The sequence below is a fragment of the Schistocerca nitens genome, chromosome 4, assembly GCF_023898315.1.
Source record: "Schistocerca nitens isolate TAMUIC-IGC-003100 chromosome 4, iqSchNite1.1, whole genome shotgun sequence".
Lineage (NCBI taxonomy): Eukaryota > Metazoa > Arthropoda > Insecta > Orthoptera > Acrididae > Schistocerca > Schistocerca nitens.
In genome coordinates this window covers 347427631-347488578 of record NC_064617.1, presented here as the reverse complement: position 1 = coordinate 347488578, position 60948 = coordinate 347427631, and the positions used below count along the sequence as shown (strand labels likewise).

The following is a 60948-nucleotide window of genomic DNA, read 5'->3' as shown; positions in this document are numbered from 1 at the left end:
CTTGAGAACTCTGTCTTTTAAAAATTCCTGAAGGAAACGGGGCAGGTGGCCACGGAATACCCACAATGTGGAGAGTATGGAGGATATCAGTCCTCCAGCATGTGTCTTAGGCTTTCTCCAAATTGAAAAACACATCCGCTGTTTTATTTGTGTTGTTCAGTGCATCAACCGTACTGTGAGAAAGAGCGCTGTAGTGAGCCAATAAATTTGCCAGCGTGTTTTGGGGGCCAAACATCATACTACATGGCTCAATACCACAAAAAAATTTAATGTCCTCTCTCTCAAGTCACAAGGTATAAAACAGCCGAGAATCAGAGAGTAGGAAGCGACAGTCCTTTTTCATGACATGACAATTGGTTACTGGCAGAATGAAAAACTTCCTCTGAATTCAGATGAAACAGCAGGCTAAAATGCACTAGGGCTACAGATGAAATGAATGTAAAAATACATCTGAAACACGTTAAATGTAGGCTGTTGGGCCGTACTGCCCAGAGACAGGGAGAGAGTGTGAGTGAGTGTGAGTGTGAGTGTGAGTGTGTGTGTGTGTGAGAGAGAGAGAGAGAGAGAGAGAGAGAGAGAGAGAGAGAGAGAGACAGACTTAAATTTAATGTGGCAATCTTGAAGCAAGTTTTAAATTCTTTCCTTTCTTACCATTCAATTTGGAACTGTTTTTCCATAAATGAACTCAGGGCAAGAGCGGTCATCAAAATACAACCCAGAACTGTTGCTTGCTTGTATCAAACTATCGTTAACTACCTGGTGCTTTACATTGCTCACAACTTAAGTAATTAATATGTCTTTAAGATTTCTTTTACATTATCATGTAATCATTAATGCAGACCTCTTGTTTTCACTTGTGAAAAACGTATCAACTGAAACACTTTTAAAAGCATACTTTTACTAACAAAAAATTGAAAACAAGCTGCTATAATAAAACAAACTATGTTGTAAGCAAATATTACATCTGATCACTGCTAATAAAATATTTTTCTTTTGACAACTGTTAAGACACATGACAGTTAGCAAACACGCATCACCATTCAGCTCACAGACAAAACCATGGTGAAAAACAGAATGCACTAGAACCTGTGACTGTTTCTGGTTGTTCCAAATTAACTAGTTCTTCCCAGAGAACCAGATGGTAAAACCTATGTTCTATAGAAAACGTGTGATCTTTACACAAATCTTACCCATAGATATTAACACAGATAATTTCTCTGACACTGTTTCAAACAGGTTCATGTGGTATGCGTAGCACAACACAACCCGGGTCTCTTGCCATTGATAATTAACTTATATAAATAAAGGTGAAACCACATAGAAAGAATGATGCTGCACTTTGTCAAAGAGTTTGTTGATGAAGTGTTACTAGTATCCGCAGCCACACAAATCTAAATAATTCATAGATTAAGTTTTAAATTTTAAGTGTTACAACACGCTTTGACAGAAAAGCTTTAAAGACATTTTATGATTCTTTTCTTTCATCTAAAGATAGCAGCTGGCTTCTACTTGACATACTAACTGAAAAGGATTCATGCCTTTCGCCACTGCTCCCTCGAAAATTTTAGGAACACTGCAAAAATCTAAAGTGGACACTTCTGACACAGCATATTTTTTTCTTCATTTTGCTCATGGCTTCATCTATACTGTGAGCAGTGACCAGTTTCAAAAATTTAATTACTTTTACACATTCTCTTACTCTGGAATTTTGCATACAACAAATATGGAATTTACTACTGATAATGACATATATTACAACAGTCACAAAATGAATTTCATCGGGTAGAAACCAGAAAGCTATTAATATACAATGTGATACGAAAACATCTATAAAACTTTTAGTGTGGAACACTTCAACATCTCATTCTTTCACTTTTCAGTCTGATATGGCAAGAATTTAATGATTTGCCACATCTTCATTATGCATTTTATTCTCCTGTTTGACTGTCTCACAAACGTGATCCATCTAACTGCCCACACAGTTCTGCCATGCCAAACCACCACATGCCATTGATACGATGAAGTAAATCAGAACCTACAAGAAAATTGCAGACAAACACAATTAGCAAAATGAAGTTCATATTTATGAAATGTAAAATTTTAGCAGTGATATACAAAATTTTAACAGAAAATGTAATGTAAATTTCAAAAACAAGAGAATCCCAGGTATCTTCCCACAATCTATGATATAGAAACAGAAACAGCAACTGTATAGTGTGTTATTAACTAACAAATAATAAAAACATAAAAATGAAATGTTATTTACTTAAATTTTATCTCTATAAGAAAGAGCAATTATTATGACACTGAAATAATGTATGATGAGATAAAAGAAATTAGTTATGTAGTTAAGCGAGATGAAAATTTATGTTATGGGAGGAATGGAATTTGATAATACAAAAAGGAAGGGAAGGAAAAATAACGGGAGAAAATAAAATGATGGGAAAGTGATGAAAGGGGGAGCCACCTGGTAGACTTTGGCACAGAGCACAATTTAACTGTTGGCGACAGTTTAAGCATGAAAGCAGTTCGCACACATTGAAGAGGCATGGAGTCATCAGGTTTCATACAGATTACATAATGGTAAGAGAAGTTAAACTGCAAAACACTTACAGGGACAGATATGAGCTCCGACCACAATTTATTGGTAGTTACCTGCAGATTAAAACTCAAGAAACTGCAGAAAATTAGGAAATAACGGAGATGTGACCTGGATAAGAACCAGAGCTTGTTAAGAGTTTGAAAGAAAGTATTAGGCAATGATTTAATAAAACAGAGGGGAAAAAAAACAACAGAAAGCACACGGGTAGCTTCGAGTGATGAAATAGTAAAGGCAAAAGGGGATAAAACACGCAAAAAGACAAGGTCCAACAAAAAACCTAGTGTAATACACAGGATACTGAATTTATAACACTTTAATTTCTTAGATGGAATAGTGCATAAAATAAAGGCAACCGCTAACCTATAGCCGACTGGTGTGGGGCCTGTAGGATCACTGAACAGAATACAGTATTTACACTAACTTTTGACTTCTTGCATCATCCTTAGCAAAACACATATTCGCACACACAACTACACACATGTTAACACCTGCAGTCACTTCTTGTCTTTCCGTGAGTATGAGTGGTAGGGTGTCTGTGAAGTTGCGTGTGTGTACTCTGTTGAATTTAACTGATGAAAGGAGAAAAATGTATAAAGATATCAAATGAAACAGCAAAAGGTAATACAAATGTCTAAAACATCAGAGGTTGGCAGAAAGTGCAAAATCGCAAAGTATGAATGGATAGAGGAGAAAGATGCATGCGTGGCTATGGGAAAGGTAGAGGCCAGCTAGAGAAAAATTCAAGAAACCTTTTGAGGAAAGAGAAACACTTGTAGAAATCTCCAGAACTCAGATGCAAGTCAGTGCTAAGAGAAGAAAGGGAGACACAGATGGAAGGAATGGAAAGTCTGATAGACGTTCACAGTAGGAAGATCAAGCTGAACTTGATATATTCTTCATTCTTATCATTGCTGACAAACTGCATCTTGTGGTGCCTGATCTGAAGATTTATTAGGCTGATTGAAATCTGTAATAATTAATGAAAGAAGTAGTGATCTAAACAGTATTTGTTCATTCATTATAGCAACCGTGATCATGGTTCCCGACACATGGCGTCTGACTGCAAGTTATTGTATGCTCTCGCAGTCGTATGAAATTACAGGGTATATCCAAGTATTCACTGACTGAAAGATCATGTTCTGTGTTATGTATAATCTATGTTGTTAACAAAGTTATACTTCCTATTGTTGCATCTAACAGTTAAAGATGGCTTCTCCTTTCTCGCAAATAACCGCATAAAATTTTCTTCATGGTAGTAGAGCTTGTGAAATGTTTTGTGGTTACCAATGCAAAAAGTGATTAAAACTTCAGTGAAAAGCTGATAAAAAAGCAGTAATTACAGTTATTTTGTATGTGGACTGTTACACTATTTTTCCTGTATTTAACAAACAAAAATTTAAAGCTTCAATCAAAATCAGTTCCATACTGAGAAACTCATTAATTTTAATGGGAGCAGGAAGTTCTGATTACAAGCTTATTTAGAAACATGGCAGACTCGAGACTGCATTTGTGGTACCAAAATTGACTCAAGAAGAATTCAAGTAAGAGGTGTATTATATGTACCAAAACCTACCGCTAATTTTTTGACAGTTATTGCAATGATCAAAAACAGGTGCAAACTAAATTTTAGATATGATGTCTGTGATATATACAGCAGGAAGGGAACATTTGTGTGCTCAGTGACATTGGTAAATAATTTGTAACAATGATAAATAATTTGTATTCACTAAACACACACAGAGAAGTTAATGATAATTTAATGTGGTCTTATAATTTAAATTCCATAATCCTGTGGCATCAGTGCAGGTAGCATTTGGATTTAAATGACATAAATAAACTACTATATTGTACTAAAAATGTAAATTTGTCTCCAACTGAGAGTATAGAACCTGTTACATGCACGATATGTCTGAGTGATGCAAACCAGACTGCCATTCAATAAAGCTGGTTCAAGAGCTTCACAAGCATTACACCTGATTCACACAGGCAAATGGCAGTGTATTTGTATTTTCTGGAAGATGAAATCAGTGTGTTGGGAGCTTCCAAGGCTTACAAAAACCTAGCAGAAAACGAAACCAAGAAGAAAATAAAAATCATCCACTTAGTGGTAAAGAGTAGTGTAAAAAAGATTTTGAAAACTTCTTGAACAGAAATGATATTGGGCATCAGAAGACTACTCCATACTCTCCTCAGCTGCATGCACTTGTAGACAACATTAACAGGTCATTGATGGAAAGAGCTAATTGTATGTTATTTGGTGTTGGTTTAACTAAACAATTTTGGGCAGAGGCAACAGTGACACCTGCCAACATTATAAACAGATCACCTTTTAAAACGATTGATGGAAAGGCACCTCTAGCAGTGTTGCATGGAATTCATGAAAAATCGAAATGTAGTCTTCTCTACGGTGGAAGCAGATAAAGCGGTGGCATTGGTAGCTCAGGAAGCTCTGTGGCTTCAACAGCTACAAACAAACTTGGTGAACTTGGAATAACACACTAGCCACACATTGTAACATTCCATCCTGGATTTTCCATTGTTTGACATTCCATCCTGGATTTTCCATTGTTTGACACTAGCCACACATTGTGACGAAGTCTATTAAAGACTGGACTGCTACGATACAAAGGTGAAACACTCGATATCTGTCTACACTTTCTCAGGGGAAATTTTGTGAGAACAAAAATCAAGCTTGTGTTCATTAAAGGATGTGACATGGTAGATGACTAAAGGAAGAATATAAAAAAATAAAAAAAAACATTTGTATTGTATCGATAAAATTTGTTTGCATTCTGGTGGGGGTGTTAGACATCAGAACGCAAATTATGACTCTTGCAGACACATGAAATTTCAGAATAACTGTAAGTATTTACTGACTGGGAGATTACCTTCTGTGTTGTGTGTTGTCTTTAGTATTAATAAAGTTACATTTTCTGTCACTGAGTTTAGAAGTTAAAGACGACTTTCGTTCATTGTCAATTATGGTTATTTACAATTATTTCAGAAGCCAGATTGCAGATGTAAGAGTCAAAATGCATGAATAGGACACACAGTAGTTCAGACGTGACAGACAGGATTACAATCACCCATATTATTTCAGCATGTACACTGAATAAGTCGCAAAGGAAACCAAAGAGAAATTTGAAATGGGAAATAAAGTTCAGAAGAAAAGAAATACTTTGAGGTTTCCTGATGAGACACTAATTCTGTCAGACAGGAATGGACTTGGAAGAGCAGTTTAACAGAATGGATTGGGTCCTGTAAAGAAGTTATAAAGCAACAAAGGTATAATAGAGATAATACAATGTTAAGTTAAATCAAGCACTGCTGGAGGAATTAAATTAAGAAATAAAGACACTAAAAGAAGTAAATGAGTTTTGCAGTTTGGAACACAAAGTAATTGATGGTGGCTGAAGTAAAACATTTAAAATGCAGACTGGCAACAGCAAGAAAAGTATTTTTTAAAAAAAAAGGAATTTGTTAACACAAGCATTTATACAAAAAATTTCTTTTAAATTTTGAATATATATTCAAATATTTTGATGCCTTTTCTGAAGGCATTTGTCTGGAATATAGCCTTGTATGGAAGTTAAATGTGGATAATAAACAGTTCAGACAACAAGATACTAGAAGTTTTTGAAATGTGGTACTACAGAAAAATGCTTAAGATTAGACAGGTAGATTAGATAACTAACGAAGAACTACTGAATCACACTGGGGAGAAAAGAAATTTAAGGCACAATTTGACTAAAAGAAGATATGGGTCGATAGGACAATGAGGCATCAAGATCAAGGTACCATCACTCTGTTTCATAATAGAAGGGAGGCGGGAGAGCAGAGAGCAGAGAGCAGAGAGCAGAGAGAGAGAGAGAGAGAGAGAGAGAGAGAGAGAGCACTAGTTGGGCAGATGTGAAGAATCTTGTATGGATTTGACTAGCATGGAGAGTTGCATCAAACCAGTCGTCGGATCAAAGACAATAAAAACAACAAATTCATTTCAAATACTTACAGCAACGTTTTCTGTCAAACTTTGTGTCACTACTTCTTCTGAGGAATAACGTACATTTGATACAATATAATTTTCTGTACTACAACTGAGTCTTATCTGTTATAATCAATGTGTATTTTGACCACAATGATCATGTGAAATCTACACACAAAATGTTGTAAGGCAGATCAAATTCTCTTAACTGAATTAAGGTTTTTTCCTTTTCTCTTTTTATGTAGATCAAAATAACTAGCAGATATGCCTCCAAGACGCACATTATACTTCCAAAACAAAAGAAGCCAAATCTGCCACAGAACCAAAGATTCTTCTAAGGCAATAAGGAATTTCACATGATTAACAGATAAACTAATATCAGTAATGAAAACAGGATACACCAAAGGCATGCAAACTCACTACTCACCGTAATAACTACACCTATAATAACATAGAGTTTGACATTCTTCCAGAACATTGACCTTGCAAGATTTCTGCTAGTTTTCCGAAAAGTGACCGACTGAAAACAAAGATACAGGTATCAGAATGTGAGGTCACATATACAATAATTCTGCACGTTCTTAAACAGTACTGGGTACTTACATTTGCACTGAGATTTTCAGTCTTGTTCACCAGAAGCTCCAGCCTTTCCCCTCTTCGTGCAACATTTTCTGTGAAGAAATATTTTCATTTGAAATAGAGTGTCTATGCCAGGTTGCAATTACAACTTAATATAGTTATAACATCCAAAATATGCAAATGCCTCTAACACTCTTCCTTTCTTCCTCCTGCCACCCAAAACATCCTTTTTTCCCATTTAATTTCATTTCACTTGGAGTATTATACATCATAATACAGAACAATGCCCTCTCTTAAGTTTTCTCAATTTTGGTAAGGTGTGCGTTTGCTAACAACGAACCATTACTTGCTATACTACACCTCAAGCCACATTTTTTCCAGAAACATGTTGCCTTTGTTCCAAGGCACTGTGTCAAGGATAACTCCTTGGCTATCATTGGAGATTTCTCATTTCTTAAGATTCATGTGTATTCTCACACATAGCAGAGAGGACTTTTATTGAACATTTGTTCAATTATGTAAAGGCATAATACATATCACTTCAGGCAAGGGGGTTACCGTCACAGTCTCGGATGTTATTGAATTTAGCATATGTTAACATTCAGGAGTAAGTAAAAAACATATTTTTTGTTTTCTCCAAAAAAATTCCTGCCCCGAGATACAGGCCTCCAAAGATAATACTGTGAACGCCATTTTAAAGATGCGAATTTCAGATTTTTTAAAAAAAGCTGTATCTCTGTAACAGTTCTAGATATTTTGTTAGAGTTTTTTATTTGAAAGATAATTGCCTTATGATTACAACAGTATCCTCCGTTTGGACATATCTATCAAAGTTATTTTACTGTTGCCTTTTGAATTTTTTTTATAATTTACAGAAAAAACATTTTTTTTCAAAAATGCCAATCCAGTAAAGTTTGATTTTTTGCTGTTGATTAGCACCATGAGACACTTAAAGTAGTAAAGGAGTTTTGCTATTTAGGGAGTAAAATAACTGATGATGGTCGAAGTAGAGAGGATATAAAATGTAGACTGGCAATGGGAAGGAAAGAATTTCTGAAGAAGAGAAATTTGTAAACATCGAGTATAGATTTAAGTGTCAGGAAGCCGTTTCTGAAAGTATTTGTATGGAGTGTAGCCATGTATGGAAGTGAAACGTGGACGATAAATAGTTTGGACAAGAAGAGAATAGAAGCTTTCGAAATGTGGTGCTACAGAAGAATGCTGAAGATTAGATGGGTAGATCACATAACTAATGAGGAGGTATTGAACAGAATTGGGGAGAAGATGAGTTTGTGGCACAACTTGACAAAAAGAAGGGACCGGTTGGTAGGACATGTTTTGAGGCATCAAGGGATCACAAATTTAGCATTGGAGGGCAGCGTGGAGGGTAAAAATCGTAGAGGGAGACCAAGAGATGAATACACTAAGCAGATTCAGAAGGATGTAGGTTGCAGTAAGTACTGGGAGATGAAGAAGCTTGCACAGGATAGAGTAGCATGGAGAGCTGCATCAAACCAGTCTCAGGACTGAAGACCACAACAAGAACAATAGCAAAAAATGGTTCAAATGGCTCTGAGCACTATGGGACTTAACATCTGTGGTCATCAGTCCCCTATAACTTAGAACTACTTAAACCTAACTAACCTAAGGACATCACACACATCCATGCCCGAGGCAGGATTCGAACCTGCGACCGTAGCAGTTGCGCGGTTCCAGACTGAGCGCCTAGAACTGCTAGACCACCGCGGCCGGCAGAACAATAGCACCATGTAGTACTACAGTCTCTGTAAAGGAGAGCTTCCACTTTTAAGTTGGACAGGTTTTATTTTAAAAATCCTTTTTTTTTTAACTTTCAAGGGTAATGTGCGTTTCAATGAAGTTGTTTCTTACTAATTTCTTTATTACAGTGTTTATTTCTACTGTCTTTGTTGCAGTTATTTCTTTTCCACTTTGTTGCAGTTTCTTTGCCATGCCTGTTCATTGCAGGTTTCTATATCTTAGTTGTTCAGTGCTAATTTGTTTAGGGAAGAGGCTTCTAAGAAATCTGAGACTTTCCAGTGAGTTCTGCATTTTCATGAGGAATTTGCCAGTTGACACAGTTGCAACGTGTTTTCTGAAAAGGACTGTTTGAAATGTCTTCTGACTGGGGCCACAGGAGAGTGAATTGTGCTGACTATTTGCATAGCCATAACAGAGTGATATATAAGACAGACGAAGGGAAAAAAACAAACTTTGTTCAAGTTGAGAATAAGTGTTCTCATTTGAAGACTGTTTCAAAGTGAAGTTGTTTCCAGTGACAACTTTTTGTGTTCTAAATGTTTTGACATAACAACAACAATGATAGAATCTGGACAAGGTGAAGCCTCCATGGTGCAGATCATGCAGATTTTGCATCAACAGAGGAAGAATTAAACACCCTGAATCAGTCAACTGCAGAGGTAGGTGTCAGTCCTGTTAAAAAACTGGTCAGTGAAGTCGAGTCATAAGCTCTATGGATCAAGAAAGTGCAGAGAAATCACTAAAGCTATGGATGAATACACTACAGCAAAACTGACAACACTCCTCAAAGTAGAAATTCCATCTTGAGAAGAAAATGAACCAAAGCACTCTTGCACCTTTTGCCAGGAATTTTTCACAAATATCAATTCAGCTGTTGAATATTGTACATTCTACAGTGAAATGGTGCAAGTTTTAACTATTATTCCACAGACATTTTCAAAGAAAACAATTTTGAACCACGCATCATTAGTATCAAAATGCATGGTAGACAAATCAAGAAATGGGAGGTCTGTAAAAGGAGTCTCTGGAAGACCAGATCCCTATTACGGCCATCCTGTAGAAGCAGCTCAAGTTCAAATAGTGCAGTCATTTCATCTGGAAGATAAATGGGACTGTTCTCACCAGAGTGCCAACAAAAAGACACTATAACTGTAACAGTTGAAGGTCAAGAAGTTGTGAAGTGAAGAGGTATATGACTCGCAGTATTAAAGAAACTTTTGCAATTTATACGAGCAACTATACAACTTCCCATACTGGAAGATCAAAATTTTATGCACTATGACCTAAGTGGATAGTTCCACACCCACCCAGAGATGTCTCTTTATGTGTGTACTGCACAAATTTTGAAGTTTGTGTGGTAACTTCGAAGAACCTACTGGGGCACGTGATATACGACACCTTGGATAGGCGTGTTAATTCATTAGTAGTCTGTGATGCAAAGCAAGAGAGTTGTTTGTTTCAAGAATGTGGTGATTGTCCTGGAAAGGGAGGACTGTCTTTAGACACCTGGCCTGGAAGACGTCACAGATAACTCTGTAGACATTACATATGTGACGAGGGAGGAAAATAAACGAATTAAGAAAACTGTTGTCTTTGACAGTTTCATTGATGATCTTATTAAATGGTCAGTGAAACGGTAACACATCAGCATCTGAAGAAACTGCAACAACAACACATTGCAGATGTGAAAGGGTGTGTACAGGCTGAAGAACTATGTTTAGTGCTTCACTGTGATTTTGCTGAGAAATGGTCTGTAACTCTCCCACAAGAGTACAAGGGTATCATTGGAGTAATTACCAGGTTTCAATTTTTACAGGAGTGACATATTTTCAAAACAAGACCACAAGTGTTGCAGTTGTAAGTGATGACACAGGCCATGACTCAGCACAAGCTATGCTACCAATGTGCAAAATTCTTCAACTGCAAACAGGGGCAGAGAAGATAATCATTATTTCTAATGGTGCTCCTATTCATTTTAAAAATCGTTACCAGCTGTTTGAATTGAGTAAGTCGCTTGTGCCAACTGACTGGGTATACAGTGCTACTGGTCACGGGAAAGGGCCTTGTGATGGTGTAGGAGGCCTGCTGATGCACCATGCTACAACATGTAATCTTTCCAGACCAAATACAGCTGCAATTCAAAATGCTGAGGATTTTACGAGAGTCGTGAAATCTTACACATCCACAGTCCTTATTCTTTTGTGCAAAGAGGAAATTGAAGAATTCCATGAGCAGAAAAAAGAAGAATGGTCCAAACAAGCTACTACTGTGAGCGGAATTCAGAAGGTACATATTTGGACTCAAAGTGATGGGCTAACTCATATTGCACACACTTTAAAGAGCACTAAAGAAGAAATTTTGTTTGTTTGGCCAACACCTCAGAAACAGCAGGATAATATTCAGACTCACAACCTGAGAAGGGGGATGTTTGTGGCACGTGTGTATGACTGACTGATGGATTGCAGAGATTATAGACACCAGTTATGAGTTAAATGAAAATGTAGTGAACTCTATGCTACCACATGAACCAGCTGCTGGATATAGGTTTCCAGATGAAGGACAGCAACAACACCATCAGTGCTCACTTCCTGTTCAGGATGTTTTGAAGGCTGTAAGTGCTCCAGTTCTTATTGGTTCAACAGGAAGGCATCACTCCATATCAAAGGAATATACTGAAGCAGTGGAACATGTTTTTAGTTCATTGACTGACTAATTTCAGTACAAAACAGAGTGCACAGAAGTTGTATAAATTGAAACCTTCAAGTTTTTGGGCCTTTCACATACATTTTGGAACCATTTAAAAGCCGGCCGGTGTGGCCGTGCAGTTCTCGGCGCTTCAGTCTGGAAGCTCGTGATCACTACGATCGCAGGTTCGAATCCTGCCTCGGGCATGGATGTGTGTGATGTCCTTAGGTTAGTTGGGTTTAAGTAGTTTTAAGTTCTAGGGGACTGATGACCACAGATGTTAAGTCCCATAGTGCTCAGAGCCATTTGAACCATTTAAAATGCTTGAAAAATGAGTCTCTTACTCAACTTTCAAAACTTGATTTTTATAAGCCTGATATTTGATAATGTGGTAATAAAACAGGTTTTATGCATGGCAAAAAATTCAATTGTTTATAAAACCTGTTCAACCTAAAAGTGAAAGCTCTCGTTTTCAAGGAATGTAGAACTATATGGTGCTGATGAACAGAGAGAGAAACAAAAAAAAAAAAATTATGGACTGACATTTTTGAAAGAAATTTTTTCCATAAATTATGAAAAAGTTCAGAATACTACAACAAAAGAACTTTGACAGATCAGTCCAAATGGAAGATTTCCCTGTAATCATAAAGCAATTATCTTTCAAATAAAAAAAAACAACAAAATATCTAGGACTGTTCCAAAAGACTTTAAAATTTTTTCCAAAATTTGCATCTTCAAAATGGTATGCGCAGTGTCATTTTTGGAGGGCTGTATCTCTGAGCAGAAATTTTTTTGGCGGAAAGAAAAAGATATGTATTTCTTCATTTTAACATATGCTAAATTCAATAACATCTGAGACAATGAATGTAAGATTTTTTCCTAGCCTGCCTGAATTGATATGGACTATGCCTAGTAAAAAAATTAAGGCCTGCCCCAAAATGGCCCACTCCACACTCTTATTTTAAGACCCCAATGCTCAAAAGTCAATAGAGCTTTCCAAACTGGAGACTGTGGGACTGATAAAGTTGCAACCATACTACAAGCTGATACTCATGGTAAAGAGAAGAGTTCACCAACCTTCACGCACAGAAAAGAAAAAAAAATTCACATGAAGCTCTCAGTAATGCAATCATACCTATTAAGACATGTCATTTTATTACATGCAGGACCTTTGGGCATCCTATGGATTACGACCAAGTGACTTAAGGCTTAGCAGTTTTACGAAAAAACTTTTACTAGGATTTCTCAAATGCATGAGCTAAGGTTCCCAATGAAAATCAAGTCCAGGAACACTGCTGAATATTTTAAACCAAGAATAGATCACTCAAATGTAAAAGACAAATTAAGAAGAGGGATAACTAACAATGTAATTTTTACATTAATTATCTTACTGGTTAGAAAATAAGACCAGTACTTCTCACCCAACCACCCATCGAGTCAGACTTCTCACAAAAACTTCCAACAGTTGTTCTGATACAAAGCTAGAAGCCAGGAAGAAACATGAAAGTCACAGAACACACCTACTAATGAAGGCAGTGAACTTTTATCGTCATCGGGATTAATAGTAACAACATACAGTAACTCTTAAAACACTTTGTCTCCACACGTGAGTGGTCAGTGCAGCTGACTGCCACGCAGGGGACTTTTATTTGATTCCCAGTACTACTGAGGATTTTTCCTTAGTAAGAGAACTGGAACAAGGTGTACTCAGTGTCATGAAGCAACTCAGGAGCTACTTGATTGAGAAGCAGCAGTTCCAGGTCACGAAAACTGACAATGGCTGGGAGGTGTGGTGTGTTGACTGCACACCCCTCCACACCACGTCCAATGATGACATGGCAGTTGGTAAGTACTGATGTGTCCACCAGGCCTGTGGACACAGTTTATGTTACTTAAAATACTTCTGAATTCTTGATAAAGTCTCATTCAATATAGTCATTTTGCTATCTGTATTTCTGTACAATTGTTAATTAATTTTCCAGTCAGTCCCATAATTAATCTGTTTTGCTTGCTCTTACTGTCTTTACTTTTTGACATATGGTAGTCATTGAAAGTCTACCCTTTAGTTCTGAATCTAATGGTTAGAGCTATCACCAACACTCTGTTGCATTATTATTCTTTTATGAACTTAGAAAGCAAATTTAACACTGCAATCTTGTTCAAAATTCTGATTACCAATTTTCTTTAAAATTTCTATCCTCATATCAGGCCTTTGCACCATCATTATCAATACTTGCTAAAAAAAAGGCCCCTTTCTTAGTAGCATTTTAATATCATCTGATCAACAATGTAATACTTCCTCTTCTTTTCTTTATTTATATTGTTAACCTTATTATTTAGAACTTTTTCATTGTGAATTTTTTGACTCCCATTATTGGTTATGAACTGCAGATTAAAACTCGAGAATTAGAAATATATACAGTATTAAGGAATTGGGAAGCGGACAGCTTAAAAGAACTACAGGTTGTTGAAAGTTTCAGATCAAGCACTAGGAAATGTTGGTCCAAGACAGAGGAAAAGAATACAACAAAACAAATGGGTACTTGAGAGACGAAATGGTGAACACAGCAGAGGATTGCATAGATTAAAATACAAGACTGTTTGAAATACTTTGATAATACTGAAGGTATTTAATTTATCTGAAGATTTCATTTTTAAGGGTGGAGCACCTATCATGATGATCATCACAAAAGATCTACAGTTACCTCTGCATTTGTTAGTTTTTGAACCTAGTTACTACAGGATGTGAGAGCAATCTTCCCCATATGACTGGATATGATTACCCACCAATACAGGTCCATCAGGGGATGTGAAAGAGATGACAATGATTGAAGATTAGCAGGTTTACCGACAGAGGAAGAAAAGAGCTATGGAAAGTGTCACAGGATAAAAAAAAATTGCAGTAATCTGGATGGGTAGTAAGGGCAGTAGCAGACTGCTTGCTATCTGTGACAGATCGTGTCACATTAGGTTACGTTAGTCGCAGGTATCATGCAGCTTGATATCATTGTCATAGCCATCTGTCTGTCATAAAGAGCTCTCTCTGAATCTGTGTGGCAGTGCTGTGCTCCACTGTGGTGCGCCATCTGTGGCATTCTTTCAATAGTGACTGGGTGTGGCAGGCTGCAGATTAGCTTCTTCAGCATGTGCCACAGACAAGGCCTTGCATGCTTCCCTTTCTTTCACCACAGCTTCTCCATGGCACACAATGGAATGATACATCCTTTTCAGGTGCTGGCTGCACTGTACTCATTCCTGCTCGTGGTCAGCCCCCCCCCCCCCCCTTTCCTGCTCACCTCCACAAACCAGTGCCACTATAGGGATATCTTTGGCATTCTCACTTATTTGTCCCCCTTTTTGCTTTGCTGTCACCATCTGTCTGCATCTTTCCCTTTAGTGGCATTTCTTCTTCATTGTGGTCTTCTTGCCCATGGCGTGGCTGTCACCAGAGAGGGCTGGGCAGCCATGCCAGTTTGCGAGATGTGGTCCACTAGAGCGAGCCCATGTCTGAGCCTCACCTATCATAAGTGTAGCTGTTGTGCCCGCCAGAGCACTTGATGTACCTCAGAGCACTGCAACAAAATTTAGCCACATGGCCCTCTTCTGGCACCTGTAGCACTGGTGGTTAGGGTCCATGCCTGGTCGGACCTTCTACTTGGATCGAAAAGCCTACAAGCTTCTACAGCTTGAAGATGTTGTCTGTGATTTGTACAGTTACGACAAGCAGTGGTGGCTTCTTCCTGTTTGTTTGGTTACTCAGCTTGATTGATTGACTGACTGATTGCTTGGTTGGTTGATTGTTTGGTTGAGGGGGCTTATAGGCCTAAACAGCAAGGTCATCAGTCCCATGGTTATGCATCCTGATAAACATCCCTGCAACAAGCACACTATAGCCTTTCTTTTGACTGGCACTTCATCACAAATCCAAGACAGCCCACGGAGGAGCACCTTGGTTGTCATGTTATGCTATTGTAGTGGCATCTTCATCTTCTGGGGCATCTCAATAATGTGTGTGACCACAGCATTTGAGTGTCTTGCAGTCAGCCACATTCACTGCCTGCAGCTCAATCAAGGCATCTGAGTCAACAGACTCAGAGCCAAAATCGAGCTTGCAGCAGTAGAACATAAGGTCGAACAGCTCTGCCCATCTTATGCCTTTGCACTTTATGTACAAAAGAGGGGCAGGCATGCGATTGTGTTATTGCTGCTTCTATGATCGTTTAGCGAGCTGTACCTCCGATGGATTCTTCTCTGTGGTGGCTTTTGCCTGATCTTCTGAAAATTGTAGAGGGAGACCAAGACATAAATACAGTAAGCAGCTTGAGAGGGATGTATGTTGCAATAGTTATGCAGAGATGAAAAGGTTTGCACAGGAAAGACTAGTGTGGAAAGCTGCATCAAAACTGTCTTGGATTGAAGACCGAAGCAACAATGCTGACTCCCACATGCAAGACTTATTCTGGTAAAAATATCAATGCCAAAGCTAATCCGTTTTCTTCTCTGTTTTGTTTGATGATGGTCTATGGTTTGCCCAAAAGTTAGTTCATTGTGAAATACAGTCTTACTTCCTTGAATTAAAACAGTCAAATTTCAGTGCAATTAATTGTTAATCTCTGCATAAACAAATAGTTTTGTTTCATGTTAGGGAGTAAAAACAAGTAACATCATACACACTCGTGTCAGCTTGGAACATGAAGACAAAAAGGAGTTAAAAATGACTACATGTTAATCCTAATTGAAGGAAGGAAAGACAGCTAAAAACAGGGACTTGGAGAAAGGTCCATAAATACGTCATAAAAAAACTAAGGTCCTCAAAGATTAAATGTCCTTCGCCATATTGCTATCACAGATAGAATGTAAAATGCGGTCGACAGCCTGCACATCATTAACAAAAATGGTCAGTAATTCAGATGGCAACATATATGAGAACATAAGGTGCTAAACAAATTTTTTTAAAAAAATGGGGGGGAGGGGCATTCCATCAGGAAATGACAAACCGTCAAAGGTTGAGGGCAACAATCACAAAGTGATGGACTAAAATGACAGTGCCCAATACACAACCTAGTTGATGAGAGAAATGAGGCAATAACTAGAAGGGAGGTTTTTGTCCTTAGCAGGCTTAGGTATGGGTATGACAGTGGCTTCACGCCAGTGTCTTGGAGAAAGTGCTTGCCTCCAAGAGAGGTTCTGCAACATCTGAAGGTGAACATTGTCTGGCCCTGGGGTGGAAGATCAGGATGCAGTGAGAGCATGATATAGCCCCCTCACAGTAAAGGCGCATTGTAGAACTCACGATTCTGAGCAGGAAAGGGTATTACTCAAGCCACCTCCACTCATATGGGTGATAGTGTGTGGAGCTTCAAGGTGTTGGAGATAGCAATAGGTTCCAATATGACACATTCTGCAACTGTCAGGCAAGAAATTGGCTAATGGACCTCGGTCCCAGAGAGCCATCGGAGATTGGCCCACACAGCAGAAGAGGAATTGGAACTTTTGAAAGAACTAGTACATGAAATCCAGCAAGCTTTATGGTATCCCAAATAGCGCTACAACACTGTGCATCCAACTGTTTACAATGAACGCAGTTTTCCATCGTAGGATGATGATTAAAAATGCGGAGAGCATGTGTCTGCGGGCGAACTGTATTGCAGCGTGCCTGAGTCCACCAAGGGACCTGGACACGGTGCGGTAAAGAGAAAGTGCAAGGAATGAAACATTCTGTTGTGGTAAAGATAACATTTGTAAGACATTCTACATGGTCATCACAACAGGGAAAATGTTTTTCGTTGAAGGTTGCCAGTGAGGAGTAAATCCTCCAGTCGACCTTAGAAAGCTGCCATTTAGGTGCGCACGAAGATGGGGGTAGGAATCACCAGTCAGATAGCACATTGGAAATGGTTGCTTGAGCACGTGTCGAGGAGAATGGATCATTCGAGATGATGGGCAAGGTGAGCAGTGCAGAAGGAGAGGTCCAAATGGGAATAGGTGCCTGTGGTGTCTGAAAGGAACGCGAGTGCTCTCATGTTAAGGCAGATGAGGTTACGAAGACTGAGGTCAGCCAAGAGGGAACCTCTCTGACAGGTTCTGGAAGAGACCCAAAGAGGATGGTGCATTGAAGTCACCAAGCAGCAGAAAGGGGTGAACGAGTTGCCCAATAGGCTGGAGGAAGTCTCCCCTGGTGACAGCGAATGACTGAGGGATGTAAATGGTACAAAAGGAAAAGGTCAAACGAGGAAAGAAAATGCACACTGCAACAGGTTACATGTCTGCATGACCACTTCCTTCGTGGAGCAAGATGGAGCAAGAGCAGTACTGTAATTGTCAGATAGTAGAAACACGCAGTGTTTCCGACTAGCCAACATCTTGCAAGTGACAGCATAAAGCACTTTGTCCTTCACCCGGATCTTCTGGACAGCCCACTCATCAAGATACATGGGACAATCACAGGAGGAGACAGCATGGTCGCCATTACAATTAATACAGCAGGGAGAAAGAGGCAGACAAACATACTCGTGAGCATCCCTACCACAGGTTACACATTTGGCTGGGTGTCGACAGGACATTCAAGTGTGGCTGTAATGATGATACTGGTAGCAGCAGAATGTATGGTCGGACTGTGATAACTTCATAGCCTGCTTTGATCTTTGAAGGAAGCACCACTCTTTCAGAAGTGAGAAAAGGCCTGCATGTGGGCACTAAGGATGCATCTACCGTTTTCATCACCTGAGGTACTGCAACGACACCCTGATCAGAGAGATACATTTGGATTTCTGTCTCAGTCAGGCCATCAAGCAACCTATTGTAAATAGTACCACAGGAAGAATTCCATGTTCGATGGGCCTCGACACAAGCAGGATAGCAGTGGAGGAGTGAAGCTGCAAGCAGTTGTTGTGCTTGAGAATCAGAAGTAGTCTTCAGAAAGTAAATGGGAGCAGTATTTCATAGGGATGGCAATTGCATCATCACCATTCTGAATAATAAATGGATTTACCGTAGCAAAAGGAGTGACCATCTTCAGTATGTGAAACCATGAGGAAACATGGTGTAGTGGAGAGGGTCTTTGAATTGTTAGCCTCATTCTGTTTATATTTAGTAGATTTTGATTGTGAAGATGATTGCTCATTGGGAGAAAATCCCCCACGATTTCCAGTGTCTCCATTACTGCACTCCTTCCAATTGGGGAAAACTCCTCAGAGGGGCGCACCCACCTTAACTGATTGTTCACACCCCCCAAACACCTGACAGAGGGTCAAATCGGCTATTCAGGAAGGTAGCAGCTCAGGCAATCACCCCTCCATAGGCCTGGCCTGTACCAGGGGTATGTGCGAACTCAACCTGTTGACTTGGGACTGGGGATTACGTGTTACCTAGTTACCTGTTATGCGTCAGATGCATGGGCCATTCTTCAGGAGAGCACAGGGAGGAAGAAGAAAAAGAGGAGCCTCAAATGTTGAAGCAGAGGAAAGATAAGACAAGGGGAACAAAGAAAGAAGCAAAGAACAAAAGCAGTGAAGAGATTGTTCTGATATTGCCTACTGAAAATGCAGAACATTTCAAAAAACATCCGAGACATGTTCCCCAAGGGAGGGGAGAAAGAATATCAAGAGGATAGGCATGCAGCATGGAAGGGAAAAGATGCTGCAAAGGCTATGGCCCCATGGAAGCCAAGCACAAACCCACCAAAGCATTTCAAGCCCCCGCCAAAGCATGGGGGGGGGGGGGGGGGGGACATACATAAATTTAAAAACCCAAACTTTACCATTCTAGTGTGTAACACCATTATTCAATATTAGCAATGGTGCTATATCTCCTAGTCTTCTCTACAGCTGAATTTCTCTATTATTCTTTCCCAAATGACCTATCACAATAAGTATATTTACATAATCTTTTTACTCCAATAATGATTTGTAAGTTTGTCAAGGTGGAGATTATCACCTGGCCTATGACAGCTATAATTTACAAACAAATAAGTACAGATCACAAATACACTGTTTATTGTTTCTATTGTTTTTTATCTCCAATGTATACAAGTGACACTTTGACCCAGCCATGCCAAAAAACCCAATGTATTGCTTCACACTGAAAGTTCAGGTATGCTGCAAATGCAGCACAAATGATTAAACTGGTGATAAAGAGGATGGCAATTTTGTTGTCAATATCCCAAAACAGACACCTCATTGAGTCCATCTCACAAGCAGTGCCAACCAACTGATACTTAATCAGAAATTACACACAGCACGAACAAGGACAACCCATGAAATACTGTTAGCAAGACAAAGATATTCTTAGTCAGACACAGGATAACCAGCTGTCACTGCATGACTATGAATAACGCATTGCTTGATAAGCAACCACATGAAAGAATAAGCTTAAAAAGAGTAAATAACTGTGACATCTGATAATATAAGATCCTCAAATGCTATTCAATGTATATATCATTTAATATGCACTTACCTATATTTTTTACCATAATATCTTTCAGATCATTTAAATCACCACGGACTCTAGACATAGTATCGATCTCCTTCGACTCTGAATAATGTCTCTGAAATAAAGATTATCTTTACGTAAGTACAAAATAATACTAAAACCATGAAAACTTCAACAATGACTGTTGAATTATACGAAAAGAAAAGGAAACACTACAGATGAAATAACTAATAATATTATTAGTTCTACTGCCACATTTTGTTACACAACATTTTAAGACATTTTCTAATGTATATGTTTCTCACATATTACAGTTATTATTGCTGTGTAACACAATCATCTGCTACAATTAAGTTGATTAGTAATTCAGTACTAGCAACTACCAGTCAGCTTTAGATGCATAAACTGTGGCTAAAAAACTGATTCTTAACAATATAATAAATCTTACCATCTCATTTGCTAAGACAGGTGCGAACTCATTGTTCATTCCATATGCTAGGGCAGTGCTTGCCCTTGCGCCATATGTTAACTGGAATCTCTGCTTTATCTCAGCTAGGAACTGGAATGCTCTTATTCTTTCAAATTCCTGAAGGAAAAAATAAATTACAAATGAATTATGGGGCTCTTACTGCAATAGCTGTATCAAGGTTACTGATCAGCTTAGAAATCTTTATCCAGTAGACAGTTACACCATCTACCTACCAGATGCCTACCTGGAACAGTACCGAGAAATGTGGCACACTGGTTGACACAAGAGACTCTGGGAAAGAACGATGTTCAAATTTCCATCCAGCCACCCTGATTACGGTTTCCCTAAATTACTTCTGGTGAATGTCCCAATGGCTTCTTCATGAGGTTTACAGCCAATCCCCTCCCACATCCATGTCCAAATGAGCTAGTGCTCCAGTCCTCAATACAACAGAACATAAAATACTGACCTGCCCTCTTTCCTTCCAAAAAACAGTAGCTGGGTTCACTCATTAAATAAGACAGTTCTAGCTTTTAGCAGTTGCTTCATATCCAGGATAAGGCAAGACAATAAGTAAGTCGAAATATGAAATACTAATGATCGTGCAGCAGCAGTCATTTCTGGTAAGGTGTTAGTGGAAATGGTTGCCCACAGTTTCTTTCAACCAGTTTGACATGTGGCAAGTAACTGAATATTGTTTATGATTACTTTTAAAGAGTGACTCATATCGCTAAGAAAGATTACACACATAGATTGGTGGGAGAAGGTGGAGTCCAGTGATCACATAGCTTACTTTACAATAGCAACAAGCAGGCTGACAAGTATCATACCATGGTGAAAGTCACTTCCACTATCCCAGTTCAAACTACCTCCACCCAAATGGACTACAACTACCATTCCACGTATTCTATCATACACGGATTTGTGTAAGAGGTAGTTAAATGAAAATGAAAAAGATGGAAAATTGTAAGTAAACAGATAGATATGAAGTACAAACTGGGAAAAAAAAATTATTTTGTGTAAAGAAAACTTACGTTAAAGTGACACATTCCACATCTTACGAAATTTTGTATTCATGATCTATGGAACAAGTATTAATGTATGTAACAGTTTCGATGGGAAGCCCTTACACAACCCCAATACAATCCCGATCTCTCCCCATCTGATTTCCATATTTTTTGCACACTGAAGAAAGACATTCCTGGTTGTTGATTTGCTCTAGACAAGGAGGTGCAAGTCTGGGTACAATCACAGTTCCATAGGCAACTGCAAACATTTTTTCATGAAAGCACAGACCGTCTTGTCTTGCAGTTGGTTAAATGTATTAACAGTTAGGGTGACTATTTTTTAAATAATAAACAGTTTACTTACTTTTTCCAACTATCATTTTCATTTGACAGTCCCTTACACAAGGTAACAGAAGGAGAACTTGAAAGTTAGTAGACAGCTAGTGAAAATGCCAGGTACAATGAGTGCACAAGGATCTGCTGATTTTGGAAGACTCAACTTTCTTCATGCTTGAAGTTCTGATAGGATATCCCCGTCCTCCTCTTCATCATTTTAACTAGACTGCCTGATTAAAAAAAATTTGCAGTACCCAGAAAGGAAAGTTAAACGTTGCATACTAACCATGATACACAACTAACACCATGCACTAGCAGTTTCACCCACTGGAGGAGGTGCCTAACTTCAGCTGTATTGAAGCCACTTCTTTCCACATGTTAAAACAGATTGATATTGGCCACACCAGAACTGTCAGCTCCACCAGCCTTAATTTGTTAGCTTGTGCCTCCAGCCACTTATTCTCCAGCTGACACATAACTCTCCACTTCAACAAGAAGCTAACAGCACGCAAGGGGACAGCAAAGGTTAGTACATTATTTCTGTTGCACATGTCCATTGGTGTTGTGTCAGGCTGCTCATTTCCCTTAACGCACACAGAGCCTATTACCCAGCAGAATGATACTTCCTTCCTCAGAAGACAACATAGTGTGTGAAGTGTATCTTTTGTTATGAACCACTTTGTCTGCCAGGCACATTCACTGAATGGTCCGTAGGGTTTATAAGGAATCACAGCAGACAAAGTTATTCAGTCGACTACACATCATCTGCTCCAGAATCTTCAGGATTGCACACAGCTCTTTGTCAAAGACTGTAAATTTGTCTGGAAGTCTAATCCTAAACAGAGTCAGAAACAGTTCAGCTCCTCTTAAAGTCTCTCAAAATTCCACGAGGTTTTCAGAATTCTGTTACTTCTCCACCAAATTCAATTTGCCTGGCAAGCTTCCAGGGTTTCCAGACAAGTAGCCAACCTGTAATTTCCTCTCAATTAATAAAGTCTTAGATTTTCATTTTTCACATTAACAATCATCCAAAAATCTAAACATCTGGAAAATTCCAACAGTCAGCTATCCAACATTAGCTTGAACTGAGTAGAGAAGTAGTAAACAACCAGTTCCAACCCTGTACCATCTATGACAAATCCACAGAACAGAAAAGAACTAACAAGTATCTTCTAGATTCCCACTGTTCCAAAGTTAACATCCATTGCTGTCTCAAAGCCAATAGCTAAACTCAACACAACAATAGTGTATTCTTTCACAATTTAGATTTACACATTCCAGTACCTTTTTAAATTTTTTTTCTGTAACTTCACAAAAAGAAAGGTTCTCACTATTTCCTTGTGAATATTGCTTTAGAAATCTGCTATGTTACACTGTTGTTAGTAACTTAAAATTTCTTCAAAATCCACAAAATTATATGAGGCATAGCAATAATGTGTGCATTAAAATGTGACATGACAACGCAGTGTGACACAGGACACAGATATAGATACAGGATTACAGGAAAGTCATCAGTGAGTTATGGCTTGCATTTATAGTGTGTGACTGATTTCCAATGCTGGCGTATATAATACAGGGTTGAATACTCCTGCATGACAATACAAGATGTGAGATAGCTCCCTGTACTGTGGTTCATAAGTCCAGCATGATTTGGGGTAGTACTACCCATTACTTAATCTTGAGTTCACCAACAGTTTGCAGTACGCCCATCCTTCAGTCTATAGTGTCCTATGCAGATGGCATTAGATTTTAATTGCTGGGAATGAGCTGGCAACTATGGTGGGTGGTGATCTCATGTTGCAGATCCTCACACAGTACACAAGCTGAATGTATTAAGGCAATATCAGTAATATGTTGGAACCAAGGTCCATAATCATCACAATAAGGGCAAACACACCATAGCGAGTAGTCATGGCTATAGACTGCAATTATCACAGAACCCCAAGTATACAAAATAATGTGATGCCACAACATACGTAAAAAGCAAGCACAGTGTTTTTAGTCAATATATTGGGAAGATTCTAGCATAGCCCAGGAGTGACACAGGTGAACAGATTGTAAGAATCAGTCACTTGGCCCAACAGCAAATCACACGTGAACAGAACAGCATGACCCAGAGGGCTTTGTGAAATCTTTAGCTGTGGCAGGTAATGTTCTGATTAGACAGAGGGCAAGAGAATGAAGCTGCTGCAGGGCTGCTAACACCTCACTGAACTTGCCCACACTGAAGACAAATGTTTTCTCCCTGCTGAAATCATTTCTGCATTTGTGACAAATCAGCATTCAACTGCCAGCCAGCCTTGCACTCTTGCTGCCATTCTCCAAACTGCTAATGACTTGGCCAAACTAAATTCAAACAGATATGCTCATTGTGCAAACTTTCTTCCCCACAATGAGAGAGTGTGTCAACTGCACAGAACATGCAGTCAGACCATTACATTCAAGACCTCTGCCACATGGACTGTTGCAGGCCTAGTTAAGAAATACTGGTGAGCTACGTCTACCATATATTTCCATGTTGTCCCGCCAATGTTTAATGCATACACTGTTACCATGATTGTACTTTTTATATCACAAAAATCTCAACTTGTAGAGACAGAGGTACGAAGTTATGCTTTAAGCAGTTTTTCTCTAAACTTTATTTCCATAACATACTCCACAAATTATAAACATTCCAGTGGCTGATAACATCTTATTTAAACAATCACTTCATTAATACCATTCCCACAGTAATTCTTTATTCAGTAATCATCATTTGTCTTCAGTTTCTTGATGATATTAAGCATCTTCGATTAAACTTTCTCTAACTCGCAGAACTGCTCTTGATTCTGGCCAAGCAAAGGCTACATTCATGTAATTTTAATCATTTCAGCAATAAAGAAAAGTTTTTAACAACAACATGCTGAACTGGAACAGGAGTAATGACAAATGCCAATGGAAAATAGCTAGTGAATTGTAATCCGATGTTCCAGTTTCAATAACTAGTTAGTGCAAGCTCTTTTTCACAGGCATTCCAGATTTTATCCCCATTTGTTAGCTTATTTGTGTACAGAGAAGCTAAAGATATCAGAGCTAGGAAAAGGATATGCCAGGTACCGCATCACTGAAAATATTTTGGTGATGAAAACATATTACAATTTATATACTGACCCTTGTTCAACAGAAAATAGATACGCCATTCACCTTGTGTACAGAATTCTTTAAATCTGAAGTACTTAGTTGCTGTGAGCAGATTCAAACAAAACAATTTTGTATAGCTGTAAAAATGTTTGAGGTGCAAAACAGTTCTACATGGAGCCTATCCATAGTTCCCAAAAGGATACCACCACCCCCATTCCAATCTGTATAACATAAACAGCACGGTAGTATACCTTTGCCCATGCACAAAGTATCCCTTTGGCTTATTGCTCACACAGCATTTAGTTTTACACAGCAAAGTAACTGTGGTAGATTTTGAAGCATGTGGCCATGTGCTATTGTATATGTACTCAGTTCAATTGCTGCAGGGGTTTAAGAGGGAAATTATCAGTAATAAAGACACATTTCCCAAATTAATGTGTTATCTCACTCTTAGCAATAATTTTGTTCAAAAGTTTTAATTTTTATAGGTTTTCTGTATAATATTTGTAATTGGTGTAAATTGTTTATTACAAGCCATCACCATGATTATGTTTGTGTGTGGGTTTGCACAGCCAATATGTAATTCTTTTTAATGCACAGTTTCTGCATCTAGAAAAATTGTTGTTTTATGTGCGAAACATTTGTAGAACATTTTCTAGCCAGATAGCTGACTGTGTGTGGGGTGCACACAAGGGCTTTTTAGATTAGGCGACTCTCCATCCAATCCAAATAATGATAGCTATAGGAAACCCAAAAGTAACAGTGTAAGGTTGAAGGAAATGGCTCCAACAGGTGAGGGTATTAAAATACTAATGTCAATGCCAAAGCATTTACAACAAAGTGCCATAGTTTGAAGCATTCATGAAAAGTAGTGAATACTCAAATAATACTAGGTACAGGAAGCTGGTTGTAACCTGAAATTGATAGCAGTGACATTTCTGGGGAAAATTTAAGCATATATCGAAAGGGTAGCAAGCGGGAAATGGAGGTGCTGTATTTGTCACAGTAGACAAAAAACTCAAATCCACCAAGACAGAAATTGAAGCTGCATTTGAGATTGTTTGGGCAAGACAAAGTACTAGGGGTGGGCATTAAATAATAATTGGATCTCTGTGTCACCCACCAGACTCATCTCCTGATGTAACTGGAAACTTCAAAGAAAACCTCAGTTCACTTGTACATAAGTTTCCCAATCATACTGTAATCATTGGTGGTGACTTTAATCATCCAGCAATTAATTTGGAAAATTACAGTTTTGTCAGTGATGGGTGTGGTAAGACATCCTGTGAAACTTTACTAAAAACCTTATCTGAAAACTACCTAGAACAGATAGTTAGGAACCCTACTCATGATGGAAATATATTGGATCTAATAGCAACAAATAGACCTGACCTCTTTGAGGATGTCCACATCGTAATTGGCATCAGTGATCATACAAAGAACAACTGAAACAAGTGGAAAGATATGTATGTTCATTAAACTAGATAAAAAAAAAACAGTAAGGTCATATCTCAATGAGAAACTATACATCAACTAGCTAGCAGCCTACCTTTCCCACTTAGAGCAAGAATTGAAAGGAAAATGCCACACGTTCACGCTTGGCGATAACCGCTTTGCTAACAATGGTAACTCCATGTAAGTGGCACAATAAAAGGTGCCCGATGGGTCCATCGTTTGGTTTCATCACATATCGGATTTGTCTGGAACATTTCATATTGACTTCCCTGTTTTTTCATGTCTGTCAACGCCAGCGACCTAGCAGCTGTGTCGTGAAGCTAAACACTGCAGTTTCTGTTGGCAGCGCTGAGTGCCAATTACGATAGCATTTCCTCTCATGTCTGTCCACCACCAAAACAAATCTTGTAATTTATATTTTTGTTCATAATTTTCAGCAACTGTTTTTGAAGAATTCCAATGTTTAACGCAACTGGTGTGCTATGCTATTTCTTTACATTGGAAATAGTGTTGCAATCTGACTTCCTCTTTTGTTCCACATATACTTGCTTCACATAGAGAAAGCTCAAAAAGTAGCAAGACTATGAGGGGGAATAGGGATAGAATCCAAACAGCATGGATATTGAAGTAGGAAGTGCGTACTTAAACTGAGAAGGGAACAGTACTTTAAACATTTGTGTTCAAGTTTTTTTGCAAATTTTTCTTTTATGTGGCATGAGTATTTGAATAATTCTATGTCTTTCTTCCGGAGGCACAACACAAACCAGTGCGTCAGTTCAATCAGTCGAACTATAGCATGTTCCTAGCATACTACTCATGAATAATACCTGTTGTTGCAGAAACATTACAATAAGACAGATACATTAAAATTAAGCACTCTGCAGACAGTGGTGGATTAATAGTGTAAAATTAAGCACTCTGCAGACAGTGGTGGGTAAACAGTGTTAGTAAAATGAAATAGATCTAATGTATGTTTCTCACCTAAAAAAATAATGTAAAATATATACATGGCATATTAGAAATAACATGTACTTACATCATCTGTAATACACATGTATATGATTCTATCTTCACATATGTAATGAAACAAGTATGCATCATGTGAATAAGTCAGTTTATGGTTCTCTGGTGAAATTTTTGCCAGGATCTTCTCAGTGACTTCAGCAAAGTTTCCAGCACATGCAGCATATTTGGCAAGCACAGTTGTGCCTCTTGCTACTACACTGTAAAGAATTGACATTTTGCCTGCAACAAAAAAAAAGCAATTAAAGAACAAAAGCCTTACATTTCAGTCAGTTTTGTTTCTTGAGAGAGGGGTAGTAATTTATTAAAATTCTTTTCACTTCAGAAATATTCATCTGCTCCACAGAGGTGAAGTGTCAAGTATAACTCTTGTGACTATAAACCTCAGATAATTTGATTTGCTGATTTAGCCCTACCTTTCAAACAGACTGCAGATACCTAAAAATTCTGAATGTTATTCCTAAACAATGATCAACATGGTTGTGTCCGTAGAGTAAGTTTTTACTAAAAATCATTTCTTAATTGATCTAGAAATGATGTGGAATGCAGTATAATACTTGCCAGTCTTGCCAAGTGATAGAAAGGTACGATGTCCCAAGTTTACAATAATTGGCAGGAAGCACCATTGTATAAAGAAGATGGGATACTGAAGGATTGAGGAATGATGAAGGGTGATCACAATTCTCTGAGGCTATAAATTCTGTGATAAAGTAAGCTACGGTAGGGTGTTTAGTTAAAAAAGAATTGAAATCTCTAAAAAAGAGTACTAACAGAAATTTTACAGACAAATACAGTTACAGAAATTTAACTTTGAGGAAATGGTAGGTAACCAAATAAATACGTAAACTATTTGATAAAAGAAATACAAAAAAGGAAAATAAATGAGTACTTAAATGTAACATACCTAGAATTTAAATCAATATCAAATATAAGGAAACTAAAGAGAAATGGCTGTTAAAGTAGTAGTCAGAAGGACAGGTTCAGCATATAGATAACTGACGATAACTTACAGAGGAATTAAAAGCGATGGCATTAATATTCAAAGTCTAAAGCAAGTCCACTGTTAAATACATAGGAGAGAATGGAGTTCTATGAAGGAACTGTCTGCTGTGGTAAAAGAAGAAAAGTGTGTAACTTTTTGAGATACAGAGGATACAGTGCTAAATGTTGCCCTGTAGGGCACGGGCACATTCTGACTGTTGACAGGCACAGCTAATGTAGGCTACACACCAGGCAGTACGATTAGTTACATGCACTAACCACGTAGCAAATGCTGCCTGCATGTGCACGGTCTGTTCAGACTTGTCACACAGAGTTCAGTCTGCCTGTCTGCCCGCCCACAAGTCAGCCTTTTGCCCACCCCTACTAACTTCTGCCTGCAGGCAGGCACATGATCTGGAACAGCCCAAGACATGGGATCCTGTAGTGGAGTCAAGAGTTTAAAAGAGCTTTGTAATAGTTGTATGCAAATAAGATGGGGATCAGTCTTTCCACTCTAATGTCCAAACTATACTTAGAAGAAGCCACAAAGAAAGTAAAAGGGTGACTCAGAAGGGGGATTAAATTTCAGAGTGAAACAATATCAATGACAATTTGCCAATGGAATTGCTGTCCTCTGTGAAAGTGAGGAGGAATTAAAGAATCTGTTTAACAGAATGAAAAATATGGAGTGATCCAAAGAAAGATGAAAGTGTTATGGAGTACATTAACAACAATCATGTCAAAACTGGGGACTGTGTAGCGGGTGAAGTGAAGGAATTCTGCTATCTAGGGGAATAAATAAATAAATAAATAAATGCAACATGGGTAAAGTAAAGAGCATTTAAGAAACAGAGAGAATTCCTCATCAAAAGAAGTGTACTAATATAGAACACAGCTCATAATTAGAGAAAAACATTTCTGAGACTGAATATCTAGAGCAGATCATTGTATGAAAGTGAATCACAGATTATGGGTTAACTGGAAAAGAAGAGAAAGTAGTGGAGATGTGGTGCTATGGAGAAATGCTAAAAATTAAGTTGACTGACAAAATAAAAAATAAGGTGGCCCTCCATAGTATCAGCAAGCAAACAAATGTGTGGAAACCAATAACAATAAGAATGGACAGGATCATAGGACACGTATTGAGACACCATTTAATAATTTACATGATACTAGAGGAAGTCTAGGAGGGCAAAAAAATGGAGGGAAAGACAAGAGACTGGGATACAGCCAACAAATAACTGAGGACACTGTAAGTGCTACTCTTATACGAAGAAGCTGGCATAGCAGAGTAAATATTAGTGGGCTGCATCAAATCAGTTAGCAGCAAAAGACTGATGAGAATATAGTTGTGACAGCACGCATAAATCCAGTTCCTTTCTGTATGTACAAGAAACTAATATACTTGCAACTGGCATTCCTGGCACTATGCAAGCCAAATGAAATGAAACCAAATTCCATTGGAAATCTGTGATACACACACTTATTTATAAATTCTAAAGAAACAGATAGCATGAAGTTCCACAGACAAAAATCTTAACATGGTCTTTCACTGGTTGGTTGGTTGGAGAAGGGATCAAAATACACAGCCATCAGTCCCTCTGACCTCGGATTAACTAAAACTAATAAAATCCCACATTAGAAGAGGGAACTACAATGTCCATAAAATAATAAACTGTTGACAGGGAAGGAAGGAAAAGGGTGGAAGAAAAGGTGAGGGAAAGAAAGTGATGAATTACAGGGGCGTGAAGGAAGAATCACAGGAGACAAGAGAGACGCTCAAGACATAACAGACCCCACAAGGAAAGGAGTGGGAAGGCAGAGGGCTTGGGTGAACCACCAAACCCAGTTGAAGCCAATCCAGTTGGGGCGAAGGGGGAGCAAGAGGGCCCGCCAGCCCCTCCACTCACCGATAAGGTGGAAGGTCCCTCCCTTAAATAAAGCGATAAAAACCCCCATCACAAATAAACGTAAAACGAGATCTGCCGCTGAGGCATTGTCAGCCAACACCAGGGGTAGCGAGTCTGGAAGGCTAAAAGTCTGTCGCAGGGTGGCTAAGTTGGGGCAGTCCAATAAGATGTGAGCTACAGTCAACATCGGTCCACAATGACAGAGAGGGGGGTAGTCACGACGGAGGAGATAACCGTGAGGCAGCCAAGTATGGCCGATGTGGAGCTGGCATAGGACGACAGAGGCCTTACGAGAGGCCCAGGAAGAGGACCGCCACGGAGTTGTAGCATCCTTAATCACCCTGAGCTTGTTTGGCAAAGAAAGAGTGTGCCATTCTGCATCCCTAAGGCCCAAAACCTGATGACATAATGCCGAGCAAAGGTCTATTTCCGGAATGCCAATAGCAAGAGATGGCCTGGTAGTAGCCAATTTAGCCAGTCGATCAGCAAGTTCATTGCCAGGAATCCCAACAGGGATCCAAATGAAAACCACCAAGCATCCACATTGAGCAAGGAGAGAAAGAAAGTCCTGGATAGTGATGACCAACGGCTGGCGGGGTAAGCACTGGCCGACAGTGTGCAAACTGCTCAATGAGTCACTACAGACAGTAAAGGATAGTCCTGAGCAGGAGCGGATATGGTCCAGTGCCCACAAGATGGCTACCAATTCTGCAGTAAAGACACTACAGCCATCTGGCAAGGAACAAAGTTCCGTGCATTGTGCATAGGTGTAAGCTAAACAAGTGTGACCAGCAACCATGGAGCCACCAGTATAGATCACTTCTGAACCCTGAAAAGAACCGAGGAGACAGTAGAGCTGGTGGCGAAGAGCCAATGGAGGGACAGAATCCTTTGAATCGATTGAGAGATCAAGACAGAGCTGAGGCCGAGAGACGCACCACGGAGGGATAACTTGTGTGAGCGGAGAAAAGAGGCGGTAAAGGGAATAGCTGGAGCTCAGAAAAGAGTGACTGAATGGGGACAGCCACGGTAAGCCCACATTGTGGCCGCCGCTGCGGCAGGATGATCTCCGTGTCTGGATAACGGAGACCATAATTAGGGTTCTTTGGAGTGTAGCAAATGCGGAGCGCATAAGATATCAGCTGTTGTTGGCGCAAAGCTCGCAGTGGTGGAATCCCCGCCTCTGCGAGAAGGCTAAGTACGGGGCTAGTCCGGAAGGCACCAGTCGCAAGTCAGACCCCACAGTGGTGGATGGGATCCAGTATCTGCAACGTCGAAGGTGACGGAGAACCATAGACAGGACTTCCATAGTCTAAATGAGACTGGACCAATGCTTGATACAATCTCAGGAGAACAGAGCAGGCGGCACCCCAGGTGGTATTGCAGACACCTAAGAACATTGAGACGAGACCAGCATGTCCTTTTCAGTTGGCGAAGATGAGGGAGCCATGTCAACCGGGCATCGAAGACCAGACCCGAGAAGCGATGTGTGTCCACCACCTTGAGGGGCTAGCCATCGAGGAACAGTTCCGGGTGGGGGTGGAGTGTACGGTGACGGCAGAACTGTGCACAACACATGACTTGGCTGCCGAAAACTGAAAGTCATGGGAGAGAGCGCATGAGAGCACCCGGCAGATTGCCCCCTGTAGATGGCATTCTGCAGCACCCATTATGGAGGATGCGACATAGATACAAAAATCGTCAGCATACAAAGAGGGGGACAATGTTGGCCCAACAGCTGTCATCAGACCATTTATGGCTATGAGAGAGAGAGGGACACTCAGCACGGAACCCTGTGAAACCCCATTTTCTTGCCGATGAGGAGTGCTATAGGAGCAGCCAACTTGGACCCAAAAAGAGCAACAAGAAAGAAAGTTATGGATAAAAACGGGCAGAGCGCCATGAAGGCCTGATTCATGAAGTGTAGTGGTGCCAGGTGGTGTCATAGGCTTTATGCAGATCAAAGAAGACTGCAACGAGGGACTCCAGGTGGACCAAGTTATCCACCATAGAGTGGCCACAGCGAAAACCACTTTGAGTCTATGACAAAAGGGCGCGGGATTCAAGGATCCAAAACAGCCGCTGACTCACCACGCGAGCTTGCACATGGTGTTAGTGAGGCTAATTGGATGGAACTGAAGAGGTGTTTCCCTGGCTTCAACACCAGAACAATAATGTTTTCCTGCCACTGGGTAGGAAAGACTCCCTCACTCCACGGACGGTTGAAGAGGGTCAGTATACAATGGTGGCCAGCCACCGAAAAGTGTTGGAGCATTTGGTTAGGTATCCGATCCAGTCCAGGAGCCGTGTTGGGACAAAGGGCGAGGACACACAAATTCCCACTTGCTGAATGGGGAATTATATGGCTCTGAGCAACGAGAAACAAAAGACAAAGGCAGTCATTCTGAGCGCTCTTTCAGGAGAAGGAACGTACGTGGATACTGAGCTGATGCTGAAGCTTGAGCAAAGTGTTGAGCGAAATCTTCTGCTAGAAAGTTGGATTAGTAAGGACAACCCATGCACAGAATTTCTGCAACCCCGGTGGGCAGACGGTGGCTAAAAATTCGCCTGAGTTTCACCCTGTCTTGTGAAGAGGGGGTGTGTGGTCCTATGGCAGCTACATATCGTTCCCAGCAAATCCGTTTCTGAAATCTGATTAGGTAGCGGGCCCGGGTGTGGAGTCGTTTAAAGAGCAGAAGAAGAGCAGTAGAAGGATGCCGCTTGAAGTGTTTAAGAGCACAGCAGCAGTCTCTTATGACTGCAGCAATTTCCGGAGACCACCAAAGGACCGTCTTCCAGAAGGGAGAGCCTGAGGAAGAAGGGATTGCTGAAACAGCTGCTGAAAGGATGGTGGCAGTCAATGTCTGTGTAGATTCATCAACACTGTCGTGTGGCAATACAGGGGGGATGGGAGCAGAGGAGAAGGCACCCAAATCAGCCTTAGAGATGGCCCACTTGGGAGGGTGGCAGAACGAGAGACACTGAAGGAAGGTCAAAACAATCGGGCAGTGGTCGCTGTCACATAACTCTTCATGGACACCCCACTGAATGGAGGGAAGAAGGCCGGGACTGCAGATGGAGAGGTCAATAATAGAGAAAGTGCCGTCCGCCACACTAAAGTGTGTGGGAGCACCTGTGTTTAGTAAACAGAGGTCAAGCCCTGCCAGAATAGCTTCAACTGTCCTGCCCAGGGCAGTAGTCATATGACTACCCCAAAGAGGGTTGTCGGCATTAAAGTCCCCTAGTAGCAGGAAGGGAGAAGGGAGTTCTTGAAGGGTGGTTAGGGCAATGGATGTGGGCGGCCTGTCAGGTGGGAGTTAGAGATTACAGATTGTGATTGGAGTGGCCAGATGGACCCTGACAACAATGGTTTCCAGAGTGGTATGGAAGGGAACCCATTTACCAACAATGTCCTTGTGGACCAAGGTGCAAACACCACCAGAAGCCTGCAAGGGGCCAATTCGGTTCCGACAGAAACCCTGGAACCCACGAAGGGCGGGTGAGTAAGAATTGACAAAATGGATCTCCTGGAGCGCAATACAAGTGGCAGAGTAGAATGAAAGAAGGGGCTGCAACTCTGGAAGGTGAAGCAAATATCCATTACAATTCCACTGGAGGATTCTCAAGCCGGAGTCCAAATGGGAAGCGAACGGACCAGAGTCCGTCACCCTGCCGAGTCGCCATCTGTCACCGATAAGGATGGGGTAATATCCATATAGGTGGGGCCAGACACTGTTGGTTCATTGACTGGAGGAGAGGAAGGCTGCACCTCAGAGGGTACCAGGGGGCCTTGTCCTTGTTCTTGCGTTTCTGCTTCTTCTCTTGGGAAGGAAGAGAAGGGCAGACTTCAGCGAGGATGGGCACGGAATTATGCCAGGCAATCTTGGTGACCACTGGCTGCAGATCGCGCTGCTGATGTGGAACAGCAAATTGCCTCTTAGGGGAGTGCCGGAAAGAGGAGTCCCGGGAGGGAGCTCCAGTACCGGCGGCCGTCGAAGGAGGGCAGCACTTATCCGGCGGGGGAGGGGGAGCAGAGCAGCACCTGAAGGGGTGGGTATGGGTACTGACGGGGAGGGGGAGGGAGAGTGCGAGAGGGGGGAGGAGGAGGTTGAAGGCATGGGGTAAATGGGGTGGGGCTGGGAAGAGGAGGTGGAATGGACGTAACTGAAGCAAAAGTAGGAGTCATAGACATTGGATGGAGCCAGCCATACTTTCGTCTAGTCTCAGTGTAGGTGAGCTGATCCAAGGTTTTGTACTCCTGAATCCTTCTTTCTTTCACAAACACTGGGCATGCAGGCGAGCGTGGAGAATGCTGTCCATGACAATTTACACACACTGGTGGGGGAGCACAGGCATTCTTCTCATGGAGGGGGTGCCCACAGTCACCGTAGAGGGGATCAGTGGTGCAGTGGGAAGAAGTGTGTCCAAACCGTAAGCATTTATAGCATCTCATTGGTGTTGGGAATGTAAGGTTTTACATCACATTGATACACCATGACCTTGACCTTCTCTGGGAGGACATCCCCCTTGAAGGCCAGGATAAAGGTGCCCATAGTGGTGCGATTGTTTGGAGGGCCTTGTTGCACATGGTGGATAAAACGAACCCCTTGTCGCTCAAGGTTAGCACGGAGCTCCTCGTCAGTTTGGAGAAGATCTCTGTGGATAATAATGCCCTGTACCGAGTTCAAAGATTGGTGGGGCGTGACGGAGACTGGGTCGTCACCAAGACGGTCACAGGCATGCAGTGCATCAGATTGGGCAGCACCAGATGTCTTTATGAGCAAAGCACCAGACCACATTTTACTCATCGATTCCACTTCGCCATACTTATCTTCAATTGTCTCCACGAAAAACAAAGGCTTCGTCATCGCAAAACTTCTGCCTTCCATCCTGGTACAAACCAGGTACAGAGGGAAAGGCTCAACCCAAGCCGATGAGCTTGACTCTCCTCCCACGGGGTGGCACAAGGAGTGTCACATCTGCTACCACTCTTATAGACAACCATAGAATGGCCAGGATGGTGAAGATTTTTTCGTTTCATGCGCAAGGTGTCCACCCTAGTACCACCCACTCCGATCAGGGGCTCGCCCCATGGGCGCCACCTGGCCACAGCAGCAGCCGTCTCGCACGGTCGCCATTGCCGGGAGTTCTTGTGCCCCAAAGTGTTGAGCATAGACTCCTGGGCATACACGAAGCGTTAACAGCTGAGGTACTAGTAGTGTGATCCCTGTGGTTTAAGGGTTCTCAGCCAAGTGGGTACTTAACAGCCCCACCACACAGACTGGTTACCAGGAGGGGGGCCAGGGTGCAAAGGGAAAGGGGAGGGGAGGAGGAGAGGAACCTGCACCATGGAAGCTAGGTAGGGAGTTCATCCCCAAATGGCTCACACTGAATGGAAAATTTTGGAAATGGAGGTCAGACCCCAAGGGGACCAAAAAGGAGATGGAAACAGCAAACTAAACAATAGCACAGACCAAAACAAAGCCAGGAGGATAGCCAGGCCGACAAAGAAGTTCACTAAGAGGGAAAAGAGGGGGGCAGGGACACAGGAGCAAGGATACGGAGGGAGGGAGAGGAACAGGGATGCTAATACAGCCTGGAAAGGAGAGGAGCCTGCAATAGTTCGGAGCCCTGTGTGCGCCACACACGTACTCACAAAAGGACTGTGGTCCCCCTGGGTGGTAACATGTTCTTTCGTAGAAACAGTGTAAGTATAATAAGAGAAACCTAGTTCCTTGAACTGCATGTTACTGACGAACCTATCTAGAAAACACACTGAAATAATTTTACAATTTTGGTAAGACAACACTGCAGCTGTAGGAAATACTGCAACCAGCCATTTGTGGCAGTGAAATCATATTGGAATAACAACAAATCATCTCAGCAAAGTTTGGTATATGTGTAAGCTAGTGCGAAAAATACAGATTATAGATACATTGAAACCTGTGTATTGTGTACTCAATTCAAGATTTGTTATGAATAATAATAATCAATTTCTTCTATAGCAGTAAATGTCAAACTGCTTTAAAAATTCAAAAACTAAGTTATTAGACCAATATTCTTTTATAGGATGGCAGAGCACCACATCCTTCTTATGACATTTCTGAAGTAATTATTTTCAAGAGAGAAAAATGTGGTGACCTTACACAAAAATAAACATTATCATAAGTATATCAAAAAGAACATAATATCGATATGAATATAATAGAGGGAAACATTCCACGTGGGAAAAATATATCTAAAAACAAAGATTCTGTGACTTACCAAACGAAAGCATTGGTATGTGGGGGGGAAAAAAAAACCACACACAAATTTCAAGCTTTCGCAACCCACAGTTGCTTCATCAGCAAAGAGGGAAGGAGAGGGAAGATGAAAGGATGTGGGTTTTAAGGGAGGGCATAAGGAGTCATTCCAATCCCAGGAGCGGAAAGAAGGCAAGTCTTTCCGCTCCTGGGATTGGAATGACTCCTTACACCCTCCCTTAAAACCCACATCCTTTCATCTTTCCCTCTCCTTCCCTCTTTGCTGATGAAGCAACTGTGGGTTGCGAAAGCTTGAAATTTGTGTGTGTGTTTGTGTGTTTTTTGTCTATCAACGTACCAACGCTTTCGTTTGGTAAGTTACAGAATCTTTGTTTTTAGAACATAATATCAGTTACAAGTAATGACCCATAAAACCAATTATATCAGTGTGTGCATAGAAAGCTGTAACAAATAATGAATTGTCTATAACAGTCTTTACCAACAAAGCACTAGGCCTAACACATAATATAAAAGACTGAATTCAACTAAATTGTCTGACTACTGTATTTTCTTAACTACATGCCTGCCACAATAAAATGTAAAGATTCTGGTAAAATCAAACTAATCATCATCAACAAGGATTTATATTGTTCAGAAATCTACATGTTAGAGTGTCATATGGCTGCAAAATTCGCAATATTGGGTTAAGAGGAATATTTAACAATAGCCGTTGGCTCTGACCAGTGGCACAATGTTAATGGCTGCTGTGTCATCACCCTTGGTGCCCATTTTCGAAGTTTGGCTGTAAGTTTGTGTAGCCACTGAATGTGAAAGCAAAAACTCTGGATGCAGTGAAAGGTTGATCTGTAGATTGGCCCGAGATCCAGGTCAGATTGTAATGTCTGAATTTGATTTGAAGTTGACAATGCCAACAAACGTCAATGCAAAATAAATGTCAATGCAAAATAAAGGTCAAGGAAACAAGATTTACCCATGGCATAGCCTGATGTCTCCATTCACGACACATTTTGTTACAAAAATTAAAGTTGCAATATAAATTAAAACCATCTGTATTACACAATGGCCAAATCCCTAATGAGTGGTTTGGGGAATTTTATGTTTATGAAAATTGTTCCTGCGTGCTATTCTACTCGTATCCTTTACCTTCAATAAATCTTTCTTACATTTAAGAACAAAAGCGGACTTCCGCACAACATCATTCCAATCATCATCACTGGATGGACTACTCCTAGTTAGCATGACTATTATAAATCTGCACAAATAGGACTATTTGACTATGCTCCTTACTGTGTATGTAAAATTGTTGATTGTGATGATGAAAAGTTTAACAGTAAGTACACTTCTTTGGAGGTTCCATTCTCTTGGAAGAATCACTTAGGTAGTAGGTCTCCAATTCTAAAATGAAGAGACCATGTACTCAGGAAAGACTACAAGAAGGCACCCCAGTATTCTCAATTCATGAAGTTTTCTTCGCAATATCATGCCTCCAAATGCCAGAGTGTACTCTCTCTAAAACGAAGATGCAAGACTGCCTCCCTTAACAACTGCAAGTGGTGGCCATCAGTTAAAATTCTCTTATCTCTTCCAGGTGAAATACAGTAGGCCACAAGTCCTGACTCCAGTTCCCACACTATTAACATAAGGTTTTGTAACTGTGTGCAGTTTGAGACAAAATTTAAGAGTCCTACTCTAAGCAAACAGAATATGGAGCTTTTGCTGGCTGAGATTGCGATCTGGAATGAGTATTCATTCATTGTCTGGGTTTGATCATATGGAGTGGGTATTTTATGTATATATAGTGTACATAAATTACGAAATTTCTATTTGTAACCCTCTACTCTTACACCTTTCTTGCATTTGAAAATGAAATGCTAGCTTACTGCACAAGCACCGTCCTTATTCCAATCATCATCATTTCATGCAAAATGTACATTTCCATTTGTGCATTACTTATCAAAACCAGCAGCTTGTTTGGAGGAAACAAATTCAAGGCACACACTCACAAAAACTGAGAACATGCACAAAGTTAATTCTCTCTCAATTCTTAATAAATTTCCACAATCTACTTTGATCCACATCATCAAAAGATGTATACGTAAGAGTGTATATCTGGTTGCAGAAACTCAATTTATGGAATAAAAGAATTCCATGAACTGATAATGCTGATATCAGTTTTTAAGATAATGATAACTGTCACAATCACAATCTTCCTCAGTAGGCCTACAATGTTTATTAGCTTTTAAGATAAATATTATTCACAATCTTAATAATTCTTCTCATGTATCATTTTACATTCATTAATAAATGTATTTAATCCAATGACTATTAAATAAATGTATTTAACATTTTAGAAGCCATTGCTTCTAAGTAGCCTATTTGCACATTAACTGTAATCATATTTTGTTACTTACTGAACCAGTGACAAAGATTCTCATCAAAACAACTTCATAGCATTCAGAAGATGGATTAAATTATTGCTGTAAGACCATTAGCTTGTAAACTGTTATTTACTATTTCACACATCTTTAATACAGTTATAACTTTGATCAGACGGACTCAAAATTGAAAATTGCATACTGATTGTCTTTGTGCTATGATGCTCCCACCCCCCCCCCCCCCCTCAAAAAAAAAAAATCAATCAATACAAACAAGGTTACTGACTAAAAATTAAACTTTAAGTACTGTATGATTTTAAAAATAATTATTATATTTTTGTGTTAGTTAAAAATTGTCGCACAAGGATATGGCAATGCCTGCAAACAGGTTCTTATGTAATGTTTCATCTCGAAACTGTAAACAAATACTCCTTTGATACTAACTCTTGATGAATCTGGCCTCTAGAAAATGAAGAATCTATGTTTGTAAAACTACGCGAGTTAACTCATCACAGTGAATTATCCATCCATAAATCTAAGCAGCTGCTGGTAGGAAACATTCTAAACACGACAGCCTTGCAATCTCGTTCTTGTCAACCTTGAACTTAGCTAGCACGAGGACTACTGAGCCTTTGACAACTTCCCGTGGCACACACGTTCTACCTGAAAATTTTGGCATTCTACATAGTCGAGGTAATTTACCCCTATTTAATTGCGTTGCCTGTACGCCTCAAATGCGTGTCCACACGAGATGTTGAGGTGTAATGAACTACTATATCAACAGTTGTGTGTTGGTATCTCCGCAGCTAATGAACAGCCACAGTCAAAAGTGACACAAAAAAATAATATACACATCGCTTAATGTGCATCGCTCTACACTTTGCGCAGTCAATTTTTATACAGGGTGATTACATAAATTATCCGGTTTTACGTGATGTCAGATGAAGACTTTACACAGCTGACAATCTTTTGCTGGAACGTAACATTGAAACCCTGTAATCATAAACAAGAAAGCAGGAATAATAATGATATAGCGCTTGTCAGTGCGCATTTCAGACGTACTAATATTTGTACACACCACAAATGATATCTCTTCAACAGATGCCCAACTGCTATTTTTTAGAAGTGCATTTCCTTATTCAGCTGTCCTAGATGAAGTGTCAAACAGGTTTTCCAAATGAAGACACGCTACAAACACTTGCGATATATCACACACTTCACAAACGTCAAACACTGTTTTCCTGGACCCACCAGCCTTGATAAGTAGCTTTGACTCAGAGATAGCAGCAGCATTTATTCAGCACCAATGACGAATTGTCCTGTATTTTCAGGCACTGGAGAGAAATAAGTGTATCTTCTTTTTTTGTTGTTGTTGTGTGCTGGGCTAATAACTTGTTGGCGTGGTGCCAGATTTTTGTTCTATGACATTAAAACACTAACCGTAATATTAAATGAGGTACATACTCCCACGGAATTATTTTATGCCTAAATACAGGAAATATTTTGTCGACCCAAAACATGAACCATTCAACGCGACATTGTGCCAATAGAGTATTGAACCGGTGTCCACGGAAAAACCGTTCAGCATTACAACTGTCGTATTCAAATAGAAAATAGGTCAAACTTGTTCAGTTGGAAGCATGCACTCGACCAACATTTCAAAATTATATGGGTACCACGCGCAACACAAAAGAGTAACCGAGTAACCTTGGGTGGAGGTTTGATGCTGGGGGGAGAGAGGAGGGAAGTTCGCTTTGGTTTTGCGACGAATGACTATATAGTTTTTAGGTTTCGCGACTAATGACTGCTACTAGTAAACATCTATAGCACGTATTGGCTATTTTTCAAACTGAAATCTATAGGAGATGTATTAATGAGGGAAGAATTAGGATTTCTAATTCATTGTTAAAAACTCAAAACTGAGATTTGGATAAACATGACAATCTACATAAGGAGTTCGAGTCATCTTCAAAAAAATGGTTCAAATGGCTCTGAGCACTATGGGACTCAACTGCTGTGGTCATTAGTCCCCTAGAACTTGGAACTACTTAAACCTAACTAACCTAAGGACATCACACACATCCATGCCCGAGGCAGGATTCGAACCTGCGACCTTAGCAGTCGCACGGTTCCGGACTGCGCGTCTAGAACCGCGAGACCACCGCGGCCGGCGAGTCATCTTCAACTTGTTGCAAACTTAACTATGAAAACGCATTCCCTCTTAAGAAAAGGTAAGTAAAAAAGCAGAGTTACTATCTGGATAACACAGAGGACTATAAAATCCTCAGAGTGACGAAATTAGTAAATTAGCAAGGGAAAATTCAGATCTGAAACAGTATGTCAACTCTTACAGGAAACTGTATAAGATACTCATTACTGCAGCAAAAATGTTAAACAACGATTCATTTATCAGTAGAAACAAGTCCAACAAAAAAATGAAATCAGTTTTTATAGTGACCAATACAAACATAGGCTAAAGTAAGGTAAGAAACAACGACATTGTTATTAAAACTGAGGACAAAACTATAAACAGTTCTTTACATATTGCCAATATATTCAGTTATCATTATATAGGTGTAATACAAAATCTTGTAAAAACTCAAGGTCATACAAAGATTAATCACAACTTCTCTACACAGCCCAAGACAATGTTTTTGTATCCTGTAATAGTAGAAGAGGTAGTCAACGCAATGGGCAAACTAAAATATAAATTTTCCTGTTACACTGATGGCATTCCAGATACAACAATTAAATACAGAAAACATATTGCTACTCTGCTTATAGATTCAATTAATGCTTCTTTCACCACTGGTACTTTCCATAGAGAACCTAAGGTCTCAATTATAAAACCATTATATAAAAAACTACAGACCCTATGAATCTTGTCCTGTTTCTCAAAAATTATAGAAAGAGTAAAGTACGAAAGACCCTCTGCTTTCCTGATCGAAGGTGCAATATTTATCAACGACAAAATGGCTTCAGAAAGAATAAAACGAATGAAGCAAATATTTAATTTTCAAAAACTTGCCTTAAATTTCGTAGATCATAATGAATCAAATTATGTAGTAGTTTAAGATTTATCCAAGGTATTCTATATTTTAAACATCAACTATTGCTCGAAAAGCTCTGCTGCTTTTGAATCAATGGTACTGTTCACATGAGGTTTAAATCATACTTATATGACAGATACCAGAAAATAGAAATAGTTCTCGAATGAAGCTCAACTTTTCTGGATATAAGAAAGTTATTTATGGAGTACCCCTAAGTTCGATGCTGGGACACCTGTTACGCTTGATGTACATAAATGACTCGCCAAGTTATTTACACAAGCTGATGCTGAACTTTTTGCTAATGATACTAGTCTCTTTATTAAAGCTGAGAATTAGATTGACTTGCACAAAAAATAGAAATAACAGCAGAAGAAGCAAGTAAATGGTTTAAGGATAACTATTCATTTGAAAATGAGAAAAAAACATTATTGATGAATTTCAGCCACATATGGAATATCATAAAGCACAACCTAATGTAATTATGAAGTTACCTAAATAGAAGATACTACAAACTCCAAATATGAAACTTTTATGAATTTGATTAGATAAGTGTGTAAAGTGGGGTAAGCATATAGAAGTGTTCAATAAAAAGTTAAATAAATTCTGCTATGTATTTTGAATTCTTAAAAATTGTTGCAGTGAACAAACAGTAATGTGTATCTATTAGGCATTTATGTATAGTCTATTGCAATATGATGTCTTATTTTGAGGTAATTCGAGTCTGGTGGAAAGCTCATTTACTATTCAGAAACAAGCAATAAGATAAAAAAAAGGGGGGCTGCATCTAGGAATCCTTGTAGGTAAATTTTCAAGGAATTTAAAATCATGACTCTTCCATTATGTGTATCTATGGAACTATCTGGAATTTGAAATCAACCTCCCCCCCTCCCCCCAAGTTTCTTCTTTAAACCATGAGCTCCATGACTATCCAACAAGACACAGAAATGACTTTTACAGAGAAGTACATAAGGAAGCCAAGTATTAACAGGAGTGCCATATACCTTACACAAATTCTTTTAGCGCTCTTGCCTTAAGAAATAATAGGATAACAAAGCTGTGCAGTTTTAAAATAAGCTTAAGATGTTATAAGTGAAATTTTTTATAGTGATAGCGAAAACATGAATTTTCAGAATGTCGGTAAGCCTACACCTATCTCATAACTCAGGTTATATCTCGCCATGTGTCACGGGTATACTGACTGGCTGATGCACCAGATTGCTATGGAAGTTGGTTGTTCATAACTATCAGTGTTGCTACCATGTGAAAATCTTCTTAAGGCTGTGTCAATGATATGATGTGAAATGAATATGACATGAATAGTGTAATTTACTCTTTTCAATGTACACATAAAAACAATTAATCTCTTACTAGGGAGTATTAAATGAAACTTTTTTGTTTCTGTTTATTACTGTATATACAGTATACATGTGATTTACTATCATATTTAATTTCTTCATTGTACTGCTGCAATTTATATCGTATAAACTTTAATTTATTTTGTTTGTATATGTTATTTACGATTTGTTCAGACACTATTATACAGGGTGTTACAAAAAGGTACGGCCAAACTTTCAGGAAGCATTCCTCACACACAAATAAAGAAAAGATGTTATGTGGACATGTGTCCGGAAACACTTAATTTCCATGTTAGAGCTCATTTTAGTTTTGTCAGTATGTACTGTACTTCCTCGATTCACCGCCAGTTGGCCTAATTGAAGGAAGGTAATGTTGACTTCGGTGCTTGTGTTGACATGCGATTCATTGCTCTACAATACTAGCATCAAGCACATCAGTACGTAGCATTAACAGGTTAGTGTTCATCACGAACGTGGTTTTGCAGTCAGTGCAATGTTTACAAATGCGGAGTTGGCAGATGCCCATTTGATGTATGGATTAGCACGGGGCAATAGCCGTGGCGCGGTATGTTTGTATTGAGACAGATTTCCAGAACGAAGGTGTCCCGACAGGAAGATGTTCGAAGCAATTGATCGGCGTCTTAGGGAGCACGGAACATTCCAGCCTATGATTCGCGACTGGGGAAGACCTAGAACGACGAGAATACCTGCAATAGACGAGGCAATTCTTCGTGCAGTTAACGATAACCCTAATGTCAGCGTCAGAGAAGTTGCTGCTGTACAAGGTAACGTTGACCACGTCACTGTATGGAGAGTGCTACGGGAGAACCAGTTGTTTCCGTACCATGTACAGTGTGTGCAGGCACTATCAGCAGCTGATTGGCCTCCACGGGTACACTTCTGCGAATGGTTCATCCAACAATGTGTCAATCCTCATTTCAGTGCAAATGTTCTATTTACGGATGAGGCTTCATTCCAACATGATCAAATTGTAAATTTTCACAATCAACATGTGTGGGCTGACGAGAATCCGCACGCAATTGTGCAATCACGTCATCAACACAGATTTTCTGTGAACGTTTGGGCTGGCATTGTTGGTGATGTCTTGGTTAGGCCCCATGTTCTTCCACCTACGCTCAATGGAGCACGTTATCATGATTTCATACGGGATACTCTGCCTGCGCTGCTAGAACATGTGCCTTTACAAGTACGACACAACATGTGGTTCATGCACGATGGAGCTCCTGCACATTTCAGTCGAAGTGTTCGTACGCTTCTCAACAACAGATTTGGTGACCGATGGATTGGTAGAGGTGGACCAATTCCATGGCCTCCCCGCTCTCCTGACCTCAACCCTCTTGACTTTCATTTATGGGGGCATTTGAAAGCTCTTGTCTACGCAACCCCGGTACCAAATGTAGAGACTCTTCGTGCTCGTATTGTGGACAGCTGTGATACAATACGCCATTCCGCAGGGCTATATCAGCGCATCAGATATTCCATGCGACGGAGGGTGGATGCATGTATCCTCGCTAACGGAGGATATTTTGAACATTTCCTGTAACAAAGTGTTTGAAGTCACGCTGGTACGTTCTGTTGCTGTATGTTTCCATTCCATGATTAATGTGATTTGAAGACAAGTAATAAAATGAGCTCTAACATGGAAAGTAAGCGTTTCCGGACACATGTCCACATAACATATTTTCTTTGTTTGTGTGTGAGGAATGTTTCCTGAAAGTTTGGCCGTACCTTTTTGTAACACCCTTTATAAGAAGCTTCAATTCATTTCTCGCTGTATCAACATATTATAAATGCCATATCATTGCATATGATAAAATAGATATTCAATAAAATAGAAAATACTACTACTACTACTACTACTACTACTACTAATAATAATAATAATAATAATAATAATAATAATAATTTGTTTGATGGAACAAGATGCAGATTCCATTTGAGAGATTTTTTTTCTAAACTGTCCCTCACTAGATATGCCCTCAATGCAACATTTCAATTATTGCCAACAGTGTTGCACCAGTACCCCTCTATCCAGACTTCACAGTGCATGGTAAGGCAGACCAGCTAGCTGCCTAAGTAATGATGCTGCTGCAACTGCAATAATGCTAATGCAGTGTGGCACAAGGTCCCGGTCGACCACAGTGATGACCTGGATTACACCATACCAGGGGCCAGCGAAATGACACCTTGGTTGACAGTATACTAAAAGTGGCACCTTTGATAATAAAACAGGTCTCAGCACCTTTAAGTAGTTGTTCCTTGGACCTGCATCTTGTCCTCCACTGATGACTATACTGAGACAGTAAACAGTCCTATGTGGCTCATTCAGCTTCATCTACATGCATCTGGATCATCTGCTAGCTGCTGGTCTGTGGGCCTTATGCTACCGTGATGTGAGCTGGAGATAACAAGAAGATGCCACCATCAGGGTGACCCTAACCAACTTCTGAGTGTATCCAAGGGGTCCTAGGTTTGGGGCCAATGCGCTAGAGCATATCAGGTCTAGCTGACTGTTGGATTATTGTGGCTGTTCTACACACACGCTTTCTACTGCCATACCCCTAACATCAGCCTAGCATCTGCAAGGACATGTCAACTGTCACTGATTTTCTGTGCCTGTGTTGTGTCGCCCTTGCGATCTTGCTTCTCATGATCTAACCACATAGCTGGGTGCTTCTCAGAAAAGTAATCGCTACTGTGGGGATTGACTTACACTACTGAATTATCGACTTAAGCCACAATATTAGCATCTCATTACATTAACAATATTTTTGTTAGAAGCACTCAGTGACCAGGAAACCATCTTGAGAAGTCCATCCTGGCCTATCGTAGTGTTTGAACCCCTGGCACTATTACAAATAGTTCAAATGGCTCTGAGCACTATGGGACTTAACATCTGAGGTCATCAGTCCGCCGGCCGCGGTGGCCGTGCGGTTCTAGGCGCACCAGTCCGGAGCCGCGCTGCTACTACGGTCGCAGGTTCGAATCCTGCCTCGGGCATGGGTGTGTGTGATGTCCTTAGGTTAGTTAGGTTTAAGTAGTTCTAAGTTCTAGGGGACTGATGACCACAGCAGTTGAGTCCCATAGTGCTCAGAGCCATTTGAACCATTTTGTCATCAGTCCGCTAGAACTTAGAACTACTTAAACCTAACTAACCTAAGGACATCACACACAACCATGCCCGAGGCAGGAATCGAACCTGCGACTGTAGCGGTCACGCGGTTCCAGACTGAAGCGCCTAGAACCGCTCGGCCACACCGGCCGGCGGCACTATTACACTGGTGGCCTAAGTGTTGCTACTTATTACAATGCTGTGAAAGAGAGTCAGTGATATCAAGTGATAACATGGATCATCATGCAACAGCATCATCACTGTGTGATGTGCTCCGGCTGTGTTCCATTCTAGAGGTTGACTATGTCTAATCTATTAAATTGAAAAGCTGTATTCAAGGTTTGACATTTGAAAATGAAATCAGGTGATGGTCTGAAGGAGTTTAGGATGAACACTACAGAAACACATGCTGATATAGGCTCAGTTAGTTGTGTCCAGTACAGTTTGTTGGGGCATAGCATCCCATGTGTTCTATCATCAGCAGTGGTCTGCATTAAATGTGAAAAAAGTGAGCATTACACCAGAGTATGTGAAGAGTCTGCTCAGCTGACACTCAAGCATAATGGTTGAGAAGTATTAATGGAAGGTGTAACAGTGTTGTTAATATTATGTCTTTTTCTGTGGTATTCCTCCTTGTGTATTTTTTCCTATTCTTCTAGACAGAAAGTTCTCAATGAGTAAACCAGGGGAAAAAGAGATTACCATTACAAAGGCAGTTGAGTCTTTGTTAGAACAAATGGCTTGGATGACGGCAGACAATACAACCTAGTATAGGCAGTTGGATGCATTAAAAGGGGATAGAGCCTTAGCCAGTTTATTAGAACCCATCTTAGATGCTAGTGTCACTACCCTAGTTTCTCCTTGTTTGGTTAAAGCAGGAGAGGATGTGCTGGCAACTGCAATGCTGAGCTGTTGCTCACAGGGAAAATAGTTGAAAACAGGCAAATTACATTTAGTGAATTGTGATTTATTTGTCTCATAAGGTACAAATGCTAATCATTTGATTAGAGTATAGGAGACACATGAAGAACATTGTTAATACAACTTCAATGATACAAAACTATAATTAATAATATGGAGCAGCACTTAAACATTAATGTAACTTTTTTGGGAAAATACATCTATACAAGGTGAATCACCTAAAACTTGCACCACGGATATTTTGGAGATGGAAAGCGCTATTGATGTGCAATTTTCACACAATTAATTGATAGTCAGGGACCCGTATTGTTAGTCAATTAACAGACTGTAATTATACTTAGACAGTGTATCTTTTGTACAAACATACACTTTTTAAATCGAACAGTGCCTATTGCCATTAACAGACTAAATGTAGGATAAATCAGAATGTCAGTGGTTTTTGTTGCAGGATTCTAGTGCGAGTCGTTTACGAGACATTGTATTTTGAAAAGATTTCACATTGACACGTACTTCTGCCATTCAGCCTGTGTTGTTGCTAGATTCCATGACATTATGTTTTCTTACTGTGTAATCGTGTATTCCATGAGTGTATTGCGACTTGCTAGTCAGTCAGTGTGTGACGGTCCAAGCAATAGGTCGTGAGTGCACTATGGGATTTACCAACGCGAAAAAAGCCAACATGCTCATGGTGTATGGAGAGTGTAGGAAGAATGCAGTTCATTCTTGTACTGTTTATGTGCCAGGATATCCCAGTAGATATCAATCATCTCGCAATTATCTATCAACTGCTTCAATGACTTACTTTATTCAATATAACAGAAGGAAACAAATTACGACACAAGAGGGGAAAATTAGTATTCCTGTTGTAGTTGATCTACATGTTAGCTCCAGCACAATCGTATAAAGAAGTGACATGAAAAAGGCAAGTGTTAAACGCATTTTACATACGTTCCATCCCCATCACCTCTCTCACCATCAAGAGCTGGATGAAAACGATTATGAGAATTGTGTTCACTTCTATAAATGGCATTAAGACAGGATACTACAGATGTATTGTGTATCTTGTTTAGTGATGAAGCCACATTTACCAATCATGGCCAGGTAAACCGTCGAATCATGTGCTGTTGTTCTGTTTGTTGACAATCCCCATTGGCTTCATCAGATGAAAAGTCAGCGTCGATGAAGTGTAAACATATGGTGTAGGATAGTGATCAATCAGCTCATAGGCCCATGTTTTATAGATTATCACAGCCTCCTAACAGACGATCCCCTGCGGATGCTAGAATATGTTCCTCTGCAGACTAGGGGGAACCCACAGTACCAACATGAAGGCAGTTCAGCCAATAGTGCATGAAACAGGAGGGTGGTTTGAAAGTTCTCTCAATGGAATAGAAAAAAATACTTATATCACTGAAACTTTTTTTATTTTTCAATGTAGCCTCCTTGTAGATTAATGCACTTTGTCCAACGATGTTCCAGTGCCTTGATCTCATCTCGAAAATGAGTTTCCTCCAGGCCTCCAAAATAGTTGTCAACTCCGGCTATCATTTCTTCGTTTGAAGTGAATCTTTGTCCATCAAGAAAAATTTTCAGTTTTGGGAAGAGATGGAAGCCTGACGGAACCATATCAGGTAAATAAGGCGAGTGTTGCAACAATTGATACCTTAGGTCGTGTAATTTTGCCACAGCGACGGAACATGTGTGCGGGCGTGTATTGTCCTGATGGAAGATGACTTTCTTCCTTGCTAAACCTGGCTTTTTTTTCGCGTATCTTTTGTTTCAATTTGTCCAAAAGGTTAGCATAGTATTCTCCAGTAATTGTTTGCTTAGTGGGGAGATAATCTACAAACAGAATTCCCTTCACATCGCAGAACACTAATGCTATGACCTTTCCCACAGAAAGAATTGTCTTTGCTTTCTTTGGTGGCGGAGAATCAGCATGTTTCCACTGCTTTGACTGTTGTTTTATCTCTAGAGTATAGTAGTGCACCCAAGTTTCATCTGTGGTCACAAACTGGCGCAAAAAATCTTGGTTGTTTCTCCTAAAACGGGTCAAACATTGTTCCGATATATCCATTCTCTTGCGTTTTTGATCCAGCGTCAAGAGTCGCGGCACCCATCTTGCAGATAATTTTTTCATTTCTAATTCTTCAGTTAAAATGTGTTATACCCTTTCAGATGACATCTGGCAAGTATGAGCAATTTCACGCACTTTCAATAGGCGATCCTCCATGACCATTTTGTGCACTTTTGCAATGATTTCTGGAGTAGTGACACATCTTGGCCGACTACTGCGCGGATCATCATCTAAGCTCTCCTGACCAAATTTAAATTCATTCGTCCACTTGGCAACAGTTGAATATGAAGGAGCAGAGTCCCCAGTATAGTCTGGAAATCGTCATGAATGTCCTTTGCTTTCATACCTTTCTTTAGTAAGTACTTAATCACTGCTCGAATCTCGATTTTTTCCATCTTCGCAAATCACTACGCGAGAACAACAACAACACGTTCCCGCCACAGCTCCCTTCCAAGAGCACTGACGTGGCACGTGTTTATGGGTTAACAGTCCAATGAATATCATGTGAACAACTCGTTGAGCTAGTGCCGACCTCTCGTGGTGATTCCGAGAACTTTTCAAACCACCCTCGTACTACAGCATATCTTCATGAATCTTTCCAAATTACTGGATTGGATGCATATGACTTGTACCTTGGCCTGCTCATTCCCTGGATTTGAAGCCTGTAGATTTTTTTTTCTGTGGGGAAAGCTGAAAGAAGCTGTCTACAATGACATACCAACTACACCTGATGATATATAACGACGAATTACTACAGCCTGCTTGGATATCTCCGCTGAAATACCAACAAGTGTGCAGCAGTCGTTCCATACCAGAAAGAAAGCGTGTATTGCCATTTCCTGTGATTATTTTGAACATAACCAGTGATGGTCAATTGTCTCGTACTTGTCAGAATCCACATAACTAGTGTGTGCATTTCTGTTTTCTTTAGTATGTGCTACCACAGGATTGTACAAGTATCAGTGTGAGAACTTTTCAAAATACTATGTCTCATAAATGACTCGCACTAGAGTCCTGTAACAGATACCACTGACATTCTAATTTACCATATTTTTAATTTGGTATTATCAGCAGGTATTGTTCCATTTAAAAAAGTGTATGTTTGCACAAAAAATACACTTCCTACACATCATTATAATCCTTTGAGTGGCTAAGAATACGAGGCCCTGTCTACCAATCCATTCTACAAAAACTGCACATGAATAGCACTTTCTATTTCTGCAATATTTGCCGTGCAAATTTTAGGTGATTCACGTTAAATTTACGTAACAAGACAATTGATAAACTACATCCTCCTCAAATATTCAGTTCATCCTTCATGAAATCTTCAGCTGAGTAGCAACCTCGCTGAAGTAAAGTATCATGTAGCTCTCTTTTTCAGTGAATCTAAGTTCATACCAAAATTTTTTAGGCTTTTAGTTTGTTGTGCATTTTCATTCCAATATACTGAGGAATCTGAGAAGATAAGTTTAAACTGTGAGGAGGGAGCAAAAATTATCTTTATTTCTCTTATTACATGTATGATCAAAACAGTTTACCTTGGATAACTGGAAACTGCCATGTAAAAAGTTGATAATATCATAGATATATAGGGAATGCACTGTTAATACTTTCAATTGTTAAATAATGGGCAACATGATTTCCTTAGATGCAGGTAAACATGTTTCTAATGATCCTTTTCTGTAGTTTCAGTGTATACAATATGTTGCTCGAATTTCCCCAAAAATTCAGTACCATACCTTTAACGCTGGCATGTAAGTTTCGACGTGTCCATATAAGTTGCACTAGCTAATACTTGCACTGCAAATACAAAGCTACATAATTGTTTACTAAATATACAACGTTTTATTCTAATTTAAATTCTTTTCTCGCTTTAATCCTAAAAAGTTCACAGAATCCACTTCTTCTACATCTTGATTTTTATGATTTACAGTAATTTCCTGGGATTTGACTGTTTTATTCAGAATTGGATCATATGGGTTTTTGTGATGTACAGGGTTAATACATTGAACTGAACCCACTTTTCTAAAAGGTCTATTGTACTGATGGTGCAGACAGGTATGCTTTTGGACTCATGGCCCTCGGGCCCTCGATTAATACAGATTTACGATCTGAAAACAAAACCGATGGCTCCATCTGTAATGATTTGTATGCCATAAATAAGAACAGAAAGGAAATAGATCCTAGTATAGAACCTTGAGGGACACATTGTGTTACTGTCTTCCATTTGGAAGAATTATATGATGCATTTGGAGAGACAGTCACTCTTTGTTTTTTATTACATCAGTACAAAGCAAGCAAATGTAGAACACTGTCCCTAATTCTCTACCAGTCGATTTATAATAGGCGTGGCAGTGAAACGAGCGATTTTCCAACCTCCATGGGCGATTCAAATTTATTCACACCGATATAAAAGTAATTCGACCTGAATTTACAATGCTTGCAATTCAAAATCCACATCACGTGAAAATGACATGATGTAGGTGGCCACCATTTTCTTTCGCACACTTTTCAAGTCTGTTACAGAAGTTAGACATCACCTCTTGCAAGCTGGCACGGGAATTCGATGATGTCTCCCTCCCTTCCCCCCCCCCCCCCCACCCACCCCAAATTTTTTCCTCCAGTTGCTTGGTGGTGTGTGTTGGGTGACACTGGAAAATCTAAGATTTAAAATGACCCCAAAGGAAGAAATCAACGCTGAACGGTCAGGGGATGTTAGAAGCCAGGACATGGCCTCATTCTAGGAGATGAGACGACTAGGAAAGATGTCCTGTAGCACGTTATGGAATACCATGAGTGAGGCATGTGGTCCCATCTTGCTGAAACAATATGTTTGCAGGAACAGAAAGATTAGCAAGCTGTCACTCAAGTAAATCGTTTAACGTGTGAACATGTTGTTCTGCATTCGTGGTAACAGCATTGCCACAATGTCTTCAAAAAAATATGACCCTATGATTCCAAAGGACGGCATGTCACATGATACTATCAATTTCTGACTGTGAAGTGGAGTTTCATGAAATATTTCAGGGTTTTCGCGTGACCAGTATCTAAAGGTTTGGTTTTTAACAGAGCCTAACATATAAAAATTGGCGACATTGCTCATGATCAGTTTGTTCCACAGGTCTGGGTTGTTGTTCATGAATTTCAACAATTCCCAGCGAAATTGTATCTTTTTGGGGGGTCGTCTACATTTAACTTTTGCATTGTCTGAATTTTGTATGGTTGGTACTGCAGTTACTTGTGCAAGAGTCACTGTAAACTGTGATTCAGTTTGTCAAGTTGCAGCATATGCTTGTGTGCAGAATGCTTGCGGTCTTTGGCGGAAGCCTTCTTCTGCTCTAGCAACATTCTCTGGTGTGCACATGTGTATTACAATTTTAACCCTCCTTATCACCATATCACCAGTTTCCTTAATGTTCTGTGCCCACACATCGATAGAATTGGCCAACGAGGCTGGGGCATGACATGCGAAATTGTAATGAGCACTTAACACACACTGCACGACCATGTAACTGTCGTTGTTTTTGTAAAGTGTCTTCACGACAACAACGCGTTGTTCAAGGGTAAATGACATCAGTATCAGGGTCAATATCAGAGGTATTTTGTCCAGATGGAACCATTCTTGTTTTCTGATTTCTAATGTAGTGTATTATTTCCAGGGTTGCCAAAGAGCCCGTTTCACTGCCACACCTATTAGATTAGAGGTGCTTGACTTAGTGAGTCAAAGGCTTTTGTGATGGCACAAAACATGCCTGCAACTTTATTCTTATTGTCTAATGATGTGATAAGCAAGTTAACAAAATTATTAATTGCATCTATAGTGCTTTTGCCATGCTGCAAGCTAAATTGATTTTTCAAAATAGTCTCGTATTTTTTAATAAAACTTCGAATCTAGATACCAGCAGCTTTTTCAAATACTTTTTACAGAACTGGAAAAAGAGAGATGGTACAGTGATTTCCCATATCCTGTCTTAACCATTTTTGAACAGAGGTTTTACTTGTGCACACTTTCGCACCTCTGGGAAAAATCAATGTTCAAAACATTAATTTATGAATATAGATAGTGAGTTCCTATTATTTTATGAACAAATTTAATTACTTTTGTAGGTATCCCATTCCAACCCACCGAACTTTTGTTCTTTGGTTCTAGTATAATATTTACTGCTTCTGTTGCCAAAGGTGTTTGAAACTTTGTGAAGCATTTAGACATTTGATCTAGTCCAAAGGGATATACATTTTTCTTATAATTTGCAGCACAGACATCAGATTTCACTGCATGAATGAATTATTCATTGAAGCACTCTGAAATTGGAGCTTGATTTACAATAATCTCGTCTTCAAGTTCAATTTTACAGATTTAGTAGGAAGGGGTCTTAATACATAATTCAGATTTCACAGCTGACCACTCTGCCTTTGACTTATAATGATGTCTTAAATTGATTTATTATTTACTATTTGCTTTGCTGCTTTGATAATTTTCTTAAACATAATTTTGTATCACCTAACATATTGTTATTATATCTTAGTTTCTGGAATTGCTGCCTTTTCACAACATTAAAGATTTTTAAACCAGTGGTCACCCATTTTTTTTTGTTGCTTTATTAAAACATGTTTTGGGTGGAAAATTTCACTGAAAATACTGAAAGTAACTACTTAATATCCTCTTAAATTGGCAGTGCCTGAAAGATTTTAGCCAGAGTTCCATTGTGTCTCATTCACCTTTTCATGAAATAAAATAAAGTTTTCTTGGTTAAAGTTTCTTTTTGTGTAGACTTCTTCACTTCCAATTCTTCACTTGCTCTGGGGTACTAAAAAAATGATGAAGGATCAGAAATTCCTAAATCAAAACAAAGTTTATATGCACTTACAAATACACACTGTAATTGGTAAAAATATTGTCAATACATGTAGCTGACTGAACATATTCACTGGTAGTTGAAGAAAATTTTAATTTAGAAGCACATTTTTTGTTAAGTCAATGAATTTTGATATCTTAGAGTTTTCATTCAAGATATTGACATTGAAATAAGCTGCAGTTACAAATTTTTCTCCTTTTTTTCCTATGTGTGTTAGCAAACTGAAATTTATGTTAGAAGTGCTCAGTTGTCATTTCCTCTGGGATTGTATAAATCAATATTATTACAATATTTATGTCCCTTAAGTCGACACAGCGACCCTCAAACATACAATCTTGATTCAATCAGTTAATGTTGCACATCTTACATGATCATCTAAATCTGACTAAATATGCGTGAATCTTCTTGTGACTTATTTTTTCTAATAAAGCTCGTAGCTATCTAGAACATTTCAATATTGTTTAAAACTTCTTATGGTTCCTTCACGAAGCCATTAAACAAATAAACTTTAACATTTTTAAACTCACAAAAAATTTCAATTAATTTGTTTTAGAGGTTTGACACTTAAGTATCCAGCATTTTAACCATTAATATTGTAAAATATATATATATATATATATATACTCTTAGTTTTATTTATAGTTTTATGTATACTGTTGGCTGAGAGGTGTTCAGCTTCATTAACATCTCCATTAGCACTTATTAGTTTCTGTTATTTCTTATGATATGGGAAGTATCAATGAACATTTTGATAAGTGTTCTAAAAGCTGATATGTTAAGATATACGCTATCTTTGCCCAAACATATATTACTTAAAGATTTATTGGATTGTGTCAATACATCTACTGACTTGTTGCAGTGCCCCTTGGTACTGTAATTTATTCTCTCTGTGTACATTTCACTAACTGATCTTGTGTACACCGTGCCATGCATTACTAGCCTAAAAGCTTTATGACTTGTCCGGTCACCTGAATTATATTTCTTGTTTCAAAGACAACTTCTTCCTCACTGTTGCTTCAAGCAGAATTTGTCCATGCTTTTGAGAACACAATTTTGTAATCCAGCTGGATTTATCTTGTGAAGTGTCTTTCGAGCAAAATGTGTTATTCAAACTTTAACTCATTTGATGAGATTTGATTTCTGGGTGCACATCAATTTTTGTATTTGGTACTTCATAACATGCTGCCGCTTATAATGAGAAACTTGTCTTTGACAGTATTAGTTTCACTACCATGCTGCTTCTTTACTCTTTTGTTGCATGTTACTTTAGTCCATTTATATTTATTCATTGATTTACAGTATTCATTTCGTTCAATAAATGCTACACTTTCGTTTGAAGAATGAGAAATTGTATTACTCTGGTAATTTTTGCACATACTTTTCAAGTTTTCTTGGTTATGGTCTGCCACAACTGGTGTCTTCTTGCAACTCCCAGTAAAATTTTCTTGACAATTCAGGTCTTCATTTTCTGCCATCAGTAGTTCTTTTCAGAACGTCTACAGCTATTAACAGCATTTATATAATTTTAGCTCTTGACTTCACGAGTCTTTTGTTCTTTGAAAAAGTTTCAACATGACCACTGGAACTCATCACTAATATATTTTAAACATAATTTTCGTTTCGTGTACCATAACCAGTATTTGCACTTTATTCACAGAATTCCTTATCTGCATGTTTTTAGCGATTCTTACATGATGCACTGTTTATTTTATTCTTTTTCGAGAGTGATATGACTCTGTAGTCTATACACAGTGCCATTTTGAATTCCAGTGCAGTAGGAGATGCGAAAACATATGTCATGTTTGACGAGAAGTTAAATAATGTTCACACATATAAAGTACTAAGGAAAGGCTTATTGCAGCATTATAGGAGACGAAAAAGTTGTAGATATTATAGGGAGCTTTTAAATGGTGTGTCACAAAGATAAAGTTTCATGGATCGAATAAGGAAACTCAATGTAAATACGTGAGACTAGACGGAAAGTGATGATACGAATAAGGTTCTTCTGCGAGAAGCACAGCAAAGGCGTTTAAATGCATTTTTTACTGTTGCCACTGGTGTCCCGGTGATGCAACACAGAATCCCATTCGGGAATGAGCCACCCATGCACTGTAAATCACGCTGCATACCTAGCCACCTAAAACTGGTGATGGAGTTCATTAGTCAACAATTTTTCGGCAGTGTTATTAAAGAAAGTATCAATTCATGGCATGCACCATTGATGACTTTTATCAAGATATGCGGATGGAACCAAATCATAAGGATTTTGCTGTGGCTATAGGTAACTCAATAATGTACAGTTACAGAAGCATAACTGATTCAAAATACAGCAGATGCTTTAGACAGTTAGGAACGACGCAAGTATTTTTCTGCCACAGGTATATGGAGTGTCTACCACAAGCAAGAAGTAGGGCTGGCCGAAAACTGCATTTATGGTTCCTTCTGAACACTAACAGTATCGCTGTACACCGATTAGGTTAAAAAATGGGTCAGCAACATTTCAGTGTCTATTGGTTGGAGTTTTTCAAGGGTTAAAACCAAGGAAGTGCATGGTATATTTGGATGATGTAAATATAAGGAATATGGAAAACATGTGCTACACTTAAGGAAAGTGTTTAAGAAATTACATACAGTGGGCCTGACTGTCATTGTGCTGCCACCTACTGCCAGGTACTCCATATCAGCGACCTCAGTAGTCATTAGACATCGTAAGAGAGCAGAATGGGGCGCTCTGCAGAACTCATGGACTTCGAACGTGGTTAGGTGATTGGGTGTCACTTGTGTCATACGTCGGTGCGCGAGATTTCCACACTCCTAAACACCCCTAAGTCCACTGTTTCCAATGTGATAGCGAAGTGGGAACGTGAAGGGACTTGTACAGCACAAAAGCATACAGGCCGACCTCGTCTGTTGACTGAGAGAGACCACCGACAGTTGAAGAGGGTCGTAATGTGTAATAGGGAGACATCTATCCAGACCATCACACAGCAATTTCAAACTGCATCAGAATCCACTGCAAGTACTATGACAGTTAGATGGGAGGTGAGAAAACTTGGATTTCATGGTCGAGCGGTTGCTGATAAGCCACACATCACGCTGGCAAATGCCAAACGACGCCTCGCTTGGTATAAGGAGCATGAACGTCGGACGATTGAATAGTGGAAAAACGTTGCGTGGAGTGACGAATCACGGTACACAATGTGGCGATCCTATGGCAAGGTGTGGGTGTAGCGAATGCCTGGTGAATGTCATCTGCCAGCGTATGTAGTGCCAACAGTAAAATTCGGAGGCGGTGGTATTATGGTGTGGTCGTGTTTTTCACGGAAGGGGCTTCCACTGCTTGTTGTTTTCCGTGGCACTATCACATTAATGTTTTAAGCACCTTCTGGCTTCCCACTGTTGAAGAGCAATTGGGGGATGGCGATTGAATCTTTCAACACAAGCAAGCACCTGTTCACAATGCACGGCCTGTGGCGGAGTAGTTACACGACAATAACATCCCTTTAATGGACTGGCCTGCACAGAGTCCTAACCTGAACACTATAGAGCACATTAGGGATGTTTTGGAACGCCGAATTCGTGCCAGGCCTGATTGGCCAACACCGATATCTCTCCTCAGTGCAACACTCCATGAAGAATGGCCTGCCATTCCCCAAGAAACTTTCCAGCACCTGATTGGAAGTATACCTGGGAGAGTGGAAGTTGTTATCAAGGCTGAGGGTGGACCAACACCTTATTGAATTCCAGCACTACCAATGGAGGGCGTCACGAAATTGTAAGTTATTTTCAGCCAGGTGTCTGGATACTTTTGATCACATAGTGTATGCCATTTGATTAATCATATGGAGCTGGGGTAGATGATAGATTAATAAAGGCCTTACAGGATTTTCCAACACCTCGTACAGAGAAGGAGTTAATCATTCTTAGTGTTAGCAAATTATTGTAGAAAGTTTGTCTCAAAATTTGCAGAATTAGTATGACCTTTCATTCACATATTAAAAAAAGAGGTTAAGTTGCATTGTACATCAGAGTGCACAGATACATCCCAAGAACTGAAAGAACTGTTGACAACTAGTCCAATGTTGAGTTATCCAAATTATGAGAAAGTGTTCATACTGCCTTGTGGCGCATGATTGGCTGCATATTAAGTCAAAATTAGATGGAGTTTAACATCTACTTACCTAACCTTGCATCAGTTAAATAAAAAAGGGAGACTTTATTCTCTAAAGGAGATGGAGAAGCTAAGCCTTATATATGGCGTGAGAAACTTCTGATGTTATTTGCATAGTGAGAAATTCTGAGTGATACGAGTCACTTTGTATTGAAATAGTTAATAGGATTGAAGGATCCATCTAGTGGGTTAACAAATTGGGCATTCAACCTTAGTGAGTTGGATTTTGAGATAATCTAAATGCCTGGCAACAATTACAGGAATGTGGGTCTCCTCAGAAATGATGTTGGCATGTTACGCAGTGTGGGTCACATCATTGTGGAGTGGTAGACAGTGAAAGCTACTGCGAGCACTTTAAACTATTTACAAGACAGTCACACTTCATTGTGCCCACTGGTGTGTTATGCAACATAACAAAACTTAGACTGTGTCTTAAGGTTCCAGCTATAGTGCGGGAGGAAGCATTGAAATAGGCACAGTCTCACATATTGCCAGGATGTGTGGGTTGAAGACCCACAGAACAGTATGTGGCCACACAGTACTTGGGTTGTGCATGTAAACAAGATGTAAAGCAATATGTGAAGATCTATGTACCATGTGCACAGCAGGCTGAAATGAGTCATCAATACACTCCATTGCCAAGATTACCAGAGGCTAGTAAGTCATTTGAAATTATTGGTATGGTCTTCTTTGTGCGTGCTGGACAAACGCTGACATCAAATTGCTGTATATACATACCACAATCGATCACTTTTCACACTATGTGGGAAAATCTGCAAGTTGACATAGTGGTACAGGCAAACATAAACGATTAGTTGTTGGGGTTTGGTGGTCCTGAAACATTAAATATAGATCAGGGCACCAATTTTATATCAGACTTAATGAAACAGCTTTGTTATCCATCACTTATTCATAAGTAAAGGATAAGCACATTGTGTCCCCAGGAGAACAGAAGAACAGAGTGAGTCCACCAGACAGTAAGAAAGACATTAAGCCACTACACAAACAGAAAATCATAGTGAGTGGGATTCAGTGTTGCCATATGCTGTCACAGCTTAAAATTAGAAGGTTCTGAAAAGTATAGGCTTACCATAGTATCATGCAGCCAGAAAACTCCAGCACTGCTTGAGACAATTAGGCTTAGTGGGAAAGATTGGAGTGCCAATGCGGAATTTCTCAAGAATTTTATGGGAGATATGAAAGCAGGTACAGAAAGCCAATACAAAGGTCCTTGAATGTCATGAACAGGTGGGATAATATAAAGTTAAACTGAGTACCATCTAGGACAGTGGGTGATGTTAGCGAGCCAGTACACACCAAAAAGGAAAAACAAATAAATTTTTCGCTCATTATCGGTGGCCATATCAAGTGGTCGAAATGATTCATCAGTGTACATTGAGCTACTTCCACAGTAGTCATATTTGTTGGGTGTATATGTGCCTTTAGGGTTACCACTGATACTGGTGCCAGTCCTAAAAAAAAAGGGGACGTAATAGTAAGAGAAAAGCAATGCAGCAGGTAGATCAAGCTACACCCACACAAACTATAGATGCATTGCTATATGCTTTAAGGAACAGAGTTATGACAAGGTAACATGGAGGATATAATATTATTAATTTTTTGTGTTTTAGTATGTTATTCTTTGATGAAGGGTTTTTTATTTATATATATTTGAATTTTTTGAGTGAGAGTCGTCTAGGAGAATGGGTGTGACTATGCCATTACATTGGTACTGACTGGCAGACAGGTGTGATTGCAGATGACATTTACAGTGTTAATTTACGTGTAATAATGTGTGGATTAAATTCGTTCTTGTGAGGCATTAACAGTTATCTGGTGGATACCATATGTTTTCTTTATTAGAATTTTTTCTCGTGTTTTGCTAGTGTAATAATTTCAGGTTTTGTTTTATTTTAAACTTCAGGTGACAGAAAATGTTTGTTTATTTTATTGACATAGTATAGTATAGGTAGGGGTATTTTCAAGTTGTAATTTTAGGAAGAGCAGGCATACTGCAACCTATTATCTTTGGCATGGTACATTGGGAGAGGAAGTATCTCACAGTTGGCATGCAGTGCAGCATTGTAGAGATACTGGCAGTTGAATTGGTTCTGTGTAGTGTCAATTCTGGTGGATCCAAACACCAAACAGTCACAGAGATGTGTGAGATGTGTTGTTCCAAGTAAGGCCAAGTCTGGTAGGATGTCCACATGACATCCACACGACACAACCTTATTTCCAGAAGGAAAGACTTCATGAGGTGTACTCATGATCCTGTTATTGACATGTGTTGAGAGAAAGGACAATCTAAGGATACAGAACATTCAGAGCTACAGGACAGCAGGATACTTCTAAATTATGTGCAGTATAAAATATAAATGTCCGCCCC

At 39.6% G+C, this 60948-nt stretch overlaps 1 protein-coding gene across 4 annotated transcripts; it reads right to left on the bottom strand.

The window, feature by feature from the left end:
* Positions 1–878: 878 nt before the first annotated feature.
* On the bottom strand, positions 879–40673 carry LOC126251720 (vesicle-associated membrane protein 7). Of its 4 annotated transcripts, none has more exons than XM_049952321.1 (7): positions 40248–40673; positions 27481–27689; positions 20506–20643; positions 20082–20172; positions 7188–7255; positions 7012–7104; positions 879–2035 (listed from the first exon to the last, which is right to left on the bottom strand). In XM_049952321.1, the coding sequence occupies exons 2-7, from the start codon at positions 27682–27684 to the stop codon at positions 1967–1969; spliced, it is 663 nt and encodes a 220-aa protein (XP_049808278.1). In that variant the 5' UTR covers positions 27685–27689; positions 40248–40673; the 3' UTR covers positions 879–1966. The 4 variants fall into 4 exon arrangements, with proteins under 4 accessions (XP_049808278.1, XP_049808274.1, XP_049808277.1 ...); XM_049952317.1 differs by lacking the exon at positions 40248–40673 and adding an exon at positions 40075–40241; XM_049952320.1 differs by lacking the exon at positions 40248–40673 and adding an exon at positions 39699–39834.
* Positions 40674–60948: the final 20275 nt, after the last annotated feature.

What these genes read in the sequence shown, in the direction of transcription:
- LOC126251720 (XM_049952321.1), bottom strand. Translation starts at nt 27,684, where the DNA reads ATGTCAATTCTTTACAGTGTAGTAGCAAGAGGCACAACTGTGCTTGCC. An exon ending in TATTATGGTAAAAAATATAG is followed by an intron (nt 7,256 to 20,081) that starts GTAAGTGCATAT and finishes ATTTCTTCACAG; the next exon opens with AAAATGTTGCACGAAGAGGG. An exon ending in TTATAGGTGTAGTTATTACG is followed by an intron (nt 2,036 to 7,011) that starts GTGAGTAGTGAG and finishes ATTTTCTTGTAG; the next exon opens with GTTCTGATTTACTTCATCGT.